The sequence below is a fragment of the Rutilus rutilus genome (genome assembly GCF_951802725.1).
Source record: "Rutilus rutilus genome assembly, chromosome: 18".
NCBI classification, from domain to species: domain Eukaryota; kingdom Metazoa; phylum Chordata; class Actinopteri; order Cypriniformes; family Leuciscidae; genus Rutilus; species Rutilus rutilus.
In genome coordinates, this window is record NC_140231.1 from 13,930,409 (window position 1) to 14,002,497 (window position 72,089).

Below are 72,089 nucleotides of genomic sequence, written 5' to 3' on the forward strand. Positions count from 1 at the left end.
GGTCCCCTATCTTCTTGATGGAGGCCAATGCAACCAGGAGCGCTGTCTTCATTGACAGGAACTTAAGCTCCACTGAAAGTAGGCGTCCTTCAAGTCGATCGCTGCAAACCAATCCTGTGGCCGCACACATTCGAGAATACGTTTGGCCGTGAGAATCTTGAACGGAAGCCTGTGAAGTGATCAGCGGCCACACCCACACACACGGAGAGAGAAAGAGTCAGTGAATTCATGAACTGTGACATCAAGGGCACTCCAGTTGGTGGATGTAACAATGATACTGTGCAGATCTTAAGTAAAGTAAACAATGTCAAGATACGAGACTTGGGGAATTAATAGATATTAAACTATGGGATATATAATCCATTATAACTTAAGTGGATAAAATGATGTTCATTGTGTGTTATAAATCATCATACTCTTAATAGTTACAACCGCAAATACAGTGGGGAGAACAAGTATTTTGATATTTGATTTTGCAGGTTTTCCCACTTACAAAGCATGTAGAAATCTGTCATTTTTTATCATAGGTACTCTTCAACTGTGAGTGACGGAATCTAAAACAAAAATCCAGAAAATCACATTGTATGATTTTTAAGTCATTAATTTGCATTTTATTGCATGACATAAGTATTTGATCACCTACCAACCAGTAAGAATTCCGGCTCTCACAGACCTATTAGTTTTTCTTTAAGAAGCCCTCCTGTTCTCCACTCATTACCTGTATTAACTGTACCTGTTTGAACTCGTTACCTGTATAAAAGACACCTGTCCACACACTCAATCAAACAGACTCCAACCTCTCCACAATGGCCAAGACCAGAGAGCTGTGTAAGGACATCAGGGATACAATTGTAGACCTGCACAAAGCTGGGATGGGCTACAGGACAATAGGCAAGCAGCTTGGTGAGAAGGCAACAACTGTTGGCGCAATTATTCGAAAATGGAAGAAGTTCAAGATGACGGTCAATCTCCCTCGGTCTGGGGCACCATGCAAGATCTCACCTCGTGGGGCATCAAAGATCATGAGTAAGGTGAGGGATCAGCCCAGAACTACACGGCAGGACCTGGTCAATGACCTGAAGAGAGCTGGGACCACAGTCTCAAAGAAAACCATTAGTAACACACTACGCCGTCATGGATTAAAATCCTGCAGCGCACGCAAGGTCCCCCTGCTCAAGCCAGCGCATGTCCAGGCCCGTCTGAAGTTTGCCAATGACCATCTGGATGATCCAGAGGAGGAATGGGAGAAGGTCATGTGGTCTGCTGAGACAAAAATAGAGCTTTTTGGTCTAAACTCCACTCGCCGTGTTTGGAGGAAGAAGAAGGATGAGTAGAACCCCAAGAACACCATCCCAACCGTGAAGCATGGAGGTGGAAACATCATTCTTTGGGGATGCTTTTCTGTAAAGGGGACAAGACGACTGCACCGTATTGAGGGGAGGATGGATGGGGCCATGTATCGCGAGATCTTGGCCAACAACCTCCTTCCCTCAGTAAGAACATTAAAGATGGGTCATGGCTGGGTCTTCCAGCATGACAATGACCTGAAACACACAGCCAGGTCAACTAAGGAGTGGCTCCGGAAGAAGCATCTCAAGGTCCTGGAGTGGCCTAGCCAGTCTCCAGACCTGAACCCAATAGAAAATCTTTGGAGGGAGCTGAACGTCCGTATTGCCCAGCAACAGCCCCGAAACCTGAAGGATCTGGAGAAGGTCTGTATGGAGGAGTGGGCCAAAATCCCTGCTGCAGTGTTTGCAAACCTGGTCAAGAACTACAGGAAACGTATGATCTCTGTAATTGCAAAAAAAAGGTTTCTGTACCAAATATTAAGGTCTGGTCTTCTGATGTATCAAATACTTATGTCATGCAATAAAAGGCAAATTAATTACTTAAAAATCATACAATGTGATTTTCTGGATTTTTGTTTTAGATTCCGTCACTCACAGTTGAAGAGTACCTATGATAAAAATGACAGACTTCCACATGCTTTGTAAGTGGGAAAACCTGCAAAATCTGCAGTGTATCAAATACTTGTTCTCTCCACTGTAGATAAGTATTATTATGTTGTTACGATTATTCATGAGATACAACACATTATAAGGTTGTTTATAAGGCATTATGCATGCATTATAATGTATCAAGAACACCCTTATGATGCATTACAAATGCAGGCTTCATCTGGTGTTATAATGCATTGTACTCTTAAAAGATATAACCACAAATAGTTAAGTATTATAATGTATTGTAACTGTTGTTATGATTATTTATCAGATGTAAGGCATTCTGTAAGGCATAATGCATGTATTTTAATGCATTAAGAATATCCTTGCATTATAAATGCATGCTTCATTACATGTGTTCATGTGTTCATGTGTTGCCAAAAACACGCCCCCTACAGGTAACTAGAGCAAGGTCATTTCAACATAACAATATCATTACAGTTTCAGTGGCTGTGTTCATGGCAACCAGTTGGTCATGTCACTCTTGGATGATGACAGTGTCACATTGAACCGCATATTTAAAGGCAAAGGCTCGTAAGTATTCTTCAGAAAAAAGTAAGTCATTATTCCTGTAACCCTAAATACTGAACTGACGGCTAATTAATTAGTTAACTTGACAACTTGAAGCAATCTGTAAAAATAATCAACTATCTTGGTATTAATTTATAGTAACAACAGACTGCAGGTTCTTTGATTTTAAATGTACTAGTTATTGTGTTACTATGATTGATTGTGTGATTTTAAAGGGGTTCCATTTAATATAGACCATGAAAACTGATCAGACAGCAAGTAATGTGATTGCAAATAATATATAGACTTACATATGGAACTATGTTATAATTAGATTTTACTGTTTACAACAACATGTTTTATTTTATTTTTATGTTCATCATTGTACAGTGTAGCAGTTGTATGCTATTAATGACGATGACAGGTCTGTGTGATGCTGTTTGCAGGTTTTGAGCAGCCAATGGACAACCTGACATTCACAAACAGCATTCTCCTTGTGGAGGGACTGAAAGTTACACCTCAGTCTTCCTATCCTATTTTCATCCTGATTCTCTTGATTTATATATTCGCAATGGGATGTAACATTGGACTTATAATCCTGATCTCAACTGAGAAGAATCTACATCATCCTATGCATTTTCTGTTCTGTAACCTTCCAGTGAATGATATACTAGGGACCTCTGTCATGTTGCCACGCTTATTGCAGGACATTTTAAGGGAAGCCTCAGAGCGTTACATTACATATGTGGGGTGTGTTGTTCAAGCATATTTTGTGCACATATTTGCAGCAGCAAGCCACTATGTGCTGATGATCATGGCCTTTGACAGATATGTGGCTATATGTAATCCATTGCGATACACGACTATAATGACCAATAAAATGGTTATTAAACTATCAGCATCAGCCTGGGGGCTGTCAGTATTCATGGTGTCTATTATGTTAGGTCTCACCATACGCCTGTCTCGCTGCAGGTCTAACATTGAAAACCCTTTCTGTGACAATGCCTCACTGTTTAAACTGTCCTGTGAAAATGTGGTCATAAATAATGTGTTTGGAATAATTTATACTGTTATTGTCTTTACCTTCTCACTTGGGTCGGTGTTTATAACATATACCAAGATTGCTTCTGTATGCATAACCAGCAAAAACAAAGCACTCAACAGCAAAGCCATAAAAACATGTAGTACTCATATAGCTGTTTATATCATCATGTTTGTTTCGTGTGCCACTATGGTTTTTCTCCATCGTTTTCCAGAATACTCTGACAGCAGAAAATTAGCTAGTATAATGTTTCACATTGTACCACCAGGACTAAATCCTTTAGTATATGGTCTACAAACCAAAGAAATAAGACAAAAGTTTGTAAAGTTTTGGTACAGAAATAAAGTTAATCTAAAGTAAATTAATTATATAAAAAAAAAAAAAAAAGATCCATTATAAAATGCCATTTTCTCTGGATTAAAATAAGAATATCAATAATATTGTAAAAGTGCTACTGTGAAAATGATTTAGCCTATACTTTTTCTCCACAAAATAATCATGATTAATAATCACCCCCAAAACGCTTTTGATAACATTTAATCAGTCTGGTATAAAAAGATGATCTGAGCCAAATTTGGTGAAGATATTGTGAATGTAGCAGAAAGACACAGTATATGTGAAAATTTTTTGTCGTTGATGAAAAAAGTAATTGTCTGCTTCATATCTGTAAAATCAGCTTGAGTAGTTTGACCTGATGATTGTTTTTGATAATGCAAAACAACAAATTGTGTGTTTGATATGGAATAGTTTTCATCAGCACTCAGCATAAAGGAGAGCAGAATGAAAATCACTCACAGCTCTTGACCAAATAGCTTTTGTAGCATTTTTAGTTCATACAATGAAGAGTATGCAGTTTTTGTTTTGAATTTGATAACTTTATTCTGTTTATTATTTCTTACTTGAATTGGCTACACATATCTGAACAAAATTAAAGCACTATTTAATTTGCTTCTTTGTTCTATTGTGTTTACTTGTCTGAATGCCTGTAATTTGCATGTTTCTTAATTTATTGCTTATTGTTTACACAATCTCATATCACTGACTTGGAAACCTTTATTTGAAAAACAACTTAATTCAAAACAGATTTACAACACTTCTTTTTCGTTTAAAACTGCTTTTTTTAAATCAACAATTCATTTCAAATGCTTAACCCTTTCACACGTAAGTTTAAAATATTCTGGCTGACCCCCCAGCGTGAAGCCCCGTTCACACCGCCAGCGACACGCAGCGACAAAGCGACATAATCCCATTCATTTCAATGGAGCGCTGGCGACATCCGGCGACACGAGCGACAGTGACTGTTGGCGACAGAATGTGCGTGTCAAGCGACACGAGACGCGCGACAAAAGTTCAGAAATTTCAACTTTATGCAAATGAGAAGCGATTTTCGCGAGCAACAACCAATAGGAAAGAAGACTTTCAGTGGAGCTCAGCTCACGTCACCGTCTCGAGTGCAGTGCAGGCATTAATTCACACATTTAGTTTGAGTGTTGTAATTTTATGATACAAGTTTAGCACTGCTGCAGTTCATTTTACAGTTTCCCCTGCATTATGTTGACTATTAGGGACAAGAAAATTGATTATTTGTCAAATGTGATGGTGTTTTGTATAGATGTGGCCAGACGTGCAGTCTACCAATAACATTAGAGCGACAGCACTATGAACGCCCACAAGCGACTTCACAGTACAGAGACTAGCGACATACAGCGACAAAGTCGCTGGCGGTGTGAACGGGGCTTGAGTTTTTCAAGGCGACCGTTATTTAGAATGTGTCACTTTATGGTTTCCATGGTGACGCGTCATTGCTTGTCACGTGACACACCGCAGCAACAACAGAGCTGAATGAATGATGATCTGCTTTTATGTCATTTTTCCTTTTTTATTCAAAATATTCACAAATTTGTTGGATATGGCATGAAATATCTGATATTCCGATTGTCAAATATATTCAAGTGGAAGTGTTTTGTTGTTTAAACGCCTTTATAACGATCGCGTTAGTTGAGCTGTATGCACGATGGGCGCCGCCATCTTAGTTTGTGCCGCAGACGCAGTTCAGAGAATCGGATCTGTTGGATTTACAACACGTGAATTCATCCACTTCTCCCGAAATACGTAAAAGTAAGTTGCTGGTGAACTGGGAGAAGAATAGAGTAAACTTTAAAGTTACTTACACAATGTGTATCTGATATGAATAAAATGTGTCTAATTATAATGGAAAGGATTATTATTGCTTCTTCCTTTGACATCAGTGTGTATTTTACAAACTCTAAATGTATTGTTTTTTTTAGTACTTATATGTCTGAAACCTTAAATAAACATTATGTGGTTGAAAACACTGAAAAGTTGTGATATATGACAGCTCTGAGCGCACCTGTCTCTGGCTCAGCGCCAGCCAACGCAGGAAAGCACATTTGAATTTAGCAGTTGATCACGTCATGCAATGACCGTTCTAATCACACTGGTGTGATCGTACGCTCCAGGGACCAGCCTAGACTGATCACACCGGTGTGATCGTACGTGCGAAAGGGTTAAGTCTTGACAGAAAGTAGCATTTTTTGTCCCCCCCCTTTTTTCTCTTGCTTGGCTTCTTCCTTTTGTTCCTCTTCTTTTTCTTTCTTTCCACTGATTAATCTGAAAAAGAAATCATGTCTCTTGCTATTTTGTATTATGTATTAAAAGAAAATGCAATAGCCCAGAATTACGTCCTCACCATTTACTCATCTTTTACCCTCATGCCATCCAAGATGTATACGACTTTTCTTCTTCTTCAGATTAACACAAATAAAGGTTTTTAGAAAAATAACAAAAATACATCTCTGGGAATACATATCATGCAAGCTCATGTGTTAAAAGTTGGAGCATTAAACAGCACATACTGCAATAACTGCAGCAATCCATACGATTATAATGGATGGATCAATGTCTTCTGAAGTGATTCGACTTAATTATGCAGTACTTTCCAGGCTGTAATCTAAAGCGTTGCCGACACATCTCATGTCTGTGTGGCAAGTATTCGCTGAGTTTCAGATTTAATTTTTGTGATGCGTTTCAGAAAGATATGAAAGCTTTAGCGTAAGTTCTTGCCAGTAAGACTCAATTGTTACATCACTTATTACCTTCACATCTAACCAATCATGTTCTAATGCTTGTAGTATAAAAGACTGGTACTTACACATGTCTGAGTTTGCAGATGCTGATGCCTACAGATGGTGGACAACCAGAATGAGACTTTTACCGCCGCCGTTCCCGCGGCGGCAAAATTGGGATGTGTATTTGCTGCCTTTTACCGCTGAGTGGCGCTGTAATCACAGACTTTGAAAAGTGTCAGTTTATTCTCTTTATGACGTAATCTGCCGCGGCAGTAATCTGAGCTGAGAGGCCACAGATAAATTCAAGATAAATATTGTGGTTAAACGAATTCAAATTCATTAAATTTAAACAAAGTAGACACGTTAAAATTGTGTGCCCAGTTTTTCTATAATTTAGAAAGGCTATGTCAATAGGTTACTTGTCATTTACTTAGCCTACGTAAAATTAAAACATTTTCAGGACTTGCAGTTACTAACCGATGTTAGTCGGTTTAAGCATTCTTTGTTATATCCAGAATTAAATAGGCTTACATGTTGTTATGATTATCAATTGAATTATTTAATAAATAATCAACCACAATGCCTATTACTGCCGCCGCAAAAATAAACCAGTCGAATTTCAAAGTCGTTCCCGAAATTACTAGGCTATACCGGGTGGCGCAAGTGACAGGGCAAAACAGCAGCAACTGCGGCATTTTAAAAGGTAAGTTTCCTATCTGTTTATAAAAAAAAAAAAAAAAAAAAAAAAAAAAAAATTAAAAAATGGCGCAAGATCTTGTAAAAAAAAAATAAAAATAAACTTTTTTCATTATTTGAACAAAAATGAGACTGATTAAATATGTAAAAATATAAACAAACAAAGCAGAGAATAAAACAAACTTTTAGGGAAAAAATATAGGCCTATTATGCTACAACAGAATTGGTTAACATTAACGAAAGAAAAATATGTAAAAATATGTAAAAATACATTTAAAACAAAATAAAACAAAACAAATTCGTGGCCGAATTCAAATCGGTTCAAATCCCGAACAAACAGTAGCCTAGTAGACCTAGGCTATTCAGACGATAGCTCTGTGGTCAAAGCATTAACAATAGCCTCTCGGAGCTTCAAACGATCTGAGATCGAAAATAAAAAAATAAAAAGTACCACCTAGTCAGACAATTCTCTTAAATTTCCAAACAGGGCTTAGCATCTTAATAGCACATACACAGCTTTCTATTGCTAAATTAATATAATTTAAAACAAAAACTGCTCATTACTCGTAACATTACATCCTACTGTCATTCCAAACCTGTTTGACTTTCTTTCCTCTGTTTAACAAAAAAAAAAACGTACATTTTGAACAATGCTGTGAACCAAATAGAATTGAAGACCACTGATGTCCACTAAACATTTCTCAAAATATTATTTTATATTCCACAGAATAAAGTCATACATTCCATACATGGAATGATACGAAAGTGAGTAAAGTTTTGGGGTGAACAGAACATTAAAATTTATCATAATATTTGCTCATACATTATCACGCATACAACATACAGTGTAATATGCATTACAGTGACTACAGTGATCATGACAACAAGGGCTATAAATAAGTTTCCCCCTGTGGGATGATGACAACATCACATAAACACTGTTAAACAAAATAAAAGCTAAGGGCATGTGAACAGTTTTTCACTTAACATCTAGAAACTTGACTGTCTTTCTTGATAATAACAGGGTGTTGAGTAAGTATTGTGTTATTAGACAACTAAATTATGCAGTGCATAACTTTGTAGCAAAAACAGCTTCCAGGTTCTTTGATTTTTCAATTTACTATGTGGTGATACAAGAGTTGTTCATGCTGATGGTGTTCTGCACTATGAAAATGTTCAGATGACAAGATGTGAATTTGTGAACCATTTGGGATATATGCATTTAATATACTATTAAATGATCATACATTTATTGAAACAGTATAATGCAGAGTGGAATGCAGCAGTATCAGACGAAATGTTATAAATGACAATGACAAGTTGTTGTTTTTTTGTGTTATTCTGTACTCTAGGTATAGGATTGTGCAGGGCAGCCAATGGACAACCTGACGTTCACAAACAGCATTCTCCTCGTGGAGGGACTAAAAGTTACAACTCAATCTTCTTATCCTGTTTTCATCTTGCTTCTTTTGGTTTATGTCTTTATAATGGTCTCCAATATTACACTTATATTTCTGATTTCAACTGAGAAGAATCTACATCATCCTATGCATTTTCTGTTCTGTAACTTGCCTCTAAATGATATACTAGGGACAACTGTCATTTTGCCACGCTTGCTGCAGGACATGTTAAGGGAAACATCACAGCGCTATATCACATATGTGGAGTGTGTTATTCAAGCTTATTTTGTGCATATATTTGCAGTAGCATGCCATTATGTGCTAATGATCATGGCCTTTGACAGATATGTAGCGATATGTAATCCACTCCGATACACAGCTATAATGACCAATAAAATGGTGGTTAAACTATCAGCATCAGCCTGGGGGCTGTCAGTATTCATGGTGTCAATTCTGTTGGGTCTCACTGTACGCCTTTCTCTCTGCAGGTCTAACATTGAAAACCCTTTCTGTGACAATGCCTCACTGTTTAAACTGTCCTGTGAAAATGTGGTCATAAATAATGTGTTTGGAATAATTTATACTGTGATTGTCTTTACCTTCTCACTTGGGTCGGTGTTTATAACATATACCAAGATTGCTTCTGTATGCATAACCAGCAAAAACAAAGCACTCAACACCAAAGCCATAAAAACATGTAGTACTCATATAGCTGTTTATATCATCATGTTTGTTTCTTGTGCCACTGTGATGTCTCTCCATCGTTTTCCAGAATACTCTGACAGCAGGAAATTAGCTAGTATAATGTTTCACATTGTACCACCAGGACTAAATCCTTTAGTATATGGTCTACAAACCAAAGAAATAAGACAAAAGTTTGTAAAGTTTTGGTACAGAAATAAAGTTAATCTAAAGTAAATTAATTATAAAGAAAAGAAAAAATCCATTATAAAATGCCATTTTCTCTGGATGAAAATGAGAATATCAATAATATTGTAAAAGTGCTACTGTGACAATGATTTAGCCCATACTTTTTCTCAACAAAATAATAATGATCAATAATCATGAACACCCCCAAAACCCTTTTGATAACTTTTAATCAGCCTGGTATAAAAAGATGATTTGAGCCAAATTTGGTGAAGATATTTCGAATGTTGCAGAATGTAACATGAACATGTTCTGTTCAAATGAGTTATTGTCTGCTTTATATCTGTAAAATCAGCTTGAGTAGTTTGAACTGATGATTGTTTTTGATAATGCAAAACAACAAATTGTGTGTTTGATATGGAATAGTTTTCATCAGCACTCAGCATAAAGGAGAGCAGAATGAGGATCACTCACAGCTCTTGACCAAATAGCTTTTGTAGCATATTTAGTTCATACAATGAAGAGTATGCAGTTTTTTGTTTACTTGTTTGTGTAATTGTGTTTGTGTGTTTTCTGTGTCAGAAGGGAGGCTGTGACTTTGAAAACTAGAGAGAGTGCAATTCACTTCAAGTACAAAAGGATGGAACAGAACGCTGCACCTGTTTCTTTTAAAACAGGATTTTTTATAGTGCTGAACTACATTCAGGCCACTCATGATGAAAATATATGCATGCTTGTTATGATAATTATGGTAATTTGCAAACAGTGCAAAAAATATGGGCATTCTAAGGTGTTTTTTAAAGAGGCTCTGTAATGTAAAATTCCCTTTTATATATATATATATATATTTTTTTTTTTTCATGTAGTGGTGCTTGTTACTATCTTGTTCCATGTAGTTACAGGGTAAGTACAATAAAAATACATACACACAATCTCATTTCACTGACTCTGAAAACTTTATTTGAAAAACAACTTTTTTGAAAAAACTGATTTACAACACTTCTTTTTTGTTTAAAACTTCTTTTTTAAATCAACAATTCATTTCAAATGCTGAAGTCTTGACAGAAAGTAGCATGTTTTGTCCCACCTTTTTTCTCTTGCTTAGCTTCTTCCTTTTGTTCCTCTTCTTTTTCTTTCTTTCCACTGATTCATCTGAAAAATAAATCATGTCTCTTGCTATTCTGTATTCTGTATTAAAAGAAAATGCCGTACTCCCCGAAATACGTCCTCACCATTTACTCATCTTTTACCCTCATGCCACCCAAGATGTATACGACTTTTCTTCTTCAGATTAACACAAATAAAAAATACATCTCTGCGAATACATATCATGCAAGCTCATGTGTTCCTAAAAGTTGGAGCATCAAACTATTTTTTTTCTCCAACTTTCAAAAAGTTAGTAAGAAAAATATACAATATTTTAAACTTTTTAGACTGTAAACTATCGCTTCAGACCAACTGTAATAAGTTGCTTTTCAAATAAAGGTTTCCGAGTCAGTGATATTAGATTGTGTATATGTATTTTTTATTGTACTTACCCTGTAACTATGGACAACGAATGATAACGAATGGGGTTTCGCTTTCACCTTCAAGAAATAAATGAGCCAATGCCAAAGAAATGCCATGGGTCTGCGGAATTTGCATAGCGTAACTCCGCCCCACCTCGTGGGTATAAGAATGTATGCTGGCAACATGCAAATATGTTTCTTCGCTGAGGAGCCGAGACTGAACTTAGGCGTTCCAGCGGTACAGCTGAAGTGGCAGGGAGACGCAACAAGGGTTATACGTAACCGAGACGTTCCATTTCGTGGTCACTACGAGTTACGTCATGATGACGAATGGGGTACCCAGTCTAATCACGCCACCTCGGCTGTCTTCCAGTGTCCTGCGTCTGAGATCCTTGTCGTGAGACTAGTTCGGACGAAGGACTCCTACTTAACACAGGAATACCAAGGTACACTGGGAAGCATATCTCAGTGGAAATACACTCACCTCAAGGATTATTTGGAACACCATACTAATACTGTGTTTGACCCCCTTTCACCTTCAGAACTGCCTTAATTCTACATGGCATTGATTCAACAAGGTGCTGAAAGCATTCTTTAGAAATGTTGGCCCATATTGATAGGATAGCATCTTGCAGTTGATGGAGAGTTGTGGGATGCACATCCAGGGCACGAAGCTCCCGTTCCACCACATCCCAAAGATGCTCTATTGGGTTGAGATCTGGTGACTGTGGGGGCCATTTTAGTACAGTGAACTCATTGTCATGTTCAAGAAACCAATTTGAAATGATTCAAGCTTTGTGACATGGTGCATTATCCTGCTGGAAGTAGCCATCAGAGGATGGGTACATGGTGGTCATAAAGGGATGGACATGGTCAGAAACAATGCTCAGGTAGGCCGTGGCATTTAAACGATGCCCAATTGGCACTAAGGGGCCTAAAGTGTGCCAAGAAAACATCCCCCACACCATTACACCATCACCACCAGCCTGCACAGTGGTAACAAGGCATGATGGATCCATGTTCTCATTCTGTTTATGCCAAATTCTGACTCTACCATCTGAATGTCTCAACAGAAATCGAGACTCATCAGACCAGGCAACATTTTTCCAGTCTTCAACTGTCCAATTTTGGTGAGCTTGTGCAAATTGTAGCCTCTTTTTCCTATTTGTAGTGGAGATGAGTGGTACCCGGTGGGGTCTTCTGCTGTTGTAGCCCATCCGCCTCAAAGCTGTGCGTGTTGTGGCTTCACAAATGCTTTGCTGCATACCTCGGTTGTAACGAGTGGTTATTTCAGTCAAAATTGCTCTTCTATCAGCTTGAATCAGTCGGCCCATTCTCCTCTGACCTCTAGCATCAACAAGGCATTTTCGCCCACAGGACTGCCGCATACTGGATGTTTTTCCTTTTTCACACCATTCTTTGTAAACCCTAGAAATGGTTGTGCATGAAAATCCCAGTAACTGAGCAGATTGTGAAATACTCAGACCGGCCCGTCTGGCACCAACAACCATGCCACGCTCAAAATTGCTTAAATCACCTTTCTTTCCCATTCTGACATTCAGTTTGGAGTTCAGGAGATTGTCTTGACCAGGACCACACCCCTAAATGCATTGAAGAAACTGTCATGTGATTGGTTGATTAGATAATTGCATTAATGAGAAATTGAACAGGTGTTCTTAATAATCCTTTAGGTGAGTGTATGCAATCAGTGCCTGCCTGAAGGGGGGGGGGGGGGGGGAGGCTTACAGAATACACATATGACCCGGGAGGGGGCTGCATATGGAAAAACAGTGGGGTGTCCAGCCCGCAGGGTGGAATGTTTCAACCCCAGGGGTGGCAAGGTGGCTTGCCAAGGGAAAGACAGTGGAAATACACATGTGGGGGTCTCCCAGAGGGGGAACCATGCACATGGAGGCACCTGGCCAACGCGAAAGCTGCCGGTGGCATAACCCTGGCGTTGATGTCAGCAGCGCTGGAGGAACTCAGGGCTTCTCGGGGAAGCTAACCTGAGGAGAATATTGCACGTGTCCAGTCCGCGGAGTGGAATGGCGAACATGCGAAGACACCTGAGAAGATCCTAGTACCGGCTGGTTGAAGCGAGTACATGAGGGGACACTGGCTCCACTCGGAGATTGTAAAATCTCGCAAACGTGTTGGGTGTCGCCCAGCCTGCAGCTCTGCAGATGTCTGTTAGCGAGGCGCGAGGTGCCATGCGCTAGAGCCCAAGAGGGACAACCTTTGCTTGGAGAGAGCCTTTCCCTTCAGCTTCCCATTATAACAGACAAAGAGCTGGTCTGAGGTCCTGAAACACTGCATTCTGTCTACGTAAGCACGGAGGGTGCGTACTGGACAGAGCATTGCCAAGGCTGGGTCTGCCTCCTCCATGGGCAGCGCTTGCAGGTTCACCACCTGATCTCAAAAGGGAGTGGTGGGAACCTTGGGCATGTATCCAGGCTGGGGTCTCAGGATTACATGAGAATAGGCCGGCCTGAATTCCAGGCACGCTTCGTCAACCAAAAATGCCTGCAGGTCCCCTACCCTCTTGATGGAGGCCAATGCAACCAGGAGCGCTGTCTTCATTGACAGGAACTTAAGCTCCACTGAAAGTAGGCGTCCTTCAAGTCGATCGCTGCAAACTAATCCTGTGGCCGCACACATTCGAGAATACGTTTGGCCGTGAGAATCTTGAACGGAAGCCTGTGAAGTGATCAGCAGCCACACCCACACACAAACACACGGAGAGAGAAAGAGTCAGTGAATTCATGAACTGTAACATCAAGGGCACTCCAGTTGGTGGATGTAACAATGATACTGTGCAGATCTTAAGTAAAGTAAACAATGTCAATATATGAGACTTGGGGAATTAATAGATATGAAACTATGGGATATATAATCCATTATAACTTAAGTGGATAAAATGATGTTCATTGTGTGTTATAAATCATCATACTCTTAATAGTTACAACCGCAAATGCAGTGGGGAGAACAAGTATTTGATACGCTGCTGATTTTGCAGGTTTTCCCACTTACAAAGCATGTAGAAGTCTGTAATTTTTGTATCATAGGTACTCTTCAACTGTGAGTGACGGAATCTAAAACAAAAATCCAGAAAATCACATTATATGATTTTTAAGTCATTCATTTGCATTTTATTGCATGACATAAGTATTTGATCACCTACCAACCAGTAAGAATTCCGACTCTCACAGACCTGTTAGTTTTTCTTTAAGAAGCCCTCCTGTTCTCCACTCATTACCTGTATTAACTGTACCTGTTTGAACTCGTTACCTGTATAAAAGACACCTGTCCACACACTCACTCAATCAAACAGACTCCAACCTCTCCACAATGGCCAAGACCAGAGAGCTGTGTAAGGACATCAGGGACACAAAGATTAGACCTGCACAAAGCTGGGATGGGCTACAGGACAATAGGCAAGCAGCTTGGTGAGAAGGCAACAACTGTTGGTGCAATTATTAGAAAATGGAAGAAGTTCAAGATGACGGTCAATCTCCCTCGGTCTGGGGCACCATGCAAGATCTCAACTCGTGGGGCATCAATGATCATCAGTAAGGTGAGGGATCAGCCCAGAACTACACGGCAGGACCTGGTCAACGACCTGAAGAGAGCTGGGACCACAGTCTCAAAGAAAACCATTAGTAACACATTACGCCGTCATGGATTAAAATCCTGCAGCGCACGCAAGGTCCCCCTGCTCAAGCCAGCGCATGTCCAGGCCCGTCTGAAGTTTGCCAATGACCATCTGGATGATCCAGAGGAGGAATGGGAGAAGGTCATGTGGTCTGCTGAGACAAAAATAGAGCTTTTTGGTCTAAACTCCACTCGCCGTGTTTGGAGGAAGAAGAAGGATGAGTAGAACCCCAAGAACACCATCCCAACCGTGAAGCATGGAGGTGGAAACATCATTCTTTGGGGGAAACATCATTCCTTCAAACCTGAATGATCTGGAGAAGGTCTGTATGGAGGAGTGGGCCAAAATCCCTGCTGCAGTGTTTGCAAACCTGGTCAAGAACTACAGGAAACGTATGATCTCTGTAATTGCAAAAAAAAGGTTTCTGTACCAAATATTAAGTTCTGCTCTTCTGATGTATCAAATACTTATGTCATGCAATAAAATGCAAATTAATTACTTAAAAATCATACAATGTGATTTTCTGGATTTTTGTTTTAGATTCCGTCACTCACAGTTGAAGAGTACCTATGATAAAAAATGACAGACTTCCACATGCTTTGTAAGTGGGAAAACCTGCAAAATCTGCAGTGTATCAAATACTTGTTCTCTCAACTAAGTATTATTATGTTGTTACGATTATTCATGAGATACAACACATTATAAGGTTGTTTATAAGGCATCATGCATGCATTATAATGCATCAAGAACACCCTTATGATGCATTACAAATGCAGGCTTCATCTGGTGTTATAATGCATTGTACTCTTAATAGACATAACCACAAATAGGTAAGTATTATAATGTATTGTAACTGTTGTTATGATTATTTATCAGATGTAAGGCATTCTGTAAGACATAATGCATTTATTATAATGCATTAAGAATATCTTTGCATTATAAATGCATGCTTCATTACATGTGTTCATGTGTTGCCAAAAACACGCCCCCTACAGGTAACTAGAGCAAGGTCATTTCAACATAACAATATCATTACAGTTTCAGTGGCTATGTTCATGGCAACCAGTTGGTCATGTTACTCTTGGATGATGACAGTGTCACATTGAACCGCATATTTAAAGGCAAAGGCTCGTAAGTATTCTTCAGAAAAAAAGTAAGTCATTATTCCTGTAACCCGAAATACTGAACTGACTGCTAATTAATTAGTTAACTTGACAACTTGAAGCAATCTGTAAAAATAATCAACTATCTTGGTATTAATTTATAGTAACAACAGACTGCAGGTTCTTTGATTTTAAATTTACTAGTGATTGTGTTACTATGATTGATTGTGTGATTTTAAAGGGGTTCCATTTAATATAGACCATGAAAACTGATCAGACAGCAAGTAATGTGATTTACAAATAATATATAGACTTGCATATGGAAATATGTTATAATTAGATTTTACTGTTTACAACAACATATTTTTATTTTTTTGTATGTTCATCATTGTACAGTGTAGCAGTTGTATGCTATTAATGACGATGACAGGTCTGTGTGATGCTGTTTGCAGGTTTTGAGCAGCCAATGGACAACCTGACATTCACAAACAGCATTCTCCTTGTGGGGGGACTGAAAGTTACACCTCAGTCTTCCTATCCTTGTCATGCTGATAGAACGAGGAAGCAATAGCAGGTGCAATAAACTCTTTATTGGAAACAATGATGAACAAGTAGGGCGAACAAACACTGGCGGGTGGCGCAGGGACTTCGATGGTCGAACACGGGTGAGTCTGAGCTGGTGCAGAGTGACGTGATGGTGATCTCCGGCGTGAACAACGAACTGAACAAGGAACAGGAATCTAGGAACGAACACCACACGATCACAGGACGAGGAACAGGAACACCAGACAGCAAGACATCACACAACGATCTGACAATGGAGAGGAGAAAACGGTGAGTATTTAAGGAAGTGATGATGAGTCACAGCTGGCGCCGATGATGATTGCAGATTGATGAATGAGCATGATTGCTCTGGCCACACCCAAACCACGCGACACACACACACACAATTAACAAACGCACGAGACAAAAAGGAAGCAATGCATTCGTAAACCGTGACAATCCTATTTTCATCCTGATTCTCTTGATTTATATATTCGCAATGGGATGTGACAATCAAGCGTAGCGTTAGTTCTGGCAGGTCACGTTAGTCAAGCTCGCATCAGCTGATCCACATCTACCTATAGGAATACGACACCTATCACCGTATACATATATAAGCTCCTTCAGTATTATCAGCAGCTATCGCGTTCTCAGGAGCTAATTAAATGGCGGAATTCGGCAGGCAAACAACATCATCTCACAAGGAACCGTGCAATCGGGAATTTAGCAAGAGGAATTAGTTCCCCACAAGGATTTCACCTCAGTTTCATCTTAAACTTGAACACGAGATTTGCCACATTGATCATAAGTTTCCTGATTTGGAAGGGTCCAGGTATCATTCGTTCATTTGTTTTTGCTTTCACATATGAAAACGAAAAAACGAGAAAATGGCTCCTTTTCCCGGTTTTTCGTTTTTTTTAGAAAAACGAAAAAAACGAAATTATGACTTGATTTTTGGTTTTCCCGTTCTTGCACGGAAATCAGAAAAAAACACTTGATATTCTGATTTTCCCCTGTGGGTGGTGCTTAATCTGATTGGCAGGAAATGCGTGCAATATTTTTCAAATTAAAGTAACACTAAGTAACTTTTCAACCTTCATAATATATTTCCAAAACCCTTGTGATGGTACATCGACTTAAAATAGGTTGAATGACACGTCTGCCATAGCCTGACGGGGTTTGTATAGTTTTTAATCGTACTTTTAAACTTCGGGGTTCGGGTAGTAACCCGCGAGAACAAAAAGAACTACAAAATTCGACTGCTTTACGGCATAGGCTACCTCACTTCCCCCAACACGTCCTCACACATGCTGTTGGACTTGTAAGTATATTGCTTATATTGTATATCACTCGGAAAGCTTTCACTCGTTGATGTGAGCTAAAAAGCACCTGGCATTCTTGTTGATGGATTAGTAGACATCTTCGCAGGCTAGCTGTGCTTGTTCGATGTCCGACGATTTGTAACGCGTTGTGTTTATTCCCCAATCGAACTCGTGTAACTGTCTGTCACACGTTCTACCGTCCACAGCATTACTTGATAGACAAAAATAGGACAAGAATGAGCATCAAACAGAAACAACCCGCTTACGGGTTTTTGTTCGAGGCGCACATACAATACAGACTGCCGACAGTTAAACAGGGCGCGCGCAGCTCTTAAAGGGGCCACACCTTATTTCCACTCGTTACAGCTTCTATCCGACTGAACGGGACCGGTATACAGGGGGGAGGGGATCAGGCCATGAGTGAAGAGACTGCTCTGCGTGAGTGGTATTTACGACAGTAATGTTAAATACAAGTAGTCCACAGCGACTCTAGGGGTCGTTGTTTGACCAAAACGGAAATCCTACATAATGGGGCTTTAAAGGTCCCGTTCTATGCCCCTTTTCACAAGATGTAAAATAAGTCTCTGATGTCCCCAGAGTGTGTATGTGAAGTTTGAGCTCAAAATACCCAACAGATCATTTTTTACAGCATGTTTAAATTGACATTTTTTGGGGCTCAGAAAAACGAGCCGTTTCAGTGTGTCCCCTTTAAATGCAAATGAGGTGCTGCTGGACGACACAGGGGGCGGAGTTTCATGAGCTCGTGCTCAGTCTGTCAGGAAAAATTCATCTCACGGAATGATGATAATATCAGAAACTCTCAGTAACGGCGTTCATTTCGAGTCGGACAATAATGCCTACAGAGTCAGATTGCTGTATAGAGATGAAACAGGTATGGTTTAGTAGTTTAATTACGGTTATTATAACGTATTTGTCATCTGCTTGTAGGCTATGTATCCATTATTTATTAATAGCCTACAAGTCTGCTGTCTGAATGATGATCAAACATGTACTGATGAGTTTAATAAAGTTTATTGTACATCACACAAAAGATGAAGCGTCAGTTTTACTTCAGAAAATCACCGTAAGAGCTGAGTAAACACAGTAGGCTAAGTTATAAGAAGTGCGCAAGTAACGTTAGCCAGTAGAGTTGAGGGAGCATTCCTGTGGGCGGAGGTTAGTCAAGAAACTGTTCTGGTGATGTCACTAATGCAGGATGTAGAGGGGTGTAGTCCAATCGAGCCGTTTTTTGTAGTCAACTTGTGTTAAATAAAATATCTCGCTTGGCATTGAACTTTGAGCTTTATAATTTTACAGATATTATTTATGCTCTAACAGCAACATTACACACTAACTAAAGTTTGAAACATGGAATCGCATGCAACGGGACCTTTAAGAGTTTACCCACACTGGATTTGTTAGCCTCTGAAATTAATAGTATATGCATGCTATTTGTTACCCAATTATTTGGCTTAGCTGACTGAAAAAAACTATTGAAATAGCCTAAATGTAAACATGTTCACGCATTGACAGTGGTCAGGGTGGTTATCAGACAAAAGGCAGAATGGAGAGAAGGCCCGTCTTAGTGCATTCCTTCGCAATATAGGTTTCTTTTGCCTTCCCTTGCCAATAGATTTTGCTATCCCTTTATATCTATTTACTCTTTTATATTTATATACTCTTGCTCAGGCCATCCTTAAAAAATATTTTGGTTTGCCGTAACAACCAAAAAAAAAAGGCACGATCTGTTTTTGTAGGAGAGGGGAAGACCCATCTCATCGTTTAACCTTGGTGTGTTCAATGTCATGTTAAACAATTTTTTGTTCCCGGTCAAAAATGACCGTTCCATTAATACTCTTCATAAAAAAATTTAATAATACATTTATTCTTTGTTTTTGATGTTTTTATTAACTTCTTCCATCCATCCATCCATCTTCTACCGCTTATCCGGGTACGGGTCGCGGGGGCAGCAGTCTAAGCAGGGATGCCCAGACTTCCCTCTCCCTAGACATTTCCTCCACATAGTCTCTCCAGCGTGTCCTAGGTCTTCCCCGGGGTCTCGTCCCGGTGGGACATGCCCGGAACGCCTTCCCGGGAAGGCGTCCAGGAGGCATCCGGAAAAGATGCCCGAGCCACCTCAACTGACCCCTCTCGATGTGGAGGAGCAGCGGCTCTACTCTGAGCTCCTCCCGAGTGACCGAGCTTCTCACCCTATCTCTAAGGGATCGCCCAGCCACCCTGCGGAGAAAGCTCATTTCGGCCGCTTGTATCCGGGATCTTGTCCTTTCGGTCATGACCCACAGCTCATGACCATAGGTGAGAGTAGGAACGTAGATTGACTGGTAAATCGAGAGCTTCGCCTTGCGGCTCAGCTCCTTCTTCACCACGACAGACCGGTACAGGGACCGCATTACTGCAGAAGCTGCACCGATCCGCCTGTCAATCTCACGTTAACTTCTTGAATAATAAAATTTTTGTAATGTCTATTTGTTATTTATGGCCTGTATGCCTCATTATTGATCTGAGCTTATACATCTTGAATTCGAACGAATAGGTAGCCTACTAAAAAACATAATTGCTGGATTATTTTGACTATAATAAATAAGCAGATGAAACATAATATGCACAGCTGTTTATCAAAGATTACTTGCGGCCAAAGTTGGAAGGACATTTGTTTAGAAACCATTTAAAAATGTATACATTTACATAAAGTAACACCTGTTTGGGTCAAAAGTGAGAGATTTTATCTGTCACTTTGGAAAAAGAGAGAGATTTTGAGAAAATGTTCACGTAGTAGGCCTATCGCTGCATGTTATAGGTTGTCAATTTTAAAGGCATATTTTATACATGACTACACGTCCTTATAAGGGAAAAAAATATGTAGTTTTGACATAGCATCTCCTAAAAAATTATCGTGATTTTAACGGTCAAAGACTGTAAAAATGCTACAGTGAAAAACTGTTAATTGGTTAAGAGAAAGTTTCCTTACTATATACGGCAAACAACTGTGATAAATCTAACGGTACATTTAATGTAATTTTAATGTAAAATTGACATTCCCACAATTCCCTGCGTGACACTTCACATTTGATGTATTTTTGTTGAAATAACTATGTTTCTTCATAGTTTTCTTGTTTTTTTTCTAATCAGTTATGACATTAGGGTTTTATGTTACATTTAATGTTGTTAAATTAATGTTCATTGTATTTTTTAAATTTCATGTGTGTTACCATGATGGTGTTTAGTGTTTGTATGAATGACACTGTGCAGCTTCACAATATTGCATTAATACAATATTACTATTAATTTTCTCGTGAAAGAGCTGCTTGTGATGAGCTTTAGTTCATCATGTGATTTTCATCTCCAGTGTGATAGGTGGTTGTCAGTTTATTACTATGGTACAAAACAGATATAAATACTTCAGTAGGTCAGTAAATTAACATTATATCAAAAAATTAAATACGGTTTATTACTGTAAATTTAAGTAAAGTCTGTAAAATCTAAAATGTTGCTACCATATTTTTTACAGTAAATTTCTGGCAACCACAGCTGCCGGTATTTTACCGTAAATTTAACAGAATTTTTTTTTACAGTGCGAGAAAAATATGTCGTTTTAACGACATAAGATCTCGTTATTACGACATAATTGAGGGGAAAAAATAATATGTATGTGGCAGGAATGCGTCACCGTAATATTTCTCATGTCTGTGAGGCTTTTTCAGTTCATTTTTGAGACGTGCTCCAATTCACAGAGATCATGAAAGCCCTGTTCGTTTTCTTTTCTTTTACGAAAGCGCAACGTTTTCTTGTTGTTGTGAGTTTACACAAATAAAAGTAGTTGCGACTGATGTATTATTCTTTTCTGTATGACCAGCAATGATGGAGTAGGCCTAGGTCTATTTTAAGTTGTTTCCACTGTTGATAGGAAAATGCGAGTGATGGCACCGGCGCAGTCATGCACGTCATGCAGTGCGCGCTCCACACTCCGCACCAACACTTGGATATGAGCTTAATAATAGCGAACATTAATCTAGGTTAACGTTAGAGCGAGCGGTCATGCCAGATGAATGATGTTCCTCTTCATGTTTAACAAATCAAATTCTGTTGCATTTTCTTGCGCCAGTTTGAAAAGGGCGGCTTAAACACATAAATGTCCAACGCTGGTGTTTTTCTTTAAATAAATTCATTTAGGCTTTAAAATAAATATTGTTTGTGGGCTAATTAATGCCACAATAATTTGTTTATTTTATTGGCTACTTATATTTTTGTTTTGCATTGAATAGGCTATCATTTAAAGGATTTGCTGTGCACCGCAATCCTCATAGAAAGCCACGTTAAGAGCTACCTTTATTTGCTTTGTAATAAAGTGTTTTTATGGGAGGAAAACGCTTAACGTTTTGTTATAAATGCGTTGCGTTCATATTCTGGGCTCATCTGCTTTTCTGTAGGTTTATTAATAAGGTGTGTAGCCTACAGCATTTGATCTTTATCACTGAAGTAGCCTATTAAACCGCATTTAGCTGGGCAGTTCCAGCGTTATGGACGTGAATTTGCAGTCAAAACTTGAAATATAAATGATCAGAAAATGCGTTTAATACTAATATATTGAAACGTCTATTCTATATCCATACTCCCTTAATAAAGGAGTCCAGACGTTAGAAAAATATCAGTCACATGCGTTTTATATTTAATATGAGAGAAATAAACTTGCGTTACGGTCTGGACGTGACACAAAAAAAACTTAAACTTTTAGGTGGTAAAATATGTTTTAGTAATTCTATTTTGCGCAAGCCAAAAGTAATACCCACCGGATGAAGACGGGTCGACGCTCCACAATACATAATATAGCCTATTCATTTTATTTTATTTTTCGTGTTCGCATTTGAGGAAGAAACAATGTAGTCTAAAGGAAGTGAGCGCTCTGAAAGCGGCACTAAAATACTGCTTTAAAACTTTCACAGAGACCTCAAACAGGCATTTAAAACACAAAATATGGTACAATACGGTTATCCGGACCACACGTGACCACACGGGTATATAGGGTATATATATATATAATATAGCCTATAGGGATAGGCAACTCCGGTCCTGGAGGGCCACTGTCCTGCAGAGTTTAGCTTCAGCCCTGATAAAAACTCACCTGCCTGTATCTATCTAGTAATCCTGAAAACATTGATTGCCTTGTTCAGGTGTGTTTAATTAGGGTTGGAGCTAAACTCTGCAGGACAGTGGCCCTCCAGGACCGGAGTTGCCTATCCCTGCCATATACCCTATACTATAGGGTATATGGCATATCAAGCAAAATAATATCCGATTATTGATCGAAAATCGTATCTCTCCCTCCCCCACATGCTCACTGGAAAGACGCTGTCACGGTTCATGAATTCACCGACTCTTTCTCGCGCTGTGTTTGTATTGTGTGTGTGTGTGTGTGTGGGCGTGGTCACTGATCAGTTGCTGATTGTCATCAGCGCCAGCTGATTCTGATCAGCGATCTCTATTTAAGCTCATGGTTTTCGTCTTGTGTTTGTCAGATCGTTGTGGGATTTTCCCTTGTCCTGTTGGTCTTCGTTGGTGTTCCCGGTCCCCGTTTGATGTTCACGCTGAGTTTCTGCCTGCCTGTCCTCGTTCAAGGATCCTGTCTCGTCTCTTCACTTAACGGGTTCGTGTTGTGTTCCTGTCAGCCCACGTCGTCGGAGGATTCGTCTCTTCTCGTCACCACATCGCGGGATTCGGGTTGCCCATCTGCTTCCTGCGCTACCAGGGATTTAAGGACTGAGCTTTGAGTATTGTTACTCTTTCTACGTGTTCATTCAATAAAACTGAGTTCTTGCATCTGCATCTTCTGTCTTCATTACACGTAACAGACCTCCGACATTAAATTTATCTGTACTATAATAGGCCTGTTTCAATAACATATTTAAAAATATATATATATATTTTATTAAAACATGAATATTAAACTAAATAGTTTTTATGAATAGTATTAAAAACGATTTAGTTTCATATTCATGTTTTAATAAAATAAATTTTTTATTTTTTATTTTCATCTGTTGATTATATGAAAAGTGAAAAGCATGAATAAGATAAGATGATCCCAAAAATATCAGGAGACAAATGGAGTGGGCAGACATGATTTTGACCACTTCATTAAGTTTGTTTTTAAAAAGCCTTTCTTTAAAGTGAATTTCGTTTTGTATTAATTATCTTAATTTAAATCAATGTTTCATTAACCAATTTCCTGGGTTTAATAAATAAGAGGTAAATATAGCAGGCAATATAATCAGGACAGGGAGGCGCCGGCGCGTGAACCGGAGTTTAAACCGAAACTCAGCTTATAAGCTTATAAATCAACCTTTTTTATATAACTCCGTCAAGAAGTTTCAGATGTGGCTCCCTTTTAGCAAGAATGGAGGGAAACTAATGCCTCGTTTCCACTGAGCAGTACGGTACGGTACGGGATAGTACGGTAAGGTTCGGGTCTGTTAACCATGATCTGGCTAGCGTTTCCACTGCCAACAGTACCCTTACTTGATAGGCGTGGTGTTTCGATCAACGTCATTTTCGCGCGAAGAAGAACATAGTAAACTACAATGGATGACATACAGCAGATCTTGTTCTTGCTCCTCGACATGTTTGTCACAAGAAGACAAGCGCCGACATTAGGCTTTTCTCAATATCAAGTACGCAAAGTTTGTACTTGCCATGTGCGACTCCTACATGCAAATGGTACAGCGCGTTCTTAAAAGCGTCACTCAGCTTGCTCTGCTACTCCGGTTATCTCTGTTACTCTGTACATTTTAAGCAACAATAAAACGAAATATGTTATTAAACACCACTCTGCCTCTTTTCGTTTTCATTTAAATAAATTAAACATTATAGGGACACAATGGTTCATGCGCAACACATATTGATTATTCACTGCACGTTATACGTTATTCTATTTATAAAAAAACGAAACTTAAAACACAACCTACGTTACCTCTTTTCGAAAAAAAAATAAAAAATAAAAATTAAACATATTCCAGGCAATATATGTGTTTGTACAAATGTTGCAATAAACATCAGTGATAATCTTGTAATAAAAAAAATGACAAGAAACCATATTTCTTTTTATAAAATTTCAGTTTTATCAATAATAGCCTATATAAAAGTTTAAGTAAAAGGTACAAGAAGCTATACAATAAGAAATAAAGCAAACAATTCAGTCAAATATCCAAATGCAGCGCTCTAGTCTAACATTACAAGAAAAGTTAAATATAGGTTAAATAGGCTAGCCTATAACGTTAATATGAAACTAAACTTAGCCCTCAGCCAAAACGATTGACAGGGAACTCATTATATATTCATGAGAGCAAAGATCGCCCGTTAGGTCTACATAAGACGAAATATCTCATGTTTAACCACTACCGTCGGAGTCAGCGTCTCAGCGACGAACGTCAGAAGACTAGCCGAGGAAAGGCTCATCCAGCCGGGAAACATGAGCGCCGAGCCCCGCTGAACGCATGGATCTCACAACTAAAAAAAAAAAAAAAAAATCTTTATAAATAAACCACAGATTTGAGCTTTAAACAACTACATTCTTGCCTGAAAAACTCTTAAAATTACATTTCGTGATACAGTAACAGTAGTATTATATTAAACTGTATATTAAAAAATGGCGCTTCTTATGTTGTCATTCCCCTTGTAGCACGCGCAAGTGACGATTCTCTGTCAACCAATCAACGTCCCGCAGTGAGTCTAGCTCCACCTTTTAGTACCGTTCCACTGTGCTAGGTACCCCAATGGAAGGGTACCTAAAAAGTGGTACGGTACGGTTCGGCATTTTGGTACCATTCACAACTTTTGATAGTGGAAACGCAAATAAATGCGTACCGTTCCGTACCGTACCATACCGTACTGCTCAGTGGAAACGAGGCATAAAGGAGCATGAGCACAGTGAGTGACATCACTGTAGGTTGTTTCTGATTGGTGGAATTCTAATGGCGCTTTTCCATTACCAGTACCAGCTCGACTCGACTCGCCTCGCCTCGACTCAGCTCGGCTCGCTTTTCGCTCCGTTTTCCATTGCAGATAGTACCTCCACAATAGTACCTGGTCGTCATAGCGAAGCTGCAGGAAACTGCCGTGACTTAATCTTTTACGCGAGACACACCCGCTACCTACACACACAGGACAATGGAGGAAATCGAGTGTATGCTGTTTTTGGATGTTTTTGTTTTTGCTGTTTTTTATTCAGGATACTGCGTCTAGCGCGTGCAATGATGACGCAGTGAATAGTGACGATTCTCTCTGACCAATCAGCAGTCTGCCATGATTTCACGTCACATTTTAGTATCGCCTCAGCTCGCCTCAGCCCGCTTAGAACCTCGCCGGAGGTGGTACGAAAAAAAGTACCTGGAAGCAGGTACAGGTACAACTTTTACACAGTGGAAAACCAAACAGAGCCGAGTCGAGTCGAGCCGAGGCGAGCCGAGGCGAGCTGGTACTGTGTAGTGGAAAAGCGCCATAAGTGTTACAACGTCCCATGTTACAACTGTCCCTGGTCTCCCTACTTGCCTCACAGACCTGAGATCACCGGATCACCGGTTGTTTTATTTATTTTTCAATGGCATGATATTTTGTAGTCATTTTGAATGTACACAAATAAAAATATACATTTTACTGTTTCGAATGATGTCATATTATCTCTATGACTATAAATAACAGAGTATTAAGTTATTTCCCAGGAGTGAAACAAATCCAAGTGATGGCGCTGGCGCATCGCGCTCTCACACAACACAGTATCAGTTCTTGCGTTGCTTCATATCGCAGACTGCTCATTATCAAAATAAAACACAGTCAACCAAACATATAAAAAGTTATTCTGCCTAATTTAATTGGTCTGTTGTACAATATAAAGGGCAAGCTGTGCCGCACACAGTCCTACTTGTTATTCCAAACATTTCCCTTGCTGTGAAGACGCTGATTTATACGTGTATTTTGGGACTCGACTGAAGTATGAAGCCTTTTTATTTGTATTATAATATAATATATTAAAATACATAATATTCTGAGTTTTATGATGTAGGCCTTGTGTGTTTTATTTTAATTAAAATGTAGGCTATTATAATTTACATCTCAAAAGGATGCGCTTTGTGCATTCTCTGACATTACATTTATTTATTTCATTAATATTGAGTATCAATTGATGTCAAACAAAACTGTGTTATTTTCTCTGGCAACTAAACTTCCAAAATAAATAATAATAAAAAATAAATAAATAAAAAACTTCCAAAGCAAAGCCATTGTGCGTTCTCTCCGCACTCCACAGCTTTTCCACACAGATTTTGACAATTGGCCAGCTAAAAAGTAGACTTCCAAGGCCAAAGAAGTAGACTAACGGCTAGTGTCCGGGAGATGCGAGGTACATTCATATTTATAAATAAACATAACTGATTTTGTCTACACCTAAATACATGTGATGCGCTGCTTTAGCGCGTCTCGGTCTCTAGATCTTTCTGGCGCTCACCAAAAATGAACCAAAATACAGAGAATAGCCTTCTTGGCGCGCCTACTTTTGAAAGTCAACATTTAGATTATTTAACGTTAAATGCATTAGAAAACTACTGCAGTGCAGCCAAAATGCTCCGTTCGACTTTTCTGAGATCCTTTACTCTTCCCTGTGGATGACCTGTGATCTACTTTCTGTAAGATCTGAATTTTTGAGTTTGAATTTTTGAGATTGAATTTTAGAAAACTGAATTTGAAGTTCCGAATTTCTTCATCTTGAAAACTTGAATCTGTATTTTTTTAAACTGAATATTTGCAGTATAAGAATTCAGAACAAAAAAACTATAGCTGTTTGAAAATACATGTCTATCAAATTTTTTGATAGACATGAAATGAACTATTTAAACTACCACCTAAAATTCAATTTTGTTAGATTTCACTGGTAAATAATTCAAATTTACACAATTCAAATTCAGATCATATTGTCATATTTTAAGCTCCATAGATAGGCACGATATTAAATAGCTGTAATAAACTACTGTTGCTAACTACTTTATGTTTGCAAAATATCGAACAAGTACCCCTAGCTTTATCTACAATATCTAAGTTCTCAAAAGTATCAGGATTAAAACTAAACGTTAAAAAATGTGAAATTCTGCCCCTAAAAGACAGCAGCCAATCTGAAATATGTAATATCTCGCTCAAAAACACTATAACTTATCTTGGTATTAAAATATCGAGAAATCCTAGAGAAACTCTGGACCTAAATATGCTCCCGGTGACTCAGACCATCAAAACCAAATTTAATTGTTGGTCTGCCAGAGATCTATCCATATATGGCAGAGTTCTGTTAAGTAAGGCAGAAGTGATGTCAAGAGCAGCTTATGTTTTCTCATCTCTAGATGTTCCAAAATCCACTTGTTCCCAATTTGATAAAATTCTCTTCAAATTTATATGGAAGAATAAGCCTGACAAGGTTAAAAGGTCTGTTCTCTCAAACCCTCTGGTTGAAGGTGGTCTGAATCTACTGACATTTACTTCATTTAACCAAATTATAAAAATCAATGGATTAAAAGATTCCTCAAGTGTCCAAATAGTATGTGGAATATTATTCCAAACAGCTTATTTGAAACTATTGGTGGTCTTAACTTTCTATTGATATGTCCTTTTTCGGTATGAAAACTCCCTGTGAAATTAAGCAATTTTCATAAACAAACCTTGTTATGTTGGAATCTTATCTTTAAACACAATTTCTCCCCTCACAACTGTATTCTTTGGAACAATGCATATATACTACACAAAAACAAAACACTCTTTCTGAATAATTGGTTTATGAGTAATCTGAATACAGTAAACAATCTGCTAAATACAAAAAATGAATTTTATTCTTATGAGCACTTCATGGAAAAATATGGTATTGATACATCTCAAGAAGAATTCGAAATGGTGATTGAGTCTATTCCTGTTAGTCTTGTTTCTTTAGCACAGAGCATATAGACAGATACTTCTCTATCTGTAACAGTCGGTTCTCCTGCTATTTCTGGCATTCCACTTACAGATAAGAGATGTAACAATACTTTTATTAGAAACATACTTGATCCTACCAGTACTCCTATATGTAAACACTGATGGACTTTACTGGTCAAGAAACTATGAAACATGATCTTCCTGCTACCTCATCAGTATATTATTGTAAATAAAATCAAAGAAGTTTTATTCAAAATTGTTCACAGGTATTACCCTTCAAAAGCAAACATCTGTACTTTTTTTTCCAACTGTGTGTAACATTTGTACTTTCTGTGGCTGTGAAGGAGAAACCATTGAGCATGTTTTTGTTGATTGTCCCCTTGTAGCTTCCTTTTGGTCCCATTTACAAAGATTTATTTCCCAAAAGATAAAAAAGAATATTTCTCTAAGCAAATTTGAAATACTTCTTATAGTCACTGAGCCATATTTATCAGCCAATGAAAAATATGTAATTAACTTAATTATTTTAGCTAAATATTATCTGCACAAAATGATTTGACAAAGAAGCAAACCCTCCTTTTACAATTTCAAAATTACAGACCGTAAAAAATATTGGGACAGTATAAAAAAAAAAAAAAAAAAAAGAACAACAAATTAAACAAAACAATCAAATTATTTCATTATTTTAACTTTAATGCATAAGCAGACCCCTAAGTGTTTTTCATTTATGTTTCTATGTGTTTTGTTATTTTATTTCTATTTTATTTCTTTATTTTTTATTTTTTCACTTTGTTAAGATCAGATATATGAAGCTGTATATTGATTCAATTTCGTATACGTGTTAAAATTGTAATTTGACAAAATGTTAATAAAATTTGTAAAAAATTAAAATAAAATAAAAACGACTGTTGCTAACATATTTATTCCGGTCCAGGTTTATATAAGGCTATTTATTAACTGATTTTTCTTTTTCTAACGTTACTCTGGTATAACGTTAGCGCTGAATATTATGACCGTTCTAAAAGCTTGGCTTTTATTTTGATAGGCCATATTTACTATTACTTCCGGGTCACGTGGCCAACCTGTCTATATTTCAATGTAGATCTTCAAACGGAAAAATGGAAAAAGGAATTTCAAAAAACCAAAATCGGACCGTTATTTGATTTTGGTTTTGTCATTTTTCGTTTTTGGATTCAGAACCAAAAACGGGAGAACGGCTCTTTTTTTTACCATTTCTTTGTTTTTGGTTTGAAACGAAAAACAGGTGGTTTCTCGTTATTTTGTTTTGTGTTTCAAACGAAAAAACAAACTATCAAAACGTACACGGACCCTAAGCTAAGTTCCTTTTTAATGCTCATTGCTAAAATCAATCAGGGTTTTGGCAACATGCTTGTTGCTAATGCTATACGTGTGGCTTGGGCTATTCTAACTTAGTCGTTTTCATTAAAATGCTCTTGCTAAGCTCATGCGATCATATTGGCTATGTGTGTTACTATGTGTTGTCATTGGCAACTGATCGCGTTGCACACACTGTGCTTTTAGCACAATGCAGCACAGTTTCAAGCAGCTGCTTGATATGAATTAACAATTCATGGTGCAAACGGAATAATTCTGCTGTGGCACAGCTTTAAAAAAGACAGTAAACAGTCACAATTCAGTTGAGTCACTTCGGACACGCTTTGTCTATCTAGTTCTTGGATACACGTCTTTCTTAAAGCTACAGTGTATTGTATTCACCTTATTTTTAACGGAAATACGGACGCAGCCAGTTGACGGTATTTTGTGCGAGACTTCCGGTCAGGCACTTCCGGTCACTGGCGCGCTAACTCACTTTTCACCATAGCGGTTAATCAAACAAGTGTTCATAACAACTAACTCATCGTTATGGGTTCGAGGAAGACCGGGATTGTTTGTGCAGTTAGAGGTTGTCATAATAACTGGTACAAAAGAAAGATTTACTTGGAGCAGGAGTGTTTTAATCATCGAAATCATTGACATTTTAATCATCAGGTGCCCTACGACCGGCGACACACTGGCTGCGTGGCGTTTCTGTTTCGTGGCGTTTTATATGTCTTTGCACACCAGAAACGTGTCTGACGCGGCACTGCTGCTGCTAGGTGACATATGATAAGCCTCACTGGTGATATATTCGATATAATGGGGAGAGAGTAGTGGAAGGCCTATACTTAGTGTTAAACATAAATATATAGCAGCAAAGACAACGTCGGCAGTATTGACGGCAAAATAGGCTACAGAATATTTCGTTCTGTATTGACAGGTGCAATATTAGAAAATAGATTTTTTTCATTACATTTATATCTGCATTTGTCAAAACCTAAACTTTCAAACATCAAAATGTCATTTATTAATATGTATTCGTGTCAAAATGACATACAAACATCTTTTCCTATTCTATTTGGCCTGGAAACGCTTCCAAAACGCTTGCGTGTCTCGCGAAAAATAGGTGTTGATTCTATTTCTAGCCACCGCCACGCAGCCAGTGTGTCGCCGGTGTTGTGCCGAATTTCGACCCCCTGCCAAATTATTACCCCCCTCGTTGAAGTCAGTACCTGATTGCCTAATCCTAACCCCACCCCTAATCCTAACCCCACCCCCACAACTAATCCTAAACCTACCAATACTAGGGGGTAATAATTTGGCAGGAGTCAAAATTCGGCACGACACCGGCCTGAGGAATCCCTTCGTCTGTGGTTAAAAGCTTTACATTTGAAGAAACCATCGAAACGACCGTATGTTTGTTCTTTTCATTTCGTGAACACAAGACCTACAGAAGACCACCTGATACCAGAAAAGTGGCTGCATGGGCTATGAAGTCTCAATAAAAACCATGATAAAAACTCCAAGATGAAACAAAATCATTATAGTAATCCCTGTATAAAATCTAGTGATCATGGCATAATGGCATGATCATGGCATTTATTTTGTATGATTTACAATTATTTATAGCCATCTATTGCTATCCTGTGCTTTGGTTGCATTCTGATGGCATTATTAATACATTTGACATGACAAAATACCTCCATAGATATATTAGTCCAGCATTGGCTCGACGGTGTTTAGGGCGGTGCTGAAGGCGCCGGCGAAGTTTTGTCACTCTGAGTGAGTGTTTTCAACCAGGTGCGGTACCCTAACTGAGTGAGGCGGGGCTTTAGTTCTTTGTTGTATTCATCTGCTATGGCATGTGTAACATTTTTCTGTCAACTCTGCATAATCCTTCGCGATCGATATCGTTATTTAGCCCAGGGAAGCAAGGAAACGGAAGTGCCGCACAAAAACCGGATATTGGACCCATGTTTACTTCCGCGTTCGAAAATAAGGTGAATACAGTGCTTTCATTTTAATGCATTGTTTTTTTTTTAAAAGCTTGCATCTTTATAGGCTGAAATTCAACATGGTGGTATATTTAAGCTGTGTATAAGTAAAAAAAAAAACTATTGAAGCACTGCTTGTTCTAAGGCTATCTAGTGGCTATTAAAAACTGCTCGTTTTAAAAGATGTTAGTTGCTATTGAAACATGGTTATTTTATTTTTAAGGTTATTTAGCCCAGTCGTATTTGGAACATGGCTTTGTTTTAGGCTTATACTTGGTGTCATTGTCACATGCTGTGCTACATTTTTTAGGCATCAGTAATATGCTGTCATTTCAGCAACATTGCTATCAGTACTGTATGGTGGTTGCTAGAGCAATGTTATCGAATATGTGTTTGTTACTTCGGCTTGTGCATACTGTCCTCAGCAACATGCTATAGTAATCAAGCGTTGTTATGCTATCTGGTTGCATTGGAAAAATGCCTGTGCTTTATTCTATCTGATTATTGCAACATAATGTGTTAAAGTTACCACATGCTTGTGGCTAAAGCTATCTAGATAACATACTTTGCAAAATACACAGTACATTCACCGCAGAGGTCTGGTATTCAACAACACTAACAACATTGTAGCTTGATGGTCCTGTGAAGGAGTATGGAATCATGGGAGTCGTCATCTTCACCTCCACAGCCGAAGGAATCCGTAGGACGGGAGCAGTAATCATGTTCATTAATGAGGAAGCACACTGTATGTCATTGCTTTGCTGTGCAGTGCACACTGCACACTGCATCTGACTCAGAGCTAGAGGATGTATGCTTCTCTGACCGGACTACACTAGTTTTAATACTAGTCCTATGGTTATACAAACATGCTAGTTGTATTCGTTTTCTTGTCGCTAGTCAGAGCTATTGCTGTAGGGTGTATGCTTCCCCTGCCAAACTACACTAGTTTTAGCAATAGTTCTGTGATTTACACACTATGCTTGTTGTATTAGTTTGTTGCCGCTAGTCGGAGCCATTGCTGTAGGGTGTATGCTTCCCCTGCCAAACTACACTAGTTTTAGCTGTAGTTCTGTGATTTATACATGCTTGTTGTAGTAGTTTGTTGCCGCTAGTCGGAGTTATTGCTTAGGGTGTATGCTTCCCCTGCCAAACTACACTAGTTTTAGCAATATTTCTGCGATTATACAACATGCTTGTATCAGATTTGTATCAGGGTGTAAGCTTCACCCAATAGATCCCATACAATTGTTAAATTGGCTACAGCAACACGCTTGTTGCCATGTGTCCTTGCTAGACTTGTAGTCAAGACCGCCTAAACCGAGACCAAGACACTACCAAGACCAGAGGGTATCGAGACCAAGACAAGACCAAGACCAAGACCAAGACAGACCAAGTCAAGACCAAGACCAAGTCGAGACCAAGACCGAGACCAAGTCGAGACCGGAGAAAAAAAAAACAAAAAACAGACTAATGTTGAAGCTAAGCAATAACTATGAATTCAAGAACATAAGCATACTAGGGTTCAGCCGCAGTTTACATTCAATACATATTAGACGGTATTACTTAAACTACACAGGCAGAACTATACAGAGACAGACAATGTCAGTGTGACTGTGAGCTCACTGTAAATGTTTTTGCAGACTGGGTGAGATCAACTATGTGTAGCAATTGCATGACGGCTGTTACTGCACTATTAGAGGATTGAGACTCCCTTAACTTTTGTGTACTGTTGAGGACTGACATGACTGGTACTGACTGGTTCATCTGACAAAACATCAAACACCTCCAACACCATCTTGCTCCTCCAACAACTGTCTAAAGAATAAGAAATATGTAACCAATTGAAATTATACTTAATGTGTAGATGAAATTGTAACATCAAATTAAAGATATGCAATTATAAACTTGGATTAGGCCTAATGTTTAGTCAACACAACGGAGATATGCAGATGATATTTAAAAGACCATTTATTTAGTCTAACACCACCATCCTAAATACAATACTGTAATCAAACAACACACACACACACACACACACACACACAGAGAGAGAGATATCAAAGACACAAATTCATCTAAGCAAATGCCTGCCTATCTCTGCCGATTTCGGAGTCTCCAAATGAATCCATTCTGCAACTTTTAAATACATAATAAAATGTTTAAAAATGAAATTATAGGCTTAAGTGCAGGATCCGAAAGTTGGTCGTTTTGTCGCTATGGTTACACACACACACACACACACACACACACCGTTTGCGGTGCGCGCAACGTCATCTGTCATTTGTGCAGTTACCCAAAATCTCCTGAATGAAGTTAAAACCCATCATGTCACTGATATGTGTTTTTTAAATCAAGTGATCAAAGTGCTCGTTGCCGCTGCAATCAGTGGCGCGGATAAGTGTTTTCTCGTGTGGCTCGCGCACACACTGCACTGTCTTCACTCGGACGCGCGCTTCAATCTGTTCCGTTGCGGATAATAATATTGCATTATCGAACGTTGTGTCGTCGTGGATATTGTAGTATTGTAGGCCTATTGCTAAATCCCCCGACCACTATGTCCGATGTCGGTCTGAGACAGCGAGACCTAGACAAGACCGAGAGGTCCGAGACCAAGACAAGACCAAGATCAAGGACCGTCAAGGCCGTGACAAGACCGAGACCACGTAAAAGTGGTCTCGAGACCAAGACCGGTCTCGAGACATACATCACTAGTCCTTGCTTGCTCCAACTTGGTGTGATGCTTCCCCAATCAGATTGGATCTATAGTGCTCAACATATGATGCTAAAATCAGGATGTAACCATTCTATCAGCCTCAGTCGTGGTGGGGGTAGTGTGTAAAAAATTATAATAACAAAATGTGTGTGTATATAATTTTTTATAATTTTTCTCTTTTCTACAGAAGTAAACTACAACCAAGTATAACAAGGTTATGACGTCATTGACAGGTGACAGTGTACGCAGTACACGTCAACAAATAACTTGTCTAGTTATTGGAATTTATTCAAATCTACATATTTGTGAGTAAATGTATCCAAGCATCAGCATCACGCTTGTTACATTAAACCATCCAGCTAATTCTAATTCAGTGTTGCTAATTCTGTGTGAACCAGAAGTTTCCACCAGGATTACTTCAGTATTGTGTACTTCAGTAATTGAAAATTAAATCTCCATCTCTCATCTCTAGTCCACAGGCGTCACTCAAAGAAACTGGAACTGGACTACAGATATACAAGCAAGCAAGCAGCTGATTCATTTTGATATCTAATTTTCACTTCTTCATTTCAGGTGGATGTCATTCATTGCAATATGCATGTTTACTGCTAAACATTTCGGGTATTGACAACATGCTTGTTGCTGGTATTGTTGGTAGCATGCTGTTGCTCAAGCTTTTCAGGTATTGGCAACATGCTTGTTGCCTTGGCTCTCTCAGGTAACTACAAAAGCATCCAAATTGCGCTGTCAGTTGGTTTTGGGGGATATTGGCATATGGTTTTGTTTTGGGGGATTATTGCTGCTCTCCCTGCTCTTATCCTTGCTAGGCTGCATGGATGCGCAGGGAGTTCTCGCCCAGAACGGAACCATACTGCCAATCCAAACTGTATGCAAATTGTCAATCATATTTGACGGTAGTGGTCCTGACAGAATTGGACTTATAATCCTGATCTCAACTGAGAAGAATCTACATCATCCTATGCATTTTCTGTTCTGTAACCTTCCAGTGAACGATATACTAGGGACCTCTGTCATGTTGCCACGCTTATTGCAGGACATTTTAAGGGAAGCCTCAGAGCGTTATATTACATATGTGGGGTGTGTTGTTCAAGCATATTTTGTGCACATATTTGCAGCAGCAAGCCACTATGTGCTGATGATCATGGCCTTTGACAGATATGTGGCTATATGTAATCCATTAAAATACACGAGTATAATGACCAATAAAATGGTTATTAAACTATCAGCATCAGCCTGGGGGCTGTCAGTATTCATGGTGTCTATTATGTTAGGTCTCACCATACGCCTGTCTCGCTGCAGGACTAACATTGAAAACCCTTTCTGTGACAATGCCTCACTGTTTAAACTGTCCTGTGAAAATGTGGTCATAAATAATGTGTTTGGAATAATTTATACTGTGATTGTATACCTTTTTATACCTTTTATACCTTTATACCTTTACCTTCTCACTTGGGTCGGTGTTTATAACATATACCAAGATTGCTTCTGTATGCATAACCAGCAAAAACAAAGCACTCAACACCAAAGCCATAAAAACATGTAGTACTCATATTTATAGCTGTTTATATCATCATGTTTGTTTCTTGTGCCACTGTGGTTTTTCTCCATCGTTTTCCAGAATACTCTGACAGCAGGAAATTACCTAGTATAATGTTTCACATTGTACCACCAGGACTAAATCCATTAGTATATGGTCTACAAACCAAAGAAATAAGACAAAAGTTTGTAAAGTTTTGGTACAGAAATAAAGTTAATCTAAAGTAAATTAATTATAAAGAAAAGAAAAAATCCATTATAAAATGCCATTTTCTCTGGATGAAAATGAGAATATCAATAATATTGTGAAAGTGCTACTGTGAAAATGATTTAGCCCATACTTTTTCTCAACAAAATAATCATGATCAATAATCATGAACACCCCCAAAACCCTTTTGATAACTTTTAATCAGCCTGGTATAAAAAGATGATCTGAGCCAAATTTGGTGAAGATATTACGAATGTTGCAGAATGTAACATGATGTAACATGTTCTGTTAAAATGAGTCTGCTTTATATCTGTAAAATCAGCTTGAGTAGTTTGAACTGATGATTGTTTTTGATAATGCAAAACAACAAATTGTGTGTTTGATATGGAATAGTTTTCATCAGCACTCAGCATAAAGGCGAGCAGAATGAGGATCACTCACAGCTCTTGACCAAATAGCTTTTGTAGCATTTTTAGTTCAAACAATGAAGAGTATGCAGTTTTTTGTTTTGAATTTGATAACTTTATTCTGTTTATTATTTCTTACTTGAATTGGCTACACATATCTGAACAAAATTAAAGCACTATTTAATTTGCTTCTTTGTTCTATTGTGTTTACTTGTCTGAATGCCTGTAATTTGCATGTTTCTTAATTTATTGCTTATTGTTTACACAATCTCATATCACTGACTCGGAAACCTTTATTTGAAAAACAACTTAATTCAAAACAGATTTACAACACTTCTTTTTCGTTTAAAACTGCTTTTTTTAAATCAACAATTCATTTCAAATGCTTAAGTCTTGACAGAAAGTAGCATATTTTGTCCCCCCTTTTTTCTCTTGCTTGGCTTCTTCCTTTTGTTCCTCTTCGTTTTCTTTCTTTCCACTGATTAATCATGTCTCTTGCTATTCTGTATTATGTATTAAAAGAAAATGCAGTACACCCAGAATTACATCCTCACCATTTACTCATCTTTTACCCTCATGCCATCCAAGATGTATACGACTTTTCTTCTTCTTCAGATTAACACAAATAAAGGTTTTTAGAAAAATAACAAAAATACATCTCTGGGAATACATATCATGCAAGCTCATGTGTTAAAAGTTGGAGCATTAAACAGCACATACTGCAATAACTGCAGCAATCCATACGATTATAATGGATGGATCAATGTCTTCTGAAGTGATTCGACTTAATTATGCAGTACTTTCCGGGCTGTAATCTAAAGCGTTGCCGACACATCTCATGTCTGTGTGGCAAGTATTCGCTGAGTTTCAGATTAAATTTTTGTGATGCGTTTCAGAAAGATATGAAAGCTTTAGCGTAAGTTCTTGCCAGTAAGACTCAATTGTTACATCACTTATTACCTTCACATCTAACCAATCATGTTCTAATATGTTCTAATAGTATAAAAGATTGGTACTTACACATGTCTGAGTTTGCAGATGCTGATGCCTACATTCAGCTAAATCCTCCCCACCACCACCAGGATGGTCCCTGACCATACCTCCCAGGGGGTCGGCTGCGCCCCTGCCTTCGTCTTCAGGCAGGAAATGCAGATTCCGTTACCCTTGGATTGCGAGCTACAGACGGGGCCTATGCCAAAGAACGTCTCGGTTACGTATGTAACCCTCGTTCCCTGAGTAGGGAACGGAGACGTTACGTCAGTGACGACGAATGGGGTTTTGCTTAGAAAGCCTCTCACCTTCGAGTATACAAAACGAGCCAATGGCAAGAAAATGCCATGGGTCTGCGGAATTTGCATAGCGTAAGTCCGCCCCACGTCGTGGGTATATAAGGAAGTGCGCTGGCAACATGCAGATATGTTTCTTCGCTGAGGAGCCGAGACTGAACTCCGGCGTTCCAGCGGTACAGCAGAGACGTTCCCTTTCGTGGTCACTACGAGTTACATCAGTGACGACGAATGGGGTTCCCAGTCTAATCACGCCACCTCGGCTGTCTTCCAGTGCCCTGCGTAAGCCTGAGCTCCCTGTCATGAGGCTAGCACTCCTACTTAACACAGGAATACCAAGGTTCACTGGGAAGCATATCTCAGCGGAAATATGCAATCAGTGCCAGCCCGAAGGGGGGGGGGGGGACTTAAGAATACACATATGACCCGGAGGAGCTGCATATGGAGTATCACTGGGGTGTCCAGCCGCAGGTGGAATATTTCAACCCCAGGGGTGGCAAGGTGGCTTGCCAAGGGAAAGACACATGCTCAGCCAGTGCGAGATAGTTCAGGATGCGAACCCGGTGTTCCCGTAGAGGAACAAGGGCTGCCTCGATGACTTTCGTGCAGACGCGAGGAGACAGGGCTAGCCCGAATGGGAGAACCGTGTACTGGTATGCCCGCCCCTTGAAAGCAAACCGTAGGAACGGTCTGTGCCAAGGTAGAATGGAGACATGGAAGTAGGCGTCTTTCAGGTCGATCGCTGCAAACCAATCCTGTGGCCGCACACATAGAAAATGCGTTTGGCCGTGGCATCCTGAATGGCAGCCTGTGAAGGGAGCGGTTCAGGACGCGGAGGTCCAGGATTGGCCATAACCCACCGGATTTCTTCGGGACAATGAAGTAGAAGCTGTAAAGCCCGGACTTCATTTCGGCTGGAGGGACAGTCTCGATCGCACCCTTCACCAGTAGGGTGACAACCTCCGCTCTCATGATAGGGGCATTGCCACCGACCATAGTGAAGCGGGACAATGAAGTAGAAGCTCTAAAGCCCGGACTTCATTTCGGCTGGAGGGACAGTCTCGATCGCACCCTTCGCCAGTAGAGTGACAACCTCTCATGATACGGGCATTGCCACCGACCATAGTGAAGCGGCCTCCCCTGAAGCGAGTGACAATGCCCCTATCATGAGAGCGCATTGTCACTCGCTTCAGGGGAGGCCGCTTCACTGTGGTCGGTGGCAATGCCCGTATCATGAGAGCGGAGGTTGTCACCCTACTGGCGAAGGGTGCAATCAAGACTGTCCCTCCAGCCGAAATGAAGTGCAGATCGACCAGCCAGGACATGGGAGGCATAGCGTCCCTGCGTGGGGGTGTGGTTGAGTTTTCGCATTCTGTCAGTGTTGGCCAGGGAAGGACCAGCGTTCCACAGCGGCCTGGTCTGACAGAACTCCCGGGTCAGCACTGCCTCGAAGGCGAAGGCGACACACAGCACTGCATGCCTGTGCCACGATAGTGACAGAGAACATACAGCCCATGATCGCCATGCGATCGAGTGCAGCGAAGGCGGAGGACGCCTGGGGGCCGCGATAAGTCACAGGGACTCTCGCGAGCCGGAGGCGTCCTGATGCACGTCCGAGAGAAAGGCACTGGGGGCAAGTGCTGTAGAGCAACACGTGCCCAGGAACCAATCATCAAGCCTACAGTGCTCGGGGGGAGGGCGGCGCCACTCCAACCGATGCTTTCAGCTGCCCGGGAAAGCATGGCCATCAGCTCTGGATTTGACTCGACAAATGCTGACACTCCCGAGGGAGGCAACGCAGTCGAATCCTCATTTCCAGAGGAATCAAGCCCGCCTTGTGATGCTGTGAGTGACATGACACCACCTGCTGGAGCCCCGAATGAAACACTGGGTCCCCGAGAGGAACCAGGCACACACGGAAGCCCCACGGTTTGCGATTTGGAGGGGGGCGTGGCCCAAGGAAAGCTCGTCGGAATTATGCCACACCATAAACCTCAGATCACCCTGGCCACCAGCCAAAGTATCCCCTCTCAAGGAAGAGATAGATTGGGGTGTGGCAGAGGGGACTCTCACATGGAGATCATTGAGTCTCGATCTATAAACATTGCGATGGTCATGTTCCCGCAATGAAAACATGACTCATCCACGGGCGCTGAGCGTGATTAAGCCCAACATGTGAAACAGCGCCCGTGACCGTTAGGCAGATGAATCACGCGCCCACATCCAGTAAATACACGGGTGAGCCGTCTTGAAAAAGACGTGCCACGTGCAGCTCTTTTAGAGAGAGGAAAAAGCTCAGCAGAGTGCTGAAGCGCCCAGGGAGAAACACACACTGTCGGCAGATCACTGCACAGATCAGCAGCAGTTAATGCGATCTCGCTGGAACGTGCCGTCACACCAACACACTGAAGAGCCGCTCGTCTCGTAGAGTGAAGATGATTCAGAATGGCTTGTAGGAGTGAAGAGAACTCTTGGCTCCGAAGTGAAAACATATCTGCATGTTGCCAGCGTACTTCCTTATATACCCACGACGTGGGGCGGACTTACGCTATGCAAATTCCGCAGACCCATGGTATTTTCTTGCCATTGGCTCGTTTTGTATACTCGAAGGTGAGAGGCTTTCTAAGCGAAACGCCATTCGTCGTCACTAACGTAACTCGTAGTGACCACGAAAGGGAACCAGGGTTACATATGTAACCTGAGACGTTTTCCAGCAATGAAGAACTGTATTAGTTGAACATCTGCATATGCTGTCTGTGAACTAGCTACATTCGATTTCAATTCATTGAGGTAATACATTTGACAACCAAACAGATTACTACACCACGATATCACTACTACAAAGTATGACATTACCAGTTATATTTCAACATATACCTTAATTTATGCATTAACCTTTAAAGACCGATACAGCCGCCCGCGGCATAAAATAACTATTGTTCTAAAATGTTTAATAACTTTTGAGTCGCTAATCCAATCTGTATGCTTTAAAATGCACCGTAAAGATGAGATTCTCAGCTTTCCCGTGTTATCACGTGTTATCACCGTGTCTCTATTGGTCATTCAGTGGCTCCGTAGTGCCGGTGATTGCGTCATCAAAATCTGCAGCAGTGATTCGTCAAGGAAACACATGTGGTTTCTTTCTCTGAGCCAAACAGGAACGATTGTTGAAGCTTAGTCCCACCCCCATGCCCAGATTCGTCCAAACGGTCATCAACTCAACCAACAAACATAGTGATTGGTGATTTTAACAACCAATCACGTTTCTTTATACATTTTTAACAAACGCAATGCATTGAAAACTACGCATGAAAACTAACGGATGCAAAGTTTTTGACCATAGCGCAAAACATGAAAGAGCATAAAACACGAAAGAGCATGAGTATGTAAAAAAAAAACAGCAGTACAAATCGGAGGATGTGTTAGAATTGATTTTTTTAAACGAGTCGTTAGACCTGGTGGAACCTTCCGATTCAGAAGATTGTTTGAATCATTTGCACTGTTTATTTATCTATTTGTATTTAGTTTGTGAAGATTATTTGCACTATTTGTTCATTAGCACTCAGTATATTACCCTCAATGAACCATTTCTTCATTTGCACTGTTTATTTCTTTTTGTATTTAGTTTGTGAAGATTATTTGAACCATTTGTTCATTTACACAATGTATATTGTATTGTTAGTAGGCTATTTATATTGCACAGTTGTCACTACTTGTTATATTGTTTGTATTTGTTGTTCATGGTCAAATTATAATATAATTTTCTGAAGAAAAATGTTTGCTTCAGTGTTCTGTTGTAATATAACAACTTTTCTATTTACTTTACTTCCTGAACTTATTTGGACACATCTACATTGTCAGTAAATGTAATACACCTGTTTTTACTCAGAAACGCCTAGAATAAAATTATAATAAATGGCTATAACTTGCTGAGGGATTGTTACATGTAGACAAAATTTCATCTGGAAGTCTAAAACAACCAAGTCTAACTTTCTAAAAGAAAAAAACAAAACTTCAGGAAGTTCTGTTTGAGTTTACATTGAAAACACCACATTTTTTGCTGCCGTTTTTCTTAAAATCCTGTTAATTTCATAAATTCTCTGACAAAAGAAATGTAAAACTGGGACTTTAAACGAGCTAGCTGGAAACTTTAGGTTCTCCTGTTTAAAATGATATATGGCACTTGATGCTTGCTGCTAGAATGGGTTAGAAAAACAAAGAAAAGTACAGTTGAGTCAGGTGCCCCAAAAATGTTCTAGGTCTTTAAGGGTTAAATGAATGAACGCCCGCCAACCCGCAGTAATTTGTGAGTATTGCGCAGTGGCGGCGACCTACATTGACACAACGGCTGCGTTCGAAACCGCATACTCAATGAGTAGGTACTTAATTTCAATGAGTACTTACTTAACGAGCGCTAAAAGAGTAGGTACTTTATAGCCAAATCTCGTTGAGTATGAATGCGAACCGGACATCTGCCATGTTGACGTTATCATGTGACCTACGACGCGTTATCACAAGCGCAACAACTTCAAAGATTTGAACGACACGTTTAATTCATCTGTCTGTAAATATCATGATATTGATTAAACTTGCTCATTTTGTGGTCTTTTTGAAGAAACTGCTGCCCATTTATTGTGTGAGTACATTTAGGGTTGATTTAAGTTCTTATATTTAACCCTACTAATGTGACCCACCGTTTTATCCTTAACGATATTTATTTTTATTACGAAATCCCAAAATTGTCATCTCTTGAATATGTTGTTAATTTCTTTATTTTATATCCAAACATTTTCATCCATAAGCAAAAGTGGCTTACTGCTTTGTTTTCCTCTTTTTCTTGTTAAATTTAACTCTCGTTTCATCCCTCAGGCCTATAAATAACAGCAAATGCATTTTTTTAAATGTATTATATAATTGATTATTTAAGAAAATATATATTGATATTCAACCTTATAGGTTTTTTCCTGTGTATAAAATCTCATAATATGTTTGCAAACCCATGATATATATATATATATATATATATATATATATATATATATATGTATAAATACATACATACATACATTTACCTCACATTTACTCGACAGCTCTACCTAGATCGGTTTTCCTCTGCATTTGTAATGTCTGCACAAAGGGAGATTCACCTTTGGAGAAAACTGTTGATTTTATACTCGAAAAATTTAAGTATCATTATTAAAAATTAATATTACCCCAGAATGAATTGCATTGCTATCCCAGCCCAAAACATACAATAATAACAACGATAAATGCTGACCAATTAATTATATTACTTTTTACTGTAAATTATATAATTCAATAAAACAAACAAAATGTCATGTATGTCATATGAAATAGCTATGCATGAATACACTCTAGATGTGTATATAATGAACATCTACATTTTCATTCAAACAATAAATAAAGCATTAATTAATTGTATTTTATTTACTGACAACAATGAGAAATATTAATAAATTAGTAAAAGAATGAATCAAAGTCACCATCACACAATAAACAAATGCATATACAAGTCAACACATGAAACAAAGCTTTATTCAAACTACAATCATGTATGTACGCTGAACCCCACATCCTTCTGCCATCTCAACACAGCGGTGCCCATTCTGTGGCTTTATTCTGATGAATCAGCTGACCGCCAGAGGTGAGCCGTTCCCTCGTGCCGGAGGTTGCTGCGTGATGTGTTGTGCTTCACAATCTGAGGCAATAAGGGCAGGTGGAGTGATGGTGGGTCTCATAAGGACAGGTGGAGTGATGGAGGTTCTCATAACGGCAGGTGGAGTGATGGAGGCTCTCGTCCATGGCACCATCTCCAGGATTCAGCTCTGTGCTCCTCATCCTCAGTGCTCACACCAGCCTGCTGACATTTCAGATCCTACAAAAATGCACAAACATAACACAAAAGCAGTCATTTTAACCGCACAATGTCATTTGATTTCAGTATTATTTAGAAGACAAAAACGCTTTTTTTCACAAATGCTGCCATCATCTTTCCTTGCAGGTCCTGCTCCACCACAAAAGATCTGCAGCAAATGCACAGAAATCAAGAATCAGAAAAGTGCTGTAATAGCTCTGTTTGAAATTACAATAATTAAAATAAACTACAACTTAATATTTAAATAGTTGTTGTTATTCATTTCTGTAATGTCACAAAGCCTTTGATGGCAGCATTCAGCTTCATGAGCCACTCTCCACCGGATAAACACACATCTGTTCATCTGTCCCTGTAACATCCAGACATGATTCACATAACCTCTGATTTATGAGCTCAACACTACATTTACATGTTGAGGTTGTTTTAACTTTTTATCCTACATAAATGTTCCTTAATTTATCAACAGTAGCCTACTAATGGACAAATAAAATAGATAACTTATGTTTAGTTACTTTATAGATTTGTTCTACATAATAGCACACATACATCACTCAGATGCCTATTTCATATAGTAATCTGCAATTCTTATAGAAGAGTTTCTTGCCAGATATTAAATAGACATTTAGTAATTGTATTTAAGATGTATACGGTTTAAAATGTATGCAAATCCACTTTGGAGACGTATGTGTCCTTACTGGAGCTTCTCTGCATGATTAACTTACTGACATTCCAATCAACAAACAGGCTCTGTTCTTCCTGGACTGTCTACAGAAAAACAGATGGCGCCTATCATCTCAGTAACTCATTGACTGTCATGTAAAAACACATCTCTTGTCCCTGAATCATTTTGCTTACTCCTCAACAGGAAGTCACGAGGACAAGGCGCCGCAATGTCGGCAATTTCACAAATCCCCTAGGGGTCTTCTTAGACGCTGATTAACACGCAGACACTGATTTACACCTTAGAACAATAAGACAAGTGTCTGACCAAAAGCCCCGTGATTGTAAAACGCACGTACACACATTTACACCCTCACCCCCCCCGGCTCGGAGAGCCAAAAGTTCAGCGCGAGGCGTGAACTTCGGATGACACGCAAAACGCACACACACAAAACACAAAGAGACCATACTAACCCTGACCGTGTGGTTACAAATACCCTATAATATAAATTGTATTTCTGGTTGTGTTTCGGGATCTCAATACCCAAATTACTATATCTATAGGCTGTATTGTGTTATAATCAATGTGATATTATGCTAATCCCGAGAAATCGTGTACCCTCGTGTTATTAGGTCACCGAATCATCATTCGCGGTATCATTTTGTTACAAAGAACCCGACGGTGTTGAATTCTTAACTCAACGTATAAAATTATGCATTCTTTCATTTATACCCGGTTATAAATGTTCCATACCCAAGTTTATCCCTCCAGTACGTTGCTCCAGAGGCGTGTACTTTTACAAAACGAAAGAAGGCAGCCGCAACACGCCCTTCCAGATGATTGGCTCCAAAACAGGAGGAAGGCGTGGCTGTGGTCCCTTCAAAAACACGTGCCAGCTCTCTAAAGTTCGCAGTTCAACAGTTCGAGAGAGAGACCCGCCTCCTTCCTTCTTCCAAGAAGCTTCGTTTTCTTTTATTTCATTTTTCTCTAAGTCTTTCTTTTCTTGATATTTTATTTCAGTTTGATAATTCTCATACAAACCAACGAAACCAACTTAAGGCTAAATTTATCTTTGGCTAAGTTTAACGAACTCTCTGAGTACCATCGCAACAAACCTCGCCTCTGACGAAGCAGCTGACCACGCGTTCCAGGTTCCTTTATTACACGAGACGCACATAAGAGGGCCTCAAACAAGTACTGTATATCCTTAAATTCGCAGATCCGAAAGAAATGCTGTTTAAGTTGTCTAGAAATTGCCAGCAGCCATATCACCCTGTAGCCCAAGACTGGTTGCCCACTGAAGCTAACTAGGGCTGAGCCTGGTTAGTACCTGGATGGGAGACTTCCTGAGAAAAACCAGGTTGCTGCTGGAAGAGGTGTTAGTGAGGCCAGCAGGGGGTGCTCACCCTGTGGTCTGTGTGGGTCCTAACACCCCAGTGTAGTGACGGGGACACTATACTGTCAAAGAGCACCGTCCTTCGGATGAGACGTTAAACCGAGGTCCTGACTCTCTGTGGTCATTAAAAATCCCATGGCACTTCTCGTAAAGAGTAGGGGTGTAACCCCGGTGTCCTGGCCACATTCCACCCATTGGCCCTTACCAATCATGGCCTCCTAATAATCCCCTTACATTGAATTGGCTCTATCACTCTCTCTCCTCTCCACCTGTAGCTGGTGTGTGGTGAGCGCACTGGCGCCGTTGTACTGTGGCTGCCGTCGCATCATCCAAGTGGATGCTAAACACTGGTGGGGGTTGAGGAGAGATTCCCTGATATGACTGTAAAGCGCTTTGGGTGTTTAGTAGTACATATGAAAGCGCTATATAAATGCCTCATTCTATTCTATTCTTCTAGAAATTGCTATAGCCTTTGGGTTCTCGTTGAAGAGTAATGTTTTAAACTGTTGTGCCTTCTTCCTTGTTCTAACTCTCTCACACATAATCTTACACTTTCCTAGAACTTGCACACACACACACACACACACACACACACGTGCTCCTGAACACACACACACGCACGCGTTCCTAGACAAACACACACACACGCACGCGTTCCTAGACAAACACACACACACGTGCTCCCCAAACTTCCACATACACGCTGCCACAAACACACACACCTCCACACACACCAAAACTCTCTCTCTTTCTCCCTCTCATTTCTCTTTCCCTCTCATATTTACTCCTGCGTGATTGAATTAGTACATGTAATCTTAGTTGTTTGATTAAAACTTATAATCTTATGAAATTTAATCTGTCTCATATTGTTACATTGCTGAAATCCCTGAGAGTGCGATTTACCTCTAAGCCTTGTTTTAGTTCTACCAGTAAAATATTTAAATTGTCTAGAAAGACAAAGGTATCGTTCTTTGTGGCCACAAGAAGGATATCTTTGGTCGGTGTTATAGACTGATAGGTTTCTGTTCAGAAGTTGTACATATTGTCTGCCGGACAGATAATTTGCACGATAAATGAACACTAACTTTACCTAAATTTCCCCTAATTGAACATATAAATTCTACCTACTTATCCCCTATTTAGAATAAATTAATTTGTGTATACAGCACATTCATATTCATATCTTATGAATATTAATTCTCATTGAGCTAATAAATCCCCTTAACTGACTCAGTGTTGTTACATAGTCCCCTTTAAGAAATTACATGTTTAAAAATGTTACTGTTAATGTCACTGTTGTAACCTCTGTTCCGTGATGGAGGGAATGAGACGTTGGCTGCGTTCGAAACCGCATACTTCCCTACTATTTAGTATGGGAAAAAGAGTAGGCGAGCGAAAAAGTATGTACGAATCCAAAAGAGTAGGCGAGAATTACCTGGGTGACGTACGAATTATCGCGAGATTCGGACTTAAGTGCGTTCGAATATGCCTACTTTCCTACTATATAGTAGGCGAAAACAGTACGTGAAGGAAGCAGTACGTTAGAAACATCAGTATTCATTAAAGAGTAGGCGAGAAGTTCCCGGATGGCTTACTCGCTTCCGGCCAGATTTTTGAGTGTTCAACGATGGATACTCTTCTATCCCAGGAGGCCACGCGAGAGGATACGTCATAAAAAAGAAGAAGAAGGATAGGTCATACTCGAACGTGACGGAAAGGATGACGGACGAGACTCAAATGTGAGTATTACAAATCAAATGATCGCATGTGTTGAACTACTGTACAGTAAACTGTTGCATTGTTGAAGATGTAAAGACGCTATATATGTGTGATTTTCCTGTAAATCACATTTTATTATGTATAGCTACACACTTAAAAACGTTGGGTTATTTTTTTAACCCAACCGTTGGTGTATGCATGTTGGGTCATTATGTTGGGTTATATTAAAATTTGTTGGGTTATTTGTTTATGCCGTTGGGTTATTTTCAGTGATAACCTAACCGTTGGGTTAAATACGTTCGCGCTTCGATGGTTCAAATATTAACGGACCAGTCAGTGACAGACAGACAGCCAACGGACATCACCGACAGCCTGACTGTGAAAGGTAAGTAATATGAGCTTTTATGATGTATATAACTTTATAACATGAAATAATGTGTACTGAAACGTTAAATATATCTTAGAACTATTTTTTTTATGTTATCGTTCACTTTTGTCTTTTTTTTTTTATTCTCCGGATCAGAGCGATTGTTGTTAGCTATCCCAGTTTTCTCGCTAGCATTAATAACATCATTAAAACATTAGATGAAAGATTAGCGAAACCGTTTAGAAATGTAACGTATTACCTAACGTTAATAAAAATGCCTGGTGAAATGTATACAGATAAACTAAAGTAACTTTAGGTAAGTTAACGTTAATCAGTATTTACGCTGCACGGACCATTTATCAGCTCGGACCGGCACATAACTGCGCAGCTCTAACGTTATATCAGCTCACACCTCAATCACATGACGGACACCACAACAATGCTGTGAGATTTAGTGAGAAACATTTGATTCACTGAATTCTCTACAAAAAACCCAGACGAAAGCGCCGCAGCTGTAAATCTGCTCTTTCCACGGATTTTCGTACCAACGCCACACCACTCAAACATACATAGGCCTATATTGTTAGCTATAACAGACGTTTGTGGGTTCAGGTCAGTTAACCATCATGTTTGTATAGGTAAGTTAGTCAGTTTACCATCAGAATGAGTTTGCAACTGATGTTTCAAGGTAAACGTACAGCTGCTTTAATATATTAATGCATGTTGTATTAAATGACAGGAGTAAGTTAATGGAATATCATCTAATTATAGTATACATTATGCTATGACAATTTTGCATTTGTATTAAATGTTTTGTACTAAACGTGTTTATACTTATGTTTTAGATAAATGGATTCATTTGTTAGGGACAAACTAACACAGTGGAACCTCTGCAATTTAATAGAAACATTTCAAGGTAAGTTAATCTATTTAATTTAGTGATGCATGATTATATATATATATATATATATATATATATATATATATATATATATATATATATATATATATTTAAGTTTTTGTTTGTTAATGGTAGTGAACTGTTTCCCTCTTGCTCGGACATTTGCCCAAGTCACTGATATATGCTCTAGGCAACACTATACAGCAGGGCTCGAAATTAACTTTTTTACTTGGTAGCACTGGTGCTCCCAACTTCAAAAAGTTAGGAGCACCAGCAAAAATTTAGGAGCACCCACCAAAAATTAAGGAGCACCACAACTACAAATTATATATTAACAAATTTTATTTCATCCTGTGGCCAAGATTTGAAATTTGGTCTTCTGGCTCTATATCATCTCACCCCGATGATATTGGCACATGATTTGTCATTTGACATAAATTTAGTGAAGGCAAGCTCTTCTTTGGCGATGGTGTATGCGGTGTTATATTCATAGACAGTATGGTTATATTTGACGTATCCTGCCGATTAAAAGCCTTAATAATTGAACCTGATTTGTTTGCCACACACCTGTCCCTGCATTTTTTGCTTGGCACTTGGCACTCTATTGCTATTAATATGCTGTATTAATCTTTGTTAATCATAGTTAATAAAAATACAGCTGTTCATTGTTCATTAATGTTACTTCACAGTGCATTAACTATGTTAACAAAAAAAAAAAATTCAATAATGTAGGCTATTAGTAGCCCAAATGTTGAAATTAACATTAACAATGGTTAACAAATTAACAAAGTGCAGTTTATTAATAGTACAACTGTGTTAACTAGAATTTAATAAGTGGAACATTATTGTAAAGTGGTACCGATTTGTTATACACCGATTCAGACGTCTCGTGAGTGTGTTGGACAGATCAGTTGTTTTAACCATTCATTAAAGTGAATCGGTTCAAATGAGTCATTAGTTCGCGAATCGGAGTGTCATTAGTGGAAGTGTAGCATACGGCAAGCGTTGTGTGATTATCCCGGTAGTTTATTTTTTAGCACAATTCACACTCCACGGTAAATTAGGAGAAAAAAAAATCTCCGAATGCTCCACGTGAAACTTCGGTCTTCCGCCCTTTTTCTATCGTGTCAAATGATTTTGATTAATATGCGCGAGGGAGCGCTTGTGTTGTTTGAAGACGTGAGAGTGCGCGCGCGGCCGGGGCTTTCTCTCGTCAAGCGCAGCAGTCACTCACGCACCGATCAAAGGCTTTGGCGGTCGCCAAAAAAAATCAATGCAGGAAAAATAATAATAATTCGTTACATTTATATAGCGCTTTTTCTGAGACCTCAAAGCGCTTTACATATGGAAGGGGGGAATCTCCTCAACCACCACCAATGTGCAGCATCCACTTGGATGATGCGACGGCAGCCATATTGCGCCAGAACGCCCACCACACACCAGCTTACTGGTGGAGAGGAGACAGTGATGAAGCCAATCAGTGTATGGGGATGATTAGGAGGCCATGATGGACAGAGGCCAGGGGGCAAATTTGGCCAGGATGCCGGGCTTACACCCCTACTCTTTTTCGAAGGACATCCTGGGATTTTTAATGACCACAGAGAGTCAAGACCTCGGTTTTAACGTCTCATCCGAAGGACGGTGCTCTTTTGGCAGTGTAGTGTCCCCGTCACTATACTGGGGCATTAGGACCCACACAGACCACAGGGTGAGCACCCCCTGCTGGCCTCGCTAACACCTCTTCCAGCAGCAAAAACCCCGGGATTGGTTATATAACGTTGGATAGAATGACGGTCCGGCCATCGCGTATCAAGTAATTTGCAAACGTTTTTTAGAGAAATGAAAACAGGTCGCACCACAACCATTATTTGCACTCGCACAAATGCTCCCAAATATATTTTTAGAGAAACTGACGAATTCGCGTGCTGTAAATCCGACTGACAACATTGCGGCACCCATCATGTTGTTATAGATCAACTGATCAAGATTATTTATAAAGGTTTTTAAACGACCAAACACACTCACTTACACGTATTTGAGAATCGGAATATCAGATAGGCTAGTTGATGACATGGTAAGCAAGTTTGTTATATTATAATATTTTGAATAAAAAAGGAAAAGCGAAATAAAGCGACACATCTGTCATACAGTATTATTGTGGCTGCGGTGTATCGCGTGACGCGTCCCCATGGAAACATTAAAGGGAACGTTCGCCTTGAAAAAAATCACTCTGGGGGGTGGGGGTGTCAGTTAGAATATTTTAAACTTACGCGTGAAAGGGTTAAAGAAAAGATCGAAAATAAATATTTGTGTGTGCTGTAAAGTGGTTAGAAAAATTTTTAATCGGAATCGGCTAAAATCGGTATCGGCAGGTCAAACTCAATGAAAAATCGGAAATCGGAATCGGCCTAGAAAATTGTAATCGGTGCATCTCTATTTATTTGTAAAGCCCATCAGCTGAGATCAAAAAGGAGATGGCTTTGGCACTAACTGCCCAGTTTCCTTGCCTGAAGAACAACGAGGGACATGGATATGTAAGTTGTGCTGATTCTGATTAGAAGATAATCGAGAGCTGATAAAGAGTATCAGTCCCCACTTTTTTTCATAAGAGTGATTTATTTATATTTCTTTGCTGCAGGAGTCATGGTATACACCTGGTCGTTATCGTCACCCTGCAACAGGTTACCTGGAAGAAAGACTACGCAATGTGAGGAAACGTCTTAGAGCCCCACACAGTCAGAGACAGCCAAGCCATCCACAGCCATCACAGAATTCCTCTTCCCGACCAAGTTTTCCACTGCCAGGTTAGAACTAGGGATGTGTCATGATTGTCCGAAACAAGTGCATTTTTGAAGGGGCAAGTGAGTGAGATTTTTACTTGCAACTAGACGGTAGCTAGTACAGGGCTCAACAATAAGGACTGCTCGATGATGCTGAGGACAGTTGATTCATGCGCAAGTGTTACCATTTCATATAAATCCAAAGAGTCATGCTTAAAGATGGCCATCTTTAAATAACTGCAAAGACCAGAGCATTAAAATTACATAAATGTAGGCCTATATTACATGTAGGGCTGGGCGATATGGCCAAAAAAAATTATCACGATAATAATTTTTTTTTTATATATCAGTCGATATCGATAATATCACGATAAATGTCAAATCTTTATTTCTAACAAGTTTAAAGGCAGATTTTTGCTCCTAAGTGAAAGTCGTAGAAACCAGAGTGTTAATTGTGGTTTTAAACTACTCTTTATTGTCAGAACATATCATGACAAACACTTGCCAAACAGGTGAACATTTCACAAATCTGAGGTAGAACATTCAAGCATTTGTCATTTTTCCTTAACAAAATAAATATCTTAATAGAAAAAATGTATTTCTTAGTTTCTGCATTTCTGCATGCATTTTTATTTGGTAAAATGTAATATTCTGACTGTTTGAGTTTTATTAAACTTAACCATTGGTCATCCAGTATCATGCATTTAGTTCATGATAACCACAGATAAAACCAAGCATAGCCTATAGCACCTCAATATCATGGCAAAATGCAACTTTATGGTTTCTGTGGTATTTGTATGAAAAACAGTAGCCTAAATACATTATTAAATACTGTAATTATATTCCATTAGTCCTTTAATACATTGTCTTCATTAATAATATAATACAATTCAATATGTAATTGGTGTGTGCCTAAAAAGCTGATAATTTGAATCGGGTGTTTTTGATCAGAGAGAGAAAACATTTGCACTGCTAGGGGTATCCCAGAACCAGGTTTGGGAAACACTAAGATAGTTTATTATCACTCAAGTTTTTTTCAGATGTTTTCCCAAATTTATTGTGTTTTATCTGCTGTAGAGTCTGAGTCATCTTTGACTGAACTTCACACAATGACTGAGTGGCTAAAGAACAACAGAAGCCCTCACAGCCAAGTCGAGGAGTTAATGATACGTACAGCACCTCATCGTGCTGCGTGGATTCGATCCTCTGGTACAAAAACTGTTGAGGAAATAAACAGAGAATATCCCAGACTTTACGATTTTCCTGGAATGGTGAGTATAATTATATGCATTTTAGGGAATTTACTGAAGGGTTGTCTTGGCCTGTAGTAGAAATCCTACATTATTTAGAAAAGTAAAATGCTTCAATTTAAATGTTTTTGTTTAGATATCACAGGACTTTGGAGTTTTATTCCCTGACAATGCAAACCGCCTTTATGAGTTTTGGGCTCCTGTCTTCACTGACCGGATTTTACTTTTTGCAAGAAAAGAACCCAAGGCTGCTGATGTCCTTCTAGAAAGTCTGGAAACATTGTCAAATGGTAGGACATCCTATTAAAATCACATAAAGTATACCCTTTCCAGTCTCTGCACAGGTAGTTTCAGATCTGTTGACCAGATTATAGCTTCATATCACTTATATCAAATTTCCAAAATTACTTTTAGTATCTAAATATCTATGGTAAGCACACTTTTTCTGGCATGTTATTGAATAAAAAAGGTAATTTTTTTCAGGAATACTGTAATTATTTAAACAAGAAAAAAGTAGGGTGAGACTTGATTTGATCCATTGGTTTTTGAAAACTGTAAGCATTCTTTCTGTAAATTTGTCGTTCAAGATGTTCGTGGTGAAGTTGCCTTTAAAACCCTTCCTGCTGTTCTGCCATCATCACCATACCGCACAGATGGGAAAATGGTCCGTCCAACTTATGCTGAAATAAAGCGCAGCTTCATTGACCTTAAACCAGTAAGTTAAAGCAACACTGCAACATCATCTGTTAACTGGCTTTTTTATATATGTATTAGGGGTGGCACGGTTCACAAAACCCACGGTTCGGTTTGTATCACGGTTTTAGGGTCACGGTTTTCGGTTCTGTACGGTTCTTGTTGTTATTTTTTCTTTTAATCTTTAACACTCCAAAAATTTACTTCAGCATATGATATATAGCTTAATTATCTATTTATTTATTGCATAAATGGGGCGTGTTTGCAAAACGCAGCTTCTCATTTCCCATTTCGAAGTAATATAGTGAGCGGTCACCGTGAGGAAACGTTCAGTGGCCCTGGAGGTCCATCCATCTGTAGTGAGAGCTACGTGGGCTGTGTCGGACAGTTCTTGTGTCTCGTCATCATAGGCGTAATTTGCGGGTGGGACATGTCCCCACCACTTTTTGCCAGGGTCGATATTGTCCCCACCACTTTTGAAACATCTCGCGGCACGGATGTACCAATACAAATAAATAAAACATCTCCAGTTAACTAGCAAATTATTTGTTTCTTTCGTTTGTTAAATAAGAAGCAATCTAGCGCTGAAATTAGTTTTTTTAAATCAAGTGATCAAAGTGCTCATTGCCGCTGTGATCAGTGGCACGGATACTGTGTTCTCTTGTGGCTCGCGCACACGCCGCACAATCTTCACTCGGACGCGCGCTTCTATCCGTTGAGGAGACTCTCTATTCGTTCCGGTGAAATCACGAAACAAAATTCACACAAATCTGTCCCTGCTTGATATACAACCACTGATAAACATAATCTGTTTTGATGAAAAAAAAAAAATATATATATATATATACGAGTGCGGATTAGAACTCAGAACCTATGACACGCTTGGCAAAAGTTCTGCCAATGGACCATTAAAGTACATTTGTGAAACAGTCGATCTATGTATTTATTCACGTGAAAAAACAACATATAGTGGAGTAGATCTCATTAAATGTCTAAGTAAACCCAGTGCACTATTTAAATCGATTGCTGGACATCATAATGTTATTCTGCATCTGATTTATGATTTAGCATTGTATTAGCACGGGCACGAGGCTACATTGTGCATGCGTCGAACCGTGCGACGCACACACCCACCGAACCGAGACAAGCGAACTGAACGTTTCGGATGTTTTTTCATGTACCGTGCCACCCCTAATATATATATAATTTTTTTTCATATATATATATATATATATATATATATATATATTATTTGAGGTTAATTTATATTGTTGATATAAAATTTTGCACAAGAATGTAATGCTTTGGATAAAAACGTCTGCTAAATGATTAAATGTAATGTATTCACAAAACAAATTATTAGTATGTTTTGCCTCATTTGCAAAACAATCTGCAGTTAAATGTTCTGAACAAACATAATCTTTTGATTAACCAGAATGATGTGCAGAAACACAAACATGCTGTTTATTATGTCAAAGCGCATGTTTCAAAAAAAGATCAGCTCTTTTCCAGGAGCACATCAGAAAATAGAATGTGGCATCGGTCTACAATCTAAATCCAGAGTGTGTTCATTGTTGCTTTTGACATGACGCCAAACTCCTACGGTGTAGAAAGGTGTTTGCTGGCAGGTGCAAATATGTGACATAGTAACATAGTAAAGTCACAGAACTAATGACAGGACTATAAATGAGGTGTTTTAGGCAGTTCAGGAACAGTGTTTTCTGTTAAATAGAAAGTCCTTTGGCATGGACTTTATACTTTGTAACTTTACAAATAGTTTACGTGCACAAACAGCTGTGTTACTTAATATATAATAATACATAATACGTAATTACTTAAAATCCAAAAAAGCACTGTATAGGCCCATTAAAGGGATACTCCACCGTTTTTTTCATATTAAACTATGTTATTCCCTTAACTAAGACGAGTTGATACATACCTCTCTCGTCTCAGTGCGTGCACTCAATCGCTCTGGTGCGCGGCGACACTTTGATAGCACTTAGCTTAGCCCAGTATATTTAATGGTATCTAACAGCAATGAATTTAGAAGTGACCAAACACATCAACGTTTTCCCTATTTAAAAACAGTTACACGAGTAGTTATACAACTAAATATGGTATTACAAAATAAAACGTGGCGCTTTTCTAAGCGGGTTAAAAAGGATAACTATAATGTATGGCGGAATAGCACTTTTGGGAGTACTTCGACTCGGCGCAGTAAAAAGTCACGCCTGATCCACTTCCTCTCACTTCTGTCAAAAGGAAGAGGATCAGGCGTGACTTTTTACAGGCGTGACTTTTTACTGTTTTTAAATAGGGAAAATGTGGATGTGTTTGGTCACTTCTAAATTCATTGCTGTTAGATACCATTAAATATACTGGGCTAAGCTAAGTGGATCAAAGTGTCACCGCGCGCCAGAGCGATAAAGTGCACGCACTGAGAAGAGAGAGGTATGTATCAACTCGTCTTAGTTAAGGGAATAACACAGTTTAATATGAAAAAACGGTGGAGTATCCCTTTAAATTGCATTGCTCTGTATACATATATTCTTTCCTTCAGTGATTTGGTTATCCACAGCACAGGTGTCATGACTAACCATGAGTTAACCTACTTTAATTATAGGGTTAGTTCACCCATAAATGAAAATTCAGTCATTAATTCATCATTATAACTAACCCTTTAACTACAATACTGCTTCAGTGTTACTTTTACACAGTAAATGCTGCTGATTTTTTTTGCAATTCATTTGTAAATAAATATATTGTATCTATGGAATTTTCATCACTATATATGCCAACTAAAGTATATTTATCTTTTAAGGTTGGAACTAATATGGTGCATTACCTAATTAGTGAGACAAGCCAGGATCCACACATCTTGGTGCTTGGGGACAAAGAGAAGTCCTCCCAAGTTTTCATCATTTTCAACGGGGAGGCAATTGAAAAAGAGACCTTACTTCAAGCAGTGGATGTATGCTTCAAAATATTCTACATCTATGACATTAACTACCCAAAGCCTTCTGCTCCCATTTGGGAGTTTTTACAGCATGCTGTCTATAATATTCCTGGAGGAGTTCCTTCAATGCATTGCAACCTCCTTAAAAGCTTTGTTTTCAATACTGATCATCAGTAGGTCCAGTAGCCAAACACCATATTAAGGTGTTTATAACACAATGCATAAAGTGTACAGTATAGCCTTTTTTTAATAAGTATGTTTATTTATTTTTATTGTGGCACATCTGTGTATGTTTTTAATTTATGTACTGTATGTGCACGCATGTTTTAAAATTAATATGTATATTTTAATATTTGCACATCATAATTGTTTGTTCTATTTATTATACATGTGTATATTTACATACTAGGCTCAATAATATTTATTACATTCATAATTTAATAGTTAAAACATGTTAAAAACATATTTATTGTGTTTATAATCAAATAAAAAAAATTATATTTGAAAACAATGTCTATTTTATTTATTAAAATAAGGTCATAAATAAAAATAAAAAAATAACTTAACTGTTGGGTTATTTTAACCCAACTGGTATTTAACCCAATGCATTGGGTTAAAATAACCCACAGTTGGGAAGGTGCTATACCACCCCACAGTTGGGTTATTCGTTGGGTTATTTTTAACCCAACAGTTTTAAGTGAGTGTAAACTCTTACTATCAAGGAGGACAGGGTTTTCTTGCAAATGAAGATCCCAGTTAAGTTAATTAGATCAAGGAGACTGGGAGGGGGAGTTGAAAAGGGGGTAATGTCAGTAAGTTAATCATATAGGGAGAGCTGGCATTCTGACCACCTCTTTGCGTTACAACTATTATGTAAAATTCACTTTTACATGGTGTTTGAACATAAATGTGTGTCAGCAATGTGTGTACACAACCACCCTATGATGGTAAAAATCCACCCACTCCTTTTTTTAATCCCCATAAATCATAAGCAGTGTCTCAGAATAAGCCGTTTGAAGTTTCTATGCAATGTGACGTCACATTGCACAGGCCCCGTCCACGACTGCTGGCGGATTATGCCCTATTTGCATAGACAGGCCCTGAATTAGCTGTTCACAGTCCGCAATCTTTATCTCCTCGACCGAAAATTTAACAGCAGCATTCAAGTAAGAAATGTATTCTTATTAAAGCTACTAAAGTTATTCAATCAAGAGCAGTGAGTGATTTTCTGTTATTCTTTTGTTGTTTGATTCATATTATCAGCAAATTCAGCCTTAGGTACTGTGTATTACGCTGCTTTCACTTTAATACACATCTAATACATGTGATTTCTTTACTTGCTGTTTACATTCACAGAAATAACAGACTGTGTTTATATGAACTTTGTGTGTTTTTGAGTTTAAAGGCATGGTAGGCAGGTTTTTTTCTAAAAAAACTTTTTCCCAAATTTTTATTTTGTCTTCATATACCAATACAAAATTAAAATGTAAGTACTCTGAAAAAGAGAGTATACAAATCGATTGTCTGTAGTCCTCCCAGGGCTGCAATAAACACAGCTACTTATTCCATTCACTCCCACCCTCTCCCTTCTGGGCTCCTTCCAAAGCCACACCCCAAAACACATGAACGCGCGATGCCGACCGCTCAGCTTGGAGGACGCGTTTGCCAGCGCCGAGCGGAGAGGAGCGCAGTGCATGTAGTGACATCATGTCAGAGTCACATGTAATAAAATAAATACCTACCTTTATCATTATGAATATAAACAACTAACATGGCTGTTAGTACTCACTATCAAGCTAGCATATCAATACTGGTAAAGTTTAAAATATATTGAGTTTGATTCGGTAACGAGCTAGTAACATAAGGCAAAGCTAAAAACAGGTTGCATTGATACACGTTTTCCCAGTACCATCAGTTACACTGTGATGAAGGTGAATTTCGTGTAAGATTCATAACATATACGGTGTTTTGCATGTAAGAGCTTCCACGATGAAAGCACTGTTGACCGATATTGACTCTCGTCTGACTTCTTTCTTTATCCAAAGATTTTTTGGTCATAGCCTTTTCGAATACTGTCTTCCTTTTTTTGCCTTGTTTGCCTTTGCTGACTGTATATGCAGGTACTGGGAATTTTGACTGCTCTTTCACTGCCATAATTGTGATTCTTCCTAGCTTCCGTGCCTTTTCCCCTCCTCGAGACAAACGGGTGCGTGCATGGTGGTTGAGGAGATTCCCCCCTTCCATGTAAAGCGCTTTGAGTACCTAGAAAAGCACTATATAAATGTAACGAATTATTATTATAATTATTATTATTGTTATATAATTATTAAAACAAAATAAAGTTTGGGACTTACTCATAGCATTGTATCTCTTCAACAGTAAAATTTGTCATGAAAAACATATATTGCATAATAGTTTGTGGATGATTGTATTGATATAAAGAGACTTATATCTTATTTATTTTAACAAATTTTCTGTCAAAGGCCTACCCAAATCCAGTTTTATCCGAATACAGATTCAGATACAAATCATTTTGAGACTGTAACAGATACAGACACAGATATTGGCTCCGCTGCACATCCCTATACATAAGCCTTCTCAGTCCAAACCAAGATCTTTGCTGGGGTTAAAGCATAGCACTGAACAGCATGTTAGCTTGTTAATTTTGTTAAAAAGCATGACCTGTTTAAGTCAACATCATACTAACAAAAACATATGCTTCTAACCACAGGTCGAGAGCTGTAGTACCAACCACACAATGTTTATGAGTGTTCATCAGAACTATTAGTTTTGGGAATCAGAATTGTTTAACATTGTTTGTAACGATGAAACTTGCGAACATATTTGGCTAACAATGCTTTTAGGAAACACACCCCTGATTGGTGTAGGCTAAAGTGGAGAAAAGTAATGTTTCTAAATATGGTCATGCAACAGTCTGGGTGTTATGCCTCTTTGGGGCTTCTCTACACCACAACACGCACTGTTGGCACCAATGAAACTGACATTTGGCACTGGCACAAGTGACTAAAGGTTTGTCTATAGCAGCCTAACCATGAAAATTGGCTATGTGGAGCTCTGAACGAACAGTTTGGTGGAAACAGGAGAGTCAAGGTGTGCATTTAATTCTGCAGTGAGTTGGGCAGCTGTGTTTTTATGTTTTTTGGATACAATCCGGGTTAGTACCTGGACATCCCTTTCAGACAGCTTCCTCTTGCGTCGACAGTTACTCTGTTGGATGTGGTATGTCCTCGTGTGGTGGTATGCCGACATTACCCTGGATACCATAGCTCTCAATACAACACAAATTATTGCTGTGACCACTATTAATGTACACTAATAATTTGTCCTTTTTTAAACTCTGATATGTCTCCCATTATGTTGTGTGGATTGAAATATTGTATGTATAGCTGTGCTGTTGCTATGCTAATTCAATCTTCACACTCTGCTCTTACTGATTGAATGTAAAATCAGTGAGGATTGACCATCAGATCAACATTTATAGGCATGAAACCTCCAACACTATGACCTGGTTTCAGAGACAGGGCTTAGATCAAGGAGTAGACCTTAGTTAAATTTAAGTAGCTTTTATAAACATAATTTAAAAGCTTTTATAGCTTTGGTGTGCATCTTAAGACATTTAACAAGACACATTTTAAAATATGCCAGTGCAAGTTGCTTTCAGTGAAGACAGCTCAAACATGCATTTTATTATGGGACTAGGCTTAAGCCTTGTCTGTAAAACCAGGCATATATTAGCCAGTGTATCAGTTTCATTGTCCAGCCCTTGTAGTAACTGAATTTCACATTTCACTGTCCTGCAAGTCTGTTTTATTTGATCTATATTAAAAAAAAAAAAAAAAAGTTAACTCTTGTTTGGTTAGCTTAGGTTTTCCCCATCTTGGGGAATAAAAAAGTAAAAAGTACCACCTAGTCTGACAATTCTCTTAAATTTCCAAACAGGGCTTAGCATCTTAATAGCACATACACAGCTTTCTATTGCTAAATTAATATAATTTAAAACAAAAACTGCTCATTACTCGTAACATTACATCCTACTGTCATTCCAAACCTGTTTGACTTTCTTTCCTCTGTTGAAAAAAAAAAAAAAAGTACATTTTGAACAATGCTGTGAACCAAATAGAATTGAAGCCCACTGATGTCCACTAAACATTTCTCAAAATATTATTTAATATTCCACAGAATAAAGTCATACATTCCATACAATGATATGAAAGTAAGTAAAATTTTGGGGTGAACAGAACATTAAAATGTATCATAATATTTGTAGATACATTATCACGCATACAACAAACAGTGTAATATGCATTACAGTGCCTTTGATCATGACAACAAGGGCTATAAATAAGTTTCCCCCTGTGGGATGATGACAACATCACATAAACACTGTTAAACAAAATAAAAGCTAAGGGCATGTAAACAGTTTTTCACTTAACATCTAGAAACTTGACTGTCTTTCTTGATAATAACAGGGTGTTGAGTAAGTATTGTTTTATTAGACAACTAAATTATGCAGTGCATAACTTTGTAGCAAAAACAGCTTCCAGGTTCTTTGATTTTTCAATTTACTATGTGGTGATACAAGAGTTGTTCATGCTGATGGTGTTCTGCACTATGAAAATGTTCAGATGACAAGATGTGCATTTGTGAACCATTTGGGATATATGCATTTAATATACTATTAAATTATCATACATTTATTGAAACAGTATATAATGCAGAGTGGAATGCAGCAGTATCAGACGAAATGTTATAAATGACAATGACAAGTTGTTGTTTTTTTGTGTTTTGTTTTTTTCTGTACTCTAGGTATAGGATTGTGCAGGGCAGCCAATGGACAACCTGACGTTCACAAACAGCATTCTCCTCGTGGAGGGACTAAAAGTTACAACTCAATCTTCTTATCCTGTTTTCATCTTGCTTCTTTTGGTTTATGTCTTTATAATGGTCTCCAATATTGGACTTATAATTCTGATCTCAACAGAGAAGAATCTACATCATCCTATGCATTTTCTGTTCTGTAACTTGCCTCTAAATGATATACTAGGGACAACTGTCATTTTGCCACGCTTGCTGCAGGACATGTTAAGGGAAACATCACAGCGCTATATCACATATGTGGAGTGTGTTATTCAAGCTTATTTTGTGCATATATTTGCAGTAGCATGCCATTATGTGCTAATGATCATGGCCTTTGACAGATATGTAGCTATATGTAATCCACTCCGATACACAGCTATAATGACCAATAAAATGGTGGTTAAACTATCAGCATCAGCCTGGGGGCTGTCAGTATTCATGGTGTCAATTCTGTTGGGTCTCACTGTACGCCTTTCTCGCTGCAGGTCTAACATTGAAAACCCTTTCTGTGACAATGCCTCACTGTTTAAACTGTCCTGTGAAAATGTGGTCATTAATAATGTCTTTGGAATAGTTTATACTGTGATTGTCTTTACCTTCTCACTTGGGTCTGTAATTATAACATATGGTAAGATTGCTACTGTATGCATAACCAGCAAAAACAAATCACTCAACAGCAAAGCCATAAAAACCTGTAGCACTCATATAGCTGTTTATTTCATCATGTTTGTTTCTTGTGCTAGTTTTATTTTTCTCCATCGTTTTCCAGAATACTCTGACAGCAGGAAACTAGCTAGTATAATGTTCCATATTGTACCACCAGGACTAAATCCTTTAGTATATGGTCTACAAACCAAAGAAATAAGACAAAAGTTTGTAAAATTTTGGTGTAGAAAAAAGGTGAATCCTTAATGTTTTTTGTTTGTTTGTTTTACAATATAACAAGTAATAATATAACTCGAAACCTTGCTGTATTGTATTGTATTGTATTGTATTATTTATTTTAAATACACATGTATGTTTTTCCCAGAGGCATTTTGTGCATGCTATTCTTACCCTTGATTGTCAGGGAGAAAAAGGGGGGGGGGGGGGGGGGGGAGGCTAAACTGTAGCACTTTATCTTATATTACATTTTTTTAAAGTATTTCTCACTTTTTATCATGCGTCTATTTGAAAATAATCAATTTTATTTGAACTAGAGGGCTATTTTAAATGTAGTGAATTGGGTAGATATAAATGTAACCACAAGACAGTATCTATTTTGACTAAACGTTTCCATTTCAAGGTTTATCTTTTTATCATATGAAGTTTGTAAATTCCCCTCCAGAATATTCATAAATATTTGTGTACTTTTCCACTCTAGGATCTGTTAAAAAATTATTCTATTAGAATTTTAAATATAAAGCAAATTCACTGCATTGATCTACTGATAAAAATGTAATTAAGTTAATTTACTGTTGTAGACCTTATGTAGCTCCGCCCCTTTTCAGCGCTGCGCTCATTGTCTTTTGACTTCCGGTCTGTATTTTCACAGCGTTTTGCGTGTTTATTAATGAACGGCTCGTTTTAAAATCTTCCCGGTCGATTTACATTTGTTAAGTCATCTGCTTTAAACATTACAGTCCTCATGATAACTTTCGTTAACTTTACATTAAGTAAATCCACTTAAAAAGCTAATTACTCCTGGACAGAAATGCCATATAAATATACAGAGCGACCGCAAAACAGAAGTTAAAAGACAATTTTCCAAAGATGGCGGCGCCCTTGTTTCTCTGGTGCATAAGGTCTATAGACTGTCAGACTTTTACAGACCTTTTACATTAAAAAAATTGTAATACATAATTACCGGCAAGGTACCAGTTGCAAGTACCATGGTAAAAGGCAAGTGAAGTGCTTTGATTAATGCTTTTCACTCATGTCTGAAACCTGACAGTTGCTTAATTTTTATAACTTTATTTCTTTGTCTGAAACATGAAATACATGCTGAAAGTATAAGTAAGTAACATCTGAACTATACAAATATATTATAGTCCTTTTAATAGCTTTTGAGCAATATTTAAACAGTAAACTCTTGACTCTTGTCTTAATGCCGGTGTGGTTTTCTTGTCTTTACTTGTTAAACAAGCATTGCACTAGTAACTGCAGTAGGCAATTACGTGTCAAATCATCCAATTTCCCCAGCTTCATTTTTTGAATTTGTTCACACAAAAAAGAAACAGTTTTTGCACAAGACATCAGGGTTCAAAACTGTCTCCCTACCTTACACCGATCCGGAACAGTAGGCTTAAAAATATATATTTATAATTTGAGCTGTCAGGTCCAATTTTGTGGTAAATGTTTTGTTGTTGTTTCTTTTTTTTTTTTTTTTTTTTTTTTTTTTAATTTGTAGATTAGATTTCAATTATTTCAAAGGTTCTTACAGTCTAAAAAAGCGGATGAACCAAAAACCAGAAAGACACTGACCAAGCAAATAAATATAAAAAATTACAGGTTATGACTGTAACCTTGGTTCCCTGAAAAGGGAATGAGATGCTGCATCGAGAATGATGCTGTGGGAACACTCTGGGCCCTATTTTAACGATCTGAAACGCAAGTGTCAAAGCGCAAAGCGCAAAGCGCAAGTAACTTTGTGGGCAGGTCTTGGCGCTGTTGCTATTTTCCCGGCGGGATAAATGACTCTTGCGCCTGGCGCAAATCTAAAAGGGGTTGGTCTGAAGTAGCTTCATTATTCATAGGTGTGGTTTGGGCGTAACGTGAAATAAACCAATCAGAGCGACATCTCACATTCCCTTTAAGAGCAGGCGCTTGTTCTAAAGCGGATTCCTATTATAACGGCGGATTTGCCAGGCGCACGACAGGAGCGGTTCAAGGCCGAGGAGACCGACGTTCTCGTCAGGGACGTTGGGGATGAAGAAACACACCCAAATTAACTTCGGTTAAACAGGCGTATGATAATTTGGGTAAATGTGTAAGCTAGATGTATGCTTTTATAATAAAATGTCTATCTATCTATCTATCTATCTATCTATCGTAATAATGTATGATTTGCAAAAATGATAACTGCTGCGTCTGTGTGTAGATGAGAGAATCAAAGTGTACACGCTACATTGATTAAGGCCAAGCATGCACCCTTAAAATAGCATATGAATAACATGCGCCACTGACTTTAACCCTCTGGGGTCTAAGGTGATTTTGGGGCCCTTGGGATGTTCTGACATTTGTGCTTTTTTCAGTTATTTATAAACATGTTAATGGCAAAGGTGTAAATTCACTCTATATAGCACAAACAGGGCTACCATATATGTGAGCAACATGTATGTACATGTTTGTATTTTTAAGAGAATAATGTTTATGCGTGGCTATTGAAAAAAATAAAAATGAAAGTTGCTGAAATAAGACCACAAAAAACATACTAAATATGTGTCCACAAGACTTTTGACTAATGGATGTTGTCGCTTCGAGTTCTGGCTTCAAAATTATGTGAAAATAGTCTTGCTTTATCGTTCACATAAAACAATAAATTGATTTAAATTGTGTAAGACAGGTTTTGCTTGGAAAGCCAATATGCGAGGGGGGCGTAAAGGGGGAGTAGTTTACACCTGAGAATACAATGTCCCACCCATTATGCGTAATGACTTGCATGAGCCATTCATTCAGGTGTGACACTGACTGAGCCACAAGAATAAATGCAAGGACAAAAGATATATTTAGAAGAAGACTTGGTAACACTTTAGGGTAACACTTTAGAATACTGTTCCTTCATTAATGAATAATTACACAGGAACAATAGAGTAACGCATTATTAACATTCTAGTAACTACTATTAACTCTGATTAACAAATTAGTAAGTAATAGCGCTCAGATGAATGTAGTAGTTCATTATTAGCTAATCAGTAACTACTATTTTTTTTTCATACCTCCCAGAGAACTACTATCTACAGGTTCATAATTAACATGAATAATGCATAATTTATAATAAAAGGTAATGGTAACCCACTAGTAATGACTCAAGTATTACAACATCATTCTAAAGGAACTACTAATAATTTGGATCAGTATTCTAAAGTGAAAAACATGATAACTACCTAATATTGACTGAAGTCATTGTAAGCTTTTGAGATTTTTGTAAGATTTTGAATAGTAATTCCTTCCAATGGATTTGGTAACACTTTAGTCATTACTAGTGTGTTCCCATGATCTTCACTTTAGAATACTGATCCAAATAATTAGTAGTTCCTTTAGAAAGATGTAGTAACACTTGAGTCATTACTATCAAAAACCTTACAAAAGCCTTAAAACTTACAATGACTTAAGTCAATATTAGGTATTTATCATGTTTTTCACTTTAGAATACTGATCCAAATTATTAGTAGTTCCTTTAGAAGGATGTAGCAGCACTTGATCAATTACTAATGAGTTACCATTACCTTATTATATATTATGCATTATTAATATTAATTATGAACCTGTATATAGTAGTTCTTAGTAGTCTTCAGTGAGGTATGAAAAATAGTAGTTACTGATTAGCTAATAGTGAACTACCACATTCGACTGAACGCTATGACTTACTAATTCGTTAATCAGAGTTTCTTGTTAGTTAATAGTAGTTACTACAATGTTAATAGTGCATTACTCATTTGTTCCTGTGTAGTTATTCATTAATGAAGGAACAGTATTCCAAAGTGGGTAACACTTTATAATAACGTTCAGTTGTAAGTTATTTATAAGTGGTTAGTTAATGATGAACTAGTCATTTACAGAACATTCATAAATGAGTAGCAAGTGATATACTAACATTTTATGTATGTTTTGTAAATTCCGTTACAAGTCATTTACTAGTGATTAGTAAATGATTAACTAATTATTTACGAAACATGACTATGCGTTTATAAATGATTAAAAAGTGATATGTTAATTAGTGTATGTATGTTTTGTAGATTCAGTTATAAGTCATTTACAATTGATTAGTAAATGATTATCTAATCATATACAAAACATGAAAATGCATTTCATAAATGTTTAATAAATAATGATTTTTTTTTTTTAAATTATGTATGTATGTAGCAATTAGAGGGTGCAGAAAGTGTTGTAAATGCCTTGAATACACATACAGATCATTTGTAACAGGTAAGTGTAACATATTTACAAGTGATGAATAGTTTACACTTTAGATTAGGGGATTCAGAAAGTGTTGTAACACATTCTGCATTCCCTAATCTAAAGTGTAAACTATTCATCACTTATAAATGTGTTACATATACATTCGTAGATAACATTCGTAGATCTTATGCCTTTTTGATTCTTGAAGTGGTAATCTACAAATGAAGTGTAAGACATTTACAAGTGATGAATATTTTACACTTTAGATTAGGGGATGCAGAAAGTGTTGTAAATGATTTATTCATGCGTTTACACATCTATAACAGGTGTTGAACACTGTAGTGTGTGCTGCAGTGTAAGTGCTGACTGGTGAGGGTATAGACAGCTGTCTTCTCTGAAACACATGGAGTCTAACCACTGTGCACCTGATGTGAGAAAAACATACAAAAAACAGTAACATCACTTATTAAACATTTATGAAACGCATAGTCATGTTTTGTAAATGATTAGTTAATCATTAACTAATCAATTGTAAATGACTTATAACTGAATCTACAAAACATACATAAAATAATGAACATATCACTAATTAATCATTTATGAATGATTAGTCATGTTTTGTAAATGATTAGTTAATAATTAACTAATCAATTGTAAATGACTTCTAACACAATTTACAAAACATACATAAAATGTTAGTATATCACTTGCTAATCATTTATGAATGTGTTGTAAATGATTAGTTCATCATTAACTAACCACTTATAAATGACTTACAACTGAACGTTATTATAAAGTGTTACCTACTTATCTAGAGTTGAGAGAACAAGTATTTGATACACTGCAGATTTTGCCGGTTTTCCCACTTACAAAGCATGTGGAAGTCTGTCATTTTTTATCATAGGTACTCTTCAACTGTGAGTGACGGAATCTAAAACAAAAATCCAGAAAATCACATTGTATGATTTTTAAGTAATTAATTTGCATTTTATTATTGCACTGCCCATGGAGGAGGCAGACCCAGCTTTGGTAATGCTCTGTCCAGTACGCACCCTCCGTGCTTACGTAGACAGAATGCAGTGTTTCAGGACCTCAGACCAGCTCTTTGTCTGTTATAATGGGAAGCTGAAGGGAAAGGCTCTCTCCAAGCAAAGGTTGTCCCTCTTGGGCTCTAGCGCATGGCGCCTCGCACCTCGCTAACAGACATCTGCAGAGCTGCAGGCTGGGCGACACCCAACACGTTTGCGAGATTTTACAATCTCCGAGTGGAGCCAGTGTCCCCTCATGTACTCGCTTCAACCAGCCGGTACTAGGATCTTCTCAGGTGTCTTCGCATGTTCGCCATTCCACTCCGCGGACTGGACACGTGCAATATTCTCCTCAGGTTAGCTTCCCCGAGAAGCCCTGAGTTCCTCCAGCGCTGCTGACATCAACGCCAGGGTTATGCCACCGGCAGCTTTCGCGTTGGCCAGGTGCCTCCATGTGCATGGTTCACCCTCTGGGAGACCCCCACATGTGTATTTCCACTGTCTTTCCCTTGGCAAGCCACCATGCCACCCCTGGGGTTGAAACATTCCACCCTGCGGGCTGGACACCCCACTGTTTTTCCATATGCAGCCCCCTCCCGGGTCATATGTGTATTCTGTAAGCCAACAGCAGAAGACCCCACCGGGTACCACTCATCTCCACTACAAATAGGAAAAAGAGGCTACAATTTGCACAAGCTCACCAAAATTGGACAGTTGAAGACTGGAAAAATGTTGCCTGGTCTGATGAGTCTCGATTTCTGTTGAGACATTCAGATGGTAGAGTCAGAATTTGGCATAAACAGAATGAGAACATGGATCCATCATGCCTTGTTACCACTGTGCAGGCTGGTGGTGGTGGTGTAATGGTGTGGGGGATGTTTTCTTGGCACACTTTAGGCCCCTTAGTGCCAATTGGGCATCGTTTAAATGCCACGGCCTACCTGAGCATTGTTTCTGACCATGTCCATCCCTTTATGACCACCATGTGCCCATCCTCTGATGGCTACTTCCAGCAGGATAATGCACCATGTCAAAAAGCTTGAATCATTTCAAATTGGTTTCTTGAACATGACAATGAGTTCACTGTACTAAAATGGCCCCCACAGTCACCAGATCTCAACCCAATAGAGCATCTTTGGGATGTGGTGGAACGGGAGCTTCGTGCCCTGGATGTGCATCCCACAAATCTCCATCAACTGCAAGATGCTATCCTATCAATATGGGCCAACATTTCTAAAGAATGCTTTCAGCACCTTGTTGAATCAATGCCACGTAGAATTAAGGCAGTTCTGAAGGTGAAAGGGGGTCAAACACAGTATTAGTATGGTGTTCCTAATAATCCTTGAGGTGAGTGTATTTCCACTGAGATATGCTTCCCAGTGTACCTTGGTATTCCTGTGTTAAGTAGGAGTCCTTCGTCCAAACTAGTCTCACGACAAGGATCTCAGACGCAGGACACTGGAAGACAGCCGAGGTGGCGTGATTAGACTGGGTACCCCATTCGTCATCATGACGTAACTTGTAGTGACCACGAAATGGAACGTCTCGGTTACGTATAACCCTTGTTGCGTCTCCCTGCCACTTCAGCTGTACCGCTGGAACGCCTAAGTTCAGTCTCGGCTCCTCAGCGAAGAAACATATTTGCATGTTGCCAGCGTACATTCTTATACCCACGAGGTGGGGCGGAGTTACGCTATGCAAATTCCGCAGACCCATGGCATTTCTTTGGCATTGGCTCATTTATTTCTTGAAGGTGAGAGGCTTTCTAAGCGAAACCCCATTCGTTATCATTCGTTGTCCATAGTTACAGGGTAAGTACAATAAAAAATACATATACACAATCTAATATCACTGACTCGGAAACCTTTATTTGAAAAGCAACTTATTACAGTTGGTCTGAAGCGATAGCTTACAGTCTAAAAAGTTTAAAATATTGTATATTTTTCTTACTAACTTTTTGAAAGTTGGAGAAAAAAAATTGTTTGATGCTCCAAGTTTTAGGAACGCATGATAAGTATTCGCAGAGATGTATTTTTTATTTGTGTTAATCTGAAGAAGAAAAGTCGTATACATCTTGGATGGCATGAGGGTAAAAGATGAGTAAATGGTGAGGACGTAATTCTGGGGTACTGCATTTTCTTTTAATACAGAATACAGAATAGCAAGAGACATGATTTCTTTTTCAGATTAATCAGTGGAAAGAAAGAAAAAGAAGAGGAACAAAAGGAAGAAGCCAAGCAAGAGAAAAAAGGGGGGACAAAATATGCTACTTTCTGTCAAGACTTAAGCATTTGAAATGAATTGTTGATTTAAAAAAAGCAGTTTTAAACGAAAAAGAAGTGTTGTAAATCTGTTTTGAATTAAGTTTTTTTTCAAATAAAGGTTTCCAAGTCAGTGATATGAGATTGTGTAAACAATAAGCAATACATTAAGAAACATGCTAATTACAGGCATTCAGACAAGTAAACACAATAGAACAAAGAAGCAAATTAAATAGTGCTTTAATTTTGTTCAGATATGTGTAGCCAATTCAAGTAAGAAATAATAAACAGAATAAAGAAAAAACAAAAAACTGCATATTCTTCATTGTATGAACTAAAAATGCTACAAAAGCTATTTGGTCAAGAGCTGTGAGTGATTTTCATTCTGCTCTCCTTTATGCTGAGTGCTGATGAAAACTATTCCATATCAAACACACAATTTGTTGTTTTGCATTATCAAAAACAATCATCAGTTCAAACTACTCAAGCTGATTTTACAGATATGAAGCAGACAATAACTTTTTTTAACAGAACATGTTTCATCAACAACAAAAACAATTCACATATACTGTGTCTTTCTGCTACATTCACAATATCTTCACCAAATTTGGCTCAGATCATCTTTTTATAAAGATTAAGATTAACACGCTTTTGATAAACATTATCAAAAGCGTTTTGGGGGTGATTATTAATCATGATTATTTTGTGGAGAAAAAGTATAGGCTAAATCATTTTCACAGTAGCACTTTTACAATATTATTGATATTCTTATTTTCATCCAGAGAAAATGGCATTTTATAATGGATCTTTTTTTTTTTCTTTATAATTAATTTACTTTAGATTAACTTTATTTCTGTACCAAAACTTTACAAACTTTTGTCTTATTTCTTTGGTTTGTAGACCATATACTAAAGGATTTAGTCCTGGTGGTACAATGTGAAACATTATACTAGCTAATTTCCTGCTGTCAGAGTATTCTGGAAAACGATGGAGAAAAACCATAGTGGCACAAGAAACAAACATGATGATATAAACAGCTATATGAGTACTACATGTTTTTATGGCTTTGCTGTTGAGTGCTTTGTTTTTGCTGGTTATGCATACAGAAGCAATCTTGGTATATGTTTTAAACACCGACCCAAGTGAGAAGGTAAAGGCAATCACAGTATAAATTATTCCAAACACATTATTTATGACCACATTTTCACAGGACAGTTTAAACAGTGAGGCATTGTCACAGAAAGGGTTTTCAATGTTAGACCTGCAGCGAGACAGGCGTATGGTGAGACCTAACATAATAGACACCATGAATACTGACAGCCCCCAGGCTGATGCTGATAGTTTAATAACCGATAAGTATTATTATGTTGTTACGATTATTCATGAGATACAACACATTATAAGGTTGTTTATAAGGCATCATGCATGCATTATAATGTATCAAGAACACCCTTATGATGCATTACAAATGCAGGCTTCATCTGGTGTTATAATGCATTGTACTCTTAATAGACATAACCACAAATAGGTAAGTATTATAATGTATTGTAACTGTTGTTCCCTTTCGTGGTCACTCCGAGTTACGTCGGATGACGACGATTGGGGTTTCGCTTAGAAGCCTATCACCTTCGAGTATATAAAACGAGCCAATGGCAATGAAATGCCATGGGTCTGCGGAATTTGCATAGCGTATCTCCGCCCACCGCAGGGGGTATATAAGGAAGTACGCTGGCAACATGCAGATATGTTTTCGCTTCGGAGCCGAGAACTTCTCCACTCCACGCAAGCCAAAAATCCCTAGTTATTCTTCTCAATTCCTTCGAGACGAGCGAGCTCTCCGGTGTTGGTGTGACGGCGATTTCAGCGAGTGCACACTACCCTGCTGATCTGGTCAGTGATCTGACAGTTAGTGTGATTTCTCCCTGTTCGCTTCAACATCCGCGGAGTTTTCCTCTCACAAAAAGAGCATTGCACACGGCACGTCTTTTTAAAGATGCCTCGCCCGTGCA

At 38.5% G+C, this 72,089-nt stretch overlaps 4 protein-coding genes and 1 pseudogene across 5 annotated transcripts; all 5 read left to right on the forward strand.

Moving 5' to 3' along the window:
• Positions 1 to 2,970: 2,970 nt before the first annotated feature.
• LOC311277245 (olfactory receptor 8G17-like) lies at positions 2,971 to 4,054 on the forward strand (the record flags this gene model as incomplete). Its single annotated transcript, XM_084387497.1, has 1 exon — positions 2,971 to 4,054. One exon carries the CDS (start codon positions 2,971 to 2,973, stop codon positions 3,910 to 3,912), a length of 942 nt encoding a protein of 313 aa, XP_084243623.1. The 3' UTR covers positions 3,913 to 4,054.
• A 4,659-nt stretch (positions 4,055 to 8,713) lies between these two features.
• On the forward strand, positions 8,714 to 9,655 carry LOC311277246 (olfactory receptor 8G17-like; the record flags this gene model as incomplete). Its single annotated transcript, XM_084387498.1, has 1 exon — positions 8,714 to 9,655. One exon carries the CDS (start codon positions 8,714 to 8,716, stop codon positions 9,653 to 9,655), a length of 942 nt encoding a protein of 313 aa, XP_084243624.1.
• Positions 9,656 to 16,561: 6,906 nt separating this feature from the next.
• On the forward strand, positions 16,562 to 39,765 carry LOC311277627 (olfactory receptor 8G17-like; annotated as a pseudogene). The gene is made up of 3 exons: positions 16,562 to 16,701; positions 35,655 to 36,331; positions 39,574 to 39,765. The product of its transcript is annotated as an olfactory receptor 8G17-like (transcript).
• An 11,823-nt stretch (positions 39,766 to 51,588) lies between these two features.
• Positions 51,589 to 57,462, forward strand: LOC311277241 (uncharacterized protein). The gene is made up of 6 exons (XM_084387493.1): positions 51,589 to 51,668; positions 51,773 to 51,938; positions 52,992 to 53,185; positions 53,301 to 53,454; positions 53,752 to 53,879; positions 56,679 to 57,462. Exons 1-6 carry the CDS (start codon positions 51,609 to 51,611, stop codon positions 56,988 to 56,990), a joined length of 1,014 nt encoding a protein of 337 aa, XP_084243619.1. The 5' UTR covers positions 51,589 to 51,608; the 3' UTR covers positions 56,991 to 57,462.
• A 4,202-nt stretch (positions 57,463 to 61,664) lies between these two features.
• LOC311277247 (olfactory receptor 8G17-like) lies at positions 61,665 to 62,603 on the forward strand (the record flags this gene model as incomplete). The annotated part of the gene is made up of 1 exon (XM_084387499.1): positions 61,665 to 62,603. One exon carries the CDS (start codon positions 61,665 to 61,667, stop codon positions 62,601 to 62,603), a length of 939 nt encoding a protein of 312 aa, XP_084243625.1.
• Positions 62,604 to 72,089: the final 9,486 nt, after the last annotated feature.

What these genes read in the sequence shown, in the direction of transcription:
- LOC311277241 (XM_084387493.1), top strand. Translation starts at nt 51,609, where the DNA reads ATGGCTTTGGCACTAACTGCCCAGTTTCCTTGCCTGAAGAACAACGAG. An exon ending in TTTACGATTTTCCTGGAATG is followed by an intron (nt 53,186 to 53,300) that starts GTGAGTATAATT and finishes GTTTTTGTTTAG; the next exon opens with ATATCACAGGACTTTGGAGT. An exon ending in TCTGGAAACATTGTCAAATG is followed by an intron (nt 53,455 to 53,751) that starts GTAGGACATCCT and finishes TTGTCGTTCAAG; the next exon opens with ATGTTCGTGGTGAAGTTGCC.